Source organism: Panthera uncia (genome assembly GCF_023721935.1).
Source record: "Panthera uncia isolate 11264 chromosome A3 unlocalized genomic scaffold, Puncia_PCG_1.0 HiC_scaffold_11, whole genome shotgun sequence".
Classification (NCBI taxonomy): domain Eukaryota; kingdom Metazoa; phylum Chordata; class Mammalia; order Carnivora; family Felidae; genus Panthera; species Panthera uncia.
This window is the reverse complement of record NW_026057578.1, coordinates 78,164,400-78,236,488: the sequence shown is the minus strand read 5'-3', so window position 1 is coordinate 78,236,488 and position 72,089 is coordinate 78,164,400. Positions and strand designations below refer to the sequence as shown.

Here is a 72,089-nt window from a genome sequence, read left to right as displayed (position 1 = left end):
CCTTGGTCAGATATATGCATTGCAAATATTTTCTTCTGGTCTCCGGTATATTTTTCATTTTTTAAAATGTGTTTTCCAAAGAGCAGATGATTTTTTGGACGTTTTTTATTCTAGTGAATTTCAATTTGTCACTTTTCTTTCATAGCAGAGATTTTTTTGTGTTGTGTGTCCTGACAAGTGAAGCTTTGCCCTATCACAAGTTTATGAATTTATCCTGTTTCCTTCAACAAGTTTTAGTTACCGTCTTTTAACTTTAACAACCTCAGGGGTGATCCGTTAATATTTGAAACACCCTAATTGTGAATAACACTCCAGAGGTGATTATTTAGTGTTTCAAATTGCTATCAAAATCTACACCAGATGGGGCGCCTGGGTGGCTCAGTTGGTTAGGTCACGATCTCACGGCTCAGGTCATGATCTCATGGTTCATGGGTTCGAGCCCCATGTCAGGCTCTGTGCTGACAGCTCAGAGCCTGGAGCCTGCTTTGGATTCTATGGCTCCCTCTCTCTCTGACCCTCCTGCTCCTGCTCTGTCTCTTTCTGCCTCTCAAAAGTAAATAAACGGTAAGTGTATATATATATATATATATATGTGTGTGTGTATATATATATATATATATATATAAACATTTTTTTTTTTAACTACACCAGAGGGTTTGTTAGTTGGACTAAGGGAGTTAGAAATGCAGTTTCAGGATATGCACCATATCATAGTCACATCAAGTCACACTGTAGTCAGGCAAGATGCTACGATTGGCTAAGAAGGGATACAGGCCGCTAGAAGGAGTCATAAGGGTCTCTCAGGCAGGCCTCTGTTGTCTTCCTTCACTGAGTATTTGAGGCCTCGGCCCTGGTGGTCTGGACTCTTCCCACTTCACTGAGGGGGCTGTTATCTGCCTTAGCCACAGGCTAGCTAACTCTGGAGCCCGGAGAGTGTGACATCATCTCAGAGAGGACCTTTCAGTAAAAGGGGTCAGGTGGGTTCTCAGGGCAGAAAGCAGGACTTCCCCAACGGGATGTATCAACTGTTTGGGTGGCTATTTGCTAGAAAGCAATATTTGGTGGACTTTGGTGTCAGGATTATTTTCAGTGGAGTAAACAGCCCAGTAGGAGGTTGGTGTGACCTTTGAAGGAATCCAGACGAACCAAAAGAACCAGAGGATTGCCAAATAGCCAAATCAGATCGCTAAACGGTCAGTTTGCATCATAAGGAAAAGGAGGGTAACTGTTTCAGACAAAATAAATAGAGTTATTGCAGGGGTGTCTTCAAAATGAGAATTCTAACTGAAGGAAGAATGCCTTCTCTGTTTTGGAGAGTGTGACCCACACCTGGCCTACGTTAGGCTGGGCTTGTACAGATGTCTCAGAGCAACCTCCTCTCCATGGCCATACCCAGGCCCACTGCTGAGACACTCCCAGACCTGACCCGCTCCACCTGCCACCGGGACCCTCAGTCAGACTCTGAATTTGCTGTCTATAATCAGGACTTCCTCTGACTATTGTCTTTTCCTCCTGATAACATGCCCCTTAGCCAGGGCCAGAGGGGGACTCTGCCCCTCCAGGAGAGTCACCCCTGACTATGTGGGATGAATCCTGCCAGTGAGCCGAGGCCCAAACTAGTGGCTCTACTTCGAGGGGCTCCAGAAGAGGCCTCTGTGCAGCCACCTCAGACTTTATCCTGATTCTTTCATTCATTATGACACAAGCAACTCATCATTACCTATAAACCAGAAATGTGGAAAAACAAAAAGAAAACAACCCAAATCCCACCAATTGTCAAGGGATTTGAATAGACATTTTTCTGAAGAAGACATATAAATGACCAATAAGCACACGAAAAAACACTCTATAGCACTAGCCATTAGGGAAATGCGATTCAAAGCCACAGTGAGATATGGCTTCGTACCCATTAGAATGGTAATTATCAAAAAGCCAGGAAAAAAAAAAAAAAAAGAAAACACAAAACAAAACAAACGTGGGCCAGGATGTGGAGAAATTGGAAACCTCACGTATTCCTGGTGGGAATGTGAATCAGTACAACTGTTGTAGAAAACAATTTGGTCATTACTTAAAAAGTTAAATATAGAATTACCATACAAACCAGCAATTCCACTCCTAACTATATACCCCAAAGAACTGGAAACACATGCTCACACAAAAACTGTACTCGAATCTTCACAGCAGCATTCACGATAGCCAAAAACTGGAATCAACCCAACGTCCACCACCTGATGGACGGATAAATAAAATGTGGCATATGTCATATTCAATGGAATATTGATTCAGCCATGAAAACGAATGAAGTGCTGATACACACCACGACATTGTGAATCTCGAAGACATTATACTAAACGAAGCCAGATGCAAAAGGCCACATACTGTATGATTCCATCCGTGTGAAATATCCAGAATACACAAATTGATAGAGACAGAAAAGATTAGTGGTTGCCAAGACTGGGGAGAAGAGTGACCACTAATGGATACGGGTTATAAAATGTTCAGGTAAGGAAAATGTTGTGGAATTAGATAGTGAAGATTTTGCACAACTCTGAATATACTAAAAACTACTGAACTGTATGCTTGAAAATGGTGAGGTTTATGGTATATGAATTATATGTCAGTCAAAAAAGCACATCCCATTAACCAACCAATCATAAGCACTGAATATTTAGATAGATATCTTTCCCGGTCTGTATAACGTAAACACTAAAAAAAAGAGACTATAATATTTATATTATTTGTTAACTCGCATTTGTTCACATAATGGTTTTTGAATATCTGTCCATGTCAATAAACATAAATCCACACTATTTTTATGGCGACATATATGCTATTACACGGTTACAACAATTATTTAGCCACCTCTTATTACTAGGTACTTAGGCTGTTGCCAGTTTTTTACTCCTTATCAACAGCATGCTTGGACACACATCTTGATTTCCTTTTCTTATTATTGCCTTAAGATAAATTTCAAGAGGGAGAGAGGCCTGCTGGATTTTTAAGATATGGAGAAATTGTTAAACTGCCCCCAAAAGTTCAGGTGACTTACCTGCTGCCCAGAAAGGTGAGGGAATCTAAGCTCCCAAATGGGCAATTTTACTCATTTTCCTCTTTGCTTATTTGCAGGTAGAAAAGTGGGACCACATCCCTGTTTGGTTTCTTTTTTTTTTTTTTTTCTTAATATTTACTTATTGAAGCAATCTCTACACCCAGTGTGGAGCTTGAACTCATGACCCCGAGATCAAGAGTCACTTGCCCTTCAGACGGAGTCAGCCAGGCGCCCCTCCCTGTTTGATTTCTAACTGCTTTTGCTGCTTGCCCTTTCTTTCAGCACCAAGATGCTGCAAAGTTGTCACGTGCCATTTTCTAAAGCCCCCAACCTTCCTAAGCCGGCTTCTCTTTTGGGTGATATCTATAGTTACCAAATATCTATTAATTTATGGATATTTATTCATTGGGTACATATTTGATATGTTTTATCTGTTGAATATTTTGATGTTCTTTTGATTATTGGCTAAACATCTGTTTTCTTGTGCCCCAGTTTGCTCTTCACAACACCCTGGGAAGTAGGGATATATCACACCCCTTTCACAGATAAGATAACTGAGTCTCAGAGATCATTGAGCCTATAAGCAGCAGAGCCAGGATTCAAACCCATGATGTCTCATTCTAAAGTCTCCCCTCTTTCCACTCAGGATATGGGATCATGCCCATCCTTCTCCTGAACTTTCTTGAAATCTCCTTCCTGAAGTCTAGGGCACATTGACTACACGCATGCCAAATGCTCTTCCCTAGATATCATGCACGGGTTCACTGCTCCTTTTTGGCCAGAATCTAGTTCCAAACAACCATTCCCCTGATGTGCCCTACATCTGAGAGAACACTGAGACCTGCCCTCAGACACACAGGCCCCAAGGCAAGTCTGTCAGGGCAAGTGGGGTCTTGCACCCCAGGTCCATTTGGATGATCATCATTGGAAGCCAGCATCAGCAAAGCATGCAACTCAGAGCTAATAGCCCCCACAGAAATGGAGCCCTACAAGACACCCAGAAAAACCAATGAGGTTTCTTTTAACGATGAGGTTTCATCTAAACTGTGTTCCCAAATGTTGATTTTTCTGGTGTAGCTGGCAATTTTCCAGAGCAACTCAATTCAAGACCAATGTGTGCTTAATAAGAATTTGATTCCGAAGACCACAAAGCTCCTGTAAGTAAAACGTGAGCTGCTGTAGTAGGTTTGCAAAGCTGTTACAGAGCAGAGGCCTGAGCAGGTACATGAGGGATGGATTCCAGTGTGTGGAGCAAACAATGTGCCTTTGTTTAACAGGCTCCGTGGATCCTCCAACAACATGCTAAGCCAACCTTTGCAGGTAGATCATTTTCATGCCACTTTATAGGTTAAGAAATTGAGGCTCAGGGAGCCTGGATGGCTCAGTCTGTTAAGCGTCCAACTCTTGATTTTGGCTCAGGTCATGATCTCACAGTTTGGGGGATTGAGCCACATGGGGCTCTGTGCTGACAGTGAGGGAGCTGCTTGGGATCTTCTCTCTCTCCCTCTGTTTCCACTCCTCCCCTGCTCCTGCCTGCACACTTTCTCTCTCTCAAAATAAATAAGTTAAAAAAACAAAACAAAACTGGGACTCAATGTTAAAAGTGGCTTAAGATGTCACCCCTGGTAAGTAGAGTCTGAGCAGTAGAAATCTTCACCCTTTAGGCCTGAGGCCTTTCTGGGACACCAGAAACTGGAGGACACTGTTTAACTAGATTGCTGATCCTTAGCCCTTCTCATGGATCTTGGCTACAATCACCTGGGGCTGTTCTCTTCATTTACTTCCTTCCTGGACCTGGGGCTTTGGGATGTGGAACCCTCCTCTAGATAGTCTTTCTTGGTACATTTCACTTTGTTCTGATTATCTACTGCTGCATAATAAGCCACCCCAAACTTGGCAACATAAAACAACCTTTTTATTAATGTTCCAGATTCTGCAGGTTGGGATTTGGACAGAGCACTGTTGAGGTGTGTTTTCTCTGCACCTAAATACCTGAAGCTTCAGCTAGAAAGACTCAAACAAGTAGGGGTGACTCCAAGGGCTGGGTACTGAAATCATTTAGAACTACAGTGTCCAGGGACACCTGCGTGGCTCAGTAGGTTAAGCGTCCGACTTCAGTTCAGGTTATGATCTCACAGTTTTTGAGTTCAAGCCCCACGTCGTCGGGCTCTGTGCTGACAGCTCAGAGCCTGGAGCCTGCTTTGGATTCTGTGTCTCCCCCTCTCTCTGACCCTCCCCCACTCACACTCTGTCTTTTTCTCCCTCAAAAATAAATAAACATTAAAAAAAAAAAAGCTACAGTATCCAAACAATAGTCACATGTGGCTATTTAAATGTACACTTAAATTAATTAAAATGAAATAAAATTTAAAATTTAGTACTCAGTGGCACTGCCAACATTATAAGTTTCAATGGCCACATGTGGCTACTGACCATATTGAATGCACACATGGCTAGTAGCTACTGTATTGGACAATACAGATATAGAACACTTCCATCATCATAGAAAGTTCTGTTGGTAAGCCTGATCTGGAGGTATCTTTACCCACGTGCTGGCACCTGGGCTGGGATCTTTGAGTGAAGAATCTACATGAGGTTTGGACTTCTTACAGCATGGTTTCCATGAGGGTGCATCCTGAGAGGCAGCATCAACAGAGCAAGTGCTCTAAGAGACCAAGACAGAAGCTTCAACACTTCCTCTAACCTAGCCTTAGAAGTCACATGCAACCCTTCTGTCACATTTGATTGGTTACGTGAGAAGAGGGGTGTTAGATAAAATACAAATATTGTGTTGGACAAACCTGCATAAAAAGATAATTCCTTGTTTATCTGCAATCAAAATTTAACTGAGCATCTTGTATTTTTATTTGCTAAAGCTGGCTACCTTACATGGGAGCCACTAAAGCCAGCCAGATTCAAGGAGAGGTGATCCATTAGACCCATCTCTTGATGAGGAAGTAGCAAGGTCACGTTGCAGAAGAGCATGTGGGATGGAAGATATTATTGGGGCCATCTTTGGAAACATATAGTCTGCCACATGTGGCCAGGTGGGTCCTCACAAAGCTCAGTAGAGACTTTCATCACTCTCCAACATCTAAAAAATGGCATTCAAGTTCTATGGCCTGGGTGGATAGCATTGGGAAAAATTATCTCTTTTACCATCTTTTGCCTTTTTTATCTTTCACTCTGGGCTTTGAGGTCAACTGTCTTCAAACAGTAGCTCTAAGCATATTAACAATAGGCACTCATCTCCACTGATGCCATGACCAAAGTAAGCTACAAATAACGATAACAGATAGTCCATAGCACCATTGTAGACAACGTTTTTTCTAAAGTAAGACTACCTGAGGTGATAATGTGCTGTGGACACAGTGAGCAATCAGGCAACTTTTGTCAAGGACAAATGGCTCCTCTTTGGAGATCTCAAAGATACAGCTCAACAGGAGAGGTTCTCCCATGTTTGCCTCCCTAGAGTCAACATAATGACACACATGATGAAGGTATAAGCAACGTTCTGTGGAGACAGAGATCACCAACACTAGGTGTGTCTATTCCTTGCACAACAGTTGGTGCTATCACCCACTGATTGAATGAAGATGGAGGTGTCCTGCTAAGACATGCAAAGGTGAGGCCAGGATTCTCAAAGAGGGTGAGGTCACTCCCAGTGTCAAGCCTTAATCAGATGGAGTAGAGTATATTTTCTCTCCCTCTTTCTCTCTCTCTCTGTCTCTCTCTTTCTTTCTCAACGTAGGTGTCCTGATGTCCTGGGAGTCTGAGAGGGAACTTGGGTGGAGAGTGATAAGACTAGCGTTTGGGCATTCCCAAATCAAAAGTGAATTTTAGGGGCACCTGGGTGGCACAGTGGATTAAGTGTCCGACTTTGGCTCAGGCAATGATCTCACAGTTTGTGAGTCCAAGCCCTGCATCAGGCTCTCTACTGTCAATGCAGAGTGCACTTCAGATCCTCTGCCTCCCTCTCTCTCTGCTCCTCCCCCACTCGCATGCACGTGTGTGCGCTCATTGTCTCTCAAAAATAAATAAACATTTTTTAAAAAGTGAATTTTAGCTCATTAATCACTTCACAGAGACTCATGATGTGTTCTGTGCTTCTTTTCCTTTCCTTTGGAAATGTGTGGAGAAGGGCTGGGACCAAGAGGTAAACAGCAAAAAACAGCAAGTTCATCATAAAATGTTAAGTGAAAATAGGAAACTAAACTAAATTATAAATAATGCAGTCCCAATTTTGTGTAAACTATATATATCCATACATATACACACATGTTGATTTTTATTTTCTTCTATGTATTGTATATTCTCCCTGATGAGCAATCAGTATACATTACTTTTATAATGAGAAACACAGACATTACTTTTAAACAAGAACAAGGAGAAACAGACTATTGGCAGAATTCCAAATTAAAAACAATACCAACTAAAGAGCTATGAGTAGCAGTCCTAGCTGGCTGCTACTCAGCTGCCATTTCTTCTTCTTTCTTATTAATAGAAACCTGATTTGATTCAGGGTCAGTATGCCCAGCTGAAGAAGATTAAATCGGTCCAAAGCTCATCCTTTTTGTCAGTAATTGGTGTAAGAGTAGGCACATGATCCAGTTCTGGCCAATAAAACATAAGTGGAAGTCTGCTAGTGGCTGTTAAGGCAGATTTTACTCTGGTTAAAAATAAGAAAGAGAGAAAATCATAAAAGGAAAAGTTCCCCTAGGTTCACCTCCTTAACCTTCATGTTAGGAGACTGTGAAGACAATACTTGGTACTACAGCAGCCATCTTGTGACCATGACGGGAGAAATGGCCAAGATGCTGAAATGAAAGAAAGAAAACTTCAGATCTTCAATGACATCACTGAGCCACCAAATTCACCCTGAATCTCATTACCAGACTTGTTATATGAAATAATTAAGCCTGTATTATTGAAGCTATTTTAGTTGACATTCCAGTGTCTGCTATCAAATACATCCCAGATAATATTCATTATCAAGAGCTAAGGTTAGAAACCAGGAGTTGAGGTCATATTCAGATGGTTGAAGCTACTGGAGATGCTAGGGAAAAGCCATGTTGAATAGGAAAAGTTAGAGATGATCTTTAGAATATTTGGGGCACCTGGGTGGCTCAGTCAAGCATCCAACTCCTGATTTCAGTTCAGGCCATGATCTCATGGTTCGTGAGTTCAAGCCCCATGTCAGGCTCTGTGCAGGTGGTGTGGAGCCTGCTTGGGGTTCTCTCTCTCTCCCTCTCTTTCCCCCTCCCCTGCTCATGCTCTGTCTCTCTCTCTCAAAATAAATAAATAAAACTTAAATTTTTTAAATTAAAAAATAAAATAAATAAAAGATAAAATATTTAATAACTGGTCCATCATGGACACAAAGAAATCCAAAAGGGCACTGGCCCAGTGAGAATGGACACCAGCCATAAATACCTGATATGCCCATACCAGTGTGTCCTAGCTGATTATCAGCCCCAGAAGAGTTAATAAAAGGAAAATTGGGAGACCTAATTAAACCTATGTTTGGGAATGAGTTTTCTTGGACCAGACTCCCCACAATATGCCTCTTTGAAAGTTCTGTCTCCACCTTCTGAAGCCAAGCCTTCTATCAGCTCAAAGTGGATCAGTGGCTGGTTCAACCCAAAAAACAGTGCCTGGAAATTGCCAATTTATACACTGAACTACTATTAATGTTGTGGTGGTGGCATTTTTAAACTGTTAGGTTTTTTTTTTAAATTTATTTAAAAAGTAATGCATTGTCTTAATATAAAAATGCCAACTTTACAAAGATAAAAATAACAAGAGATCCAGAGCTAGGTGGTCTCAGGGAGATTAATTCAGAAGCACAACAACGTCATTAAGAGACCAGATGCTTTCTCTTTTCTCTTGCCATCCTCAGAGTGCTGGGGTTTTTTGCTGTGAGTTTGGAAATAAGATGATTGCCACAGTTCCAGACATCCTATCATCATGCAACTCTGTTCAAAGAGAAGAATTAAAGATCTCCTTACACATCTCCTTTTCTCCAGAAGAAAAAAATTTCCCAGAAGCCATGCTGCAGACTTCCCCTCACATATCATTGTCTAGAATATGCCATCCATAAACCAATCACTGACAAAGGAGAATAGGATTATCATTATTGTCTTATTCCAATCAAGACTGATCCCCCAGGGCAGGGGAAAGACAAGCTTTTCCTGAGCCTGGTTCTTCCTGATATATGAACCAACTCAAGGTCCTACTGGCAAGAAGAGTGAAATGTCTATTGGGTAGCAACCAAGAGGGTTCTCCACTAACACTCTTATATCCATTTGTGTGTATAAATGCAAGTATATTCATAGGACAAAGTTTTTGCAATAGACTTGCTGGATCAAAAGAGTTTGTTCATTCAAAATGTTGACGGACATGAATGGATGAATGGATGAAAAATAGGGTAAGCACATAAAATGGAATATTACTCAGCCTAAAAAAAGATGAAATTCTGACACATGCTACAACATGGACAGACCTTGAAGACATTATACTAAGAGAAATAACCCAGACACAAAAGGACAAATATTGTATAATTCCACTTAAATGAGGTACCTTGAGTAGTCAAATTTGCAGAGATAGAAAGTAGAATGGGGGTGCCAGGGGCTGCAGGGAGGAGGAATGGAGAGTTTCTGTGGAAGTTGTAGCTGGGGAAAATTAGGAGTTCTGGAGATGGATGGTGGTGATGGTTGTGCAACAATGTAGGTGAACTGAATACCATAGAACTATGCACCTAAAAATGGTTAAAATGGTAAATTTTATGTTATATATATATATCTTATCACAATAAAAAAAAATGTTGGTAGATATTGCCAAATTGTCCTCAAAGAGGCTTTAGCATTTCACTCTTCAACTCCTACTGGATAGGGCAGTGCTTGTGTTCTCCACATTGTGGGCCCAGTGCCAGATCAAGGGTCCCCAAGTGGTGGCAGTGAGGGTCTTGGTAGATTTAAGAGACCAGCATTATCTTCATAAAGATCGGCAACAGAAAGGTGCAGTCGTAGAAGTGAAAGAATCCCCAAGAGGGGAGGGCTGAGCAGGCATTCTCTTGTTTTCCTGGAGTTATACCCACCTCTGGGCTTCTTTCCCCCTATTATGTCAACTCCATTGTGGTTGCTCCAGGACTCTGATGCTTTAATTCTGTGACATAAGTGAGGACAATAGTCCCTTACTTCCCTCTGGTAAGAAAAATTATCCCAAAATTGGAAATTCAGCAAAAAGTTTACTGAGTACTCTTTCAAAGCCACAAGACTGTGAGTCTGTGTAACAATCTGCCTACGTGTCATCTGATCTTCCAAGGGAGGTAACTTTGACCTACTATTTACAGTTGATTAGGGTGAGTTCTGTAAAGTTGCATCTAATGTGTAAATGAGTGCCATGTTTTGCAAATGACCTTTTTTTCTAGTAAAGATGCAAATGATTTCTGTCTAATAGAAAAAATACACAGTTTGATTGCCCTGTGAGGCCATTAGCCTTTTCTGTGTCTAACTCAGCCATCTTATTCCAGCACTCTCCACTGAACAGATATACTTTGGTGTATCCTTCGTGGAAATAGCTTTGTCATCATGTTGGTCCCTTATTAGTGAGCTAAATAATTTTTTTAAGTTTTTAATGGTTATTTATTTATTTTGAGAGAGAGACAGTGAGAGAGAGAGAGAGAGAGAGGTAGTGGGAGAGGGGCAGAAGGAGAGATAGAGAATCCCAAGCAGGCTCCACCCTGTGAGCACAGAGCCCAACGTGGGGCTCAACCCCATAACCCATGAGATCATGACCTGAGCTGAAACCAAGAATCAGACGCTTAACTGACTGAGCCGTCTGGGTGCCCCTAATGAGCTACATAAATTTCAACAAGGGTTCACTGTATGTTTGTATGAGAGCTCTGTGTTTACCTTTTGGAAAATTATACTTTGACACTGTTAGCCCAGCGGTAATAGGCTTTCAAAATGACTGCTAAATATGAAAGAAAGGGAATAACAGGAGGAATTTAAGAAGCATAAAAAGAGTCTGGCTTCTGATTCTATCACAGTTAAGGTGTTACCTACTTCATGCCTTGCCCCCAGAAATTACAAGGCCTGGTGACCCTCCTGCATCTCCTCCCTAGCCCTACAACATCCATGAAGACAGTGCCATCTGACAGGCTGCCAAACTCTAGACCCTCTGACATCTCCAAATCTAGGCCATGAGAACACCAAAATCTACCACTCACATCTGGACCCTGTTTTGAGATTGGGGACTTGACTTTCCCCCAGAGGGTGAGCAGCACTGGATGTGGCTGTGTCCTCCCTCCTCTGGAGCCCTTCTCCCACCCTGGTTGGATGGGCCTCTGACTCTTCCAGCACCCAATTGTACACTGCACGCTTGCTATGCATGTCTCAGGTGTGGGCTGGGAAGTCCTCAACCTCAGGGAGTCATGCAGTCCTTTAACCTTTATATCCAAATAGCTCAAGCTGTGCCTTCCCGGGGTTTTCCTTCTGGTGGCCACTTCCTTTCAATTTCCTGCTCCCACTGAATGCCTGTGTCATGCGCTGTGCCTGTTTCCTTCTCTTGGTCCCAGCCTTGGAACCCAGCTCCCTCTTGATTTCCCATAGCCATTACCTGCCTAAAGCAGCTACTCCCAAAGGCTTGGAGGCAGTTGGCTACTTCACAGCACTACGCAGCCATTTTCACATTTACTAGTGTTTTGCTGGCTCTCCCTTCTGGGGTCTTACACTGTGCTATCTGGATGGTAAGTTAAGTCCTTCTAAGTTCCCTTCCCTAAACCTCTACCTACCTCTCCCTTCTCTTCCTGACCTCTCAGGGCTATTTCTCAGGGAAAGCATAGCCCCGAGCTTTGGGCCTGGATCTGAGTGAGTGCTCACTTTTTTTTTTTTTTTAATTTTTATTGAGAGAGAGAGCTCATGTGCCCGTACATGTGCAAGCAGGGGAGGGGCAGAGAGAGAGAGAAGGAGAGAATCCCAAGCAGGCTCCACACTGTCTGCACAGAGCCCCACCTGGGGCTTGATCTCACAAACCGTGAGATTATGACCTGAGCTGAGATCAAGGATTGGATGCTAAACTGACTAAGCCAGCCAGGCGCCCCGTGAGTGTTCACCTTTAACACTAAGACCAGCTACGTATTCCCCTCAGATAAAATAAGATATTTTTCTAGAATGGGAAGGTGGCAGCAGTTGGTTCTTGTTTTAAAAGGTAAAATTTTCTTCTCCCACCACATGGGAGAGAATAATATAAATATACAGCACAATGGAGAGAGGGAAGAGCGAATTTTTTCTGTCACATGGCTCTCAAGGAAATTGCTCCTAAATTTACAATATTTATATTCTCTTTCTCTCACAGAGCAAAAAAAGAGCTGGATTCAGAATTGCCCTTTAAGGAAGAACACAGTTTTCCTAAAGGCAGAGCAAATCTTTTGGGCCTAGATCATTGGCATCCTCCCCCAGGCACACAGTCAAAGGACTCTTTTCTGTATCACAGAATGATGGGGGCCTTGGGGTAGGCTCTCAGCAGCTATCAGATTGTTCACTATCGAAACAGCAGCGTGAAACCTGTTGAGACAGCAAAATACTCTTGCATTTGGTATCAACTCATTATCTCCATATGTTAGCCAGCAAAAAAAAAAAAAAAAAAAAAAAAATCAAGGAACAGTTAAGTTCCATGTTGCAATTTCTAAAAATAAAAGTTCTTAATTTTGAGTTTCATCAAGCTTAGGTTTCGTTTTTGCAGTATTACACATATGTTCTCTACTTCTTACACTGTCTCAACTTTCACATTGCTTTTAGGAAACTTCCTGTTGCATGGAGAAACTGGCCTAAGAAAGCTTGCTGTTAACCTTCCTGTTGACCTCCAATATGGGAAGATACCAGACTATTAGACTACTTGGGCTGCCAAAAGAGAATACCATTGACTGGGTGTTCTAAACAACAGAAATTTATTTCCCAATTATGGAGGCTGGGAAGTCCAAGATCAAGGTGCAGCAGGGTAGGTTTCATCCAGAGGCTCCTACTCTTGCCTTGTAGGAAGCTGCCTTCCCACTGCAGCTCTCTTCCTTCCGTGCACATAGGAAGAGAGATCTCTCCAGTGTTTTTTATGAGGGCACTTATCCCACTATGAGGGCCCCATCCTAATGACTTCATCTAACCCTAAACACCTCCTGAAGACCCCAACTCCAAATACTATCACATTGCGGGTTAGGGCTTCAACCTATGAATTTGGGTGGTTGTGCAGGGGGAGGGGGCGGTGACGCCGTTTAGTCTATAGCAGGCTGTCAGCCTTCGGGGCAGTCTCTCCAATTCCCAATCATGTGATGTGAAATGACAACCAAGACCACAGGTTGCATTTTATTTTTTTTTTAGGTTTATTTATTTATTTATTTTTTAATTTGAGAGAGAGGGGGGGAGAGAGTGCACGGGAGCTGGGAGGGGCGGAGAAAGAGGGAGAGAGAATCCCAAGCAGGCTTCACGCTGTCAGCGCACAGACCAATGTGGGGCTCAATTTTATAAATTGTGAGATCATGACCTAAGCCGAGATCAAGAGTCAGACGTTTAACTGACTGACCACCTGCATGCCCCCACAAGTTGTATTTTAAACTCTGCAAAGTTTACCTCCTATCTTCCATGACTATAAATAGGAAAGCATATTTTAAATTATTATCTTAGTTTTTAAAGTTTTTTTACAACCCTCTTCAAATACTTCATTAGAATAGAAGGCAGTAGCATTCCTTTGAATTTCAAAAAGTTTCTGTCAAATGGTCTTCTACTAGAGAAAAAGAAATTCATGCTAGATACAGGAAGAAGATAACAGTAAGTTCCTCTCTGTGGTGATCTAAAAATATCACAGAAGGCTGCATGTTAAAATGCATTAAAAATGCACAATTACTTTCTTTTCATTCTTATATCTCCCTTTATGGACTGTGATTCATACATAAGAATGCTCTGTCACCAGAAAAGCATAAAAATCAAATTTCACACGCCATATTGCTACTAGGAAAATATGCAGTGTTGAGACAGTGGGTGATTCTTTCTCCTTTGGTCTTTTTTTTCCCCTTTCTTTCTTTTCCTGTGTTATTACAATGTTAATTGTACATTTATTTCTATAACAATAGTAAGTAATGGTAGCTAACATTGATTGAATTCTTAGCATGTGCCCGCAGCATGCCAAATGTTTACACTCCCTATCTCTTTTAACCCTCACAAAAGCCCCAGGAGGTAGATATTGTTATAATCTATGAAACCACACACAAAAAGTTAAATGTTAAGTATTTATAATTTCCTACCTGCTCTTCACCTTTTAGAAAGGTAGAGTCCTTGGAGGATATTTTATTTTCCTTGGTGGGTACTACTGAGGAAATGGAGAAGCCAAAAGAGACAGGGCTAAATTCAAATAAAGAGATGGAGATTCTGAGGGCCTGGAGGGAGCTGGGCTGAAGAGCTGGAAGGGGAGAGTAAAGAAAAAGAGAGGGTAGAGAGGAGGGATAGGAGGAGACTGGCAAGGGCTGGCAGGCTGCAAGAAGAGGCTAGAGAGAAAAAGAGGAACATGCCATGCTTACTACAGAGGAGAATTGGGGGAAAGAGTGGGCTATTTGGAGAGGATATTTCAGTTCAGGTACATGAAGTATAACTTACTCTTTCATAGCTTCAAGAAAGCCTCAATACAGACTCTTCCATATTTCATCTAATCTAAGACACCACTGCCTGTAAGATACAATCAATGGCAAGGTACATCACTATTTTATGTGCCAGGAAAAAAGGAAGGAAGGAAGGAAGGAAGGAAGGAAGGAAGGAAGGAAGGAACGGAGGGAGGCAGGGAGGGAGGGAGGAAGATAGGGAGGAAGGGAGGGAGGAAGGGAGGAAGAAATTACAAGTCCCCATCATTTGAAAACATGTCCTGATTTCAAAGAAACATAATAGATTATTCTGTAATCCTCTCTCAATCAGTTTTATGGGTTTTTTTTTTCCCTTCTTTTTGTAATACAACACTATTTGGTGAGGCCAGATCTGAGCTGCCCAGGAAGGCTTGGCTATATTTTAGTTACACACATTTTACAGATAAAATTGAATCTCGGAGAAGCTAAGTCACTCATCCCTGGGCTCACAGCTAATAAATGGAGAGCCAAGATTCCAACCCAAGTTAGCTTAATTCCCAAACCTGTGCTCTCTACTTTTTAATTAAGACACACCATCAATAGTTGGCCAGTATTTTATTAAATCTGTAGTTAGTAACAAAAATAACTTTGGAATTAAAAAATAACAGCTTTACATAACATCATTTACCATTGTTGTGCTTCAGAACTTCTTGCTCCATCTGGAGCAATTGTGAAAAACCATGATTTGGGCTTTGTGGCTCAAGAATTCCTTTCTCTTCTTTTCAAATTATCTTGAATCAAATAAGGATAGGAAGGCCAAACACCTGAATACTCATCAGGAGTGTCTAAAATCAAAGCACCTCTGCTAGGCAAACATTTTCTTTTGGAGACAACAAAAGAGAAGACCTTTTTGTGAGTCACAGAACTAGAGAAACATCAAGCTCTAGGACCAAGCTCTAAGGACAAGTTCTAGAACCAAGATCAAATATACAAAATGTAAATGGAGGAGCAGAACATGAACCTGGGACAAAGTGTTCAACCTCGCTAATAATTACAAAACTCCCAGACTCTCCAGTTCCAAAACGGGTACCTGACAACGTGGTTTTGCTACATTAACCAGCACTTTTAACAATCTGGACCTTTGCTCATCTGGCCCTCCATCCAAGAATGCCTCCTCCCCCTGCTCCCACTTACCAAAATCCTTCAAGGGGGAGTCAAAAGCTTCCTCTTCCATAAATCCCTCTCAAATCCTCCAAGAGGATTAATGGCTCTTTCTGGATTCACCTGTCATGATACTGATTTTCTTCCTCCTTGGTTTACAGGTTGTTGATGAAAGACCTCCTTAGTAGATTATCAGCTTCCTGAAGACAGGCATAATTTGCTTGTTTGTGGGCTTGTTTTTAATGAAATCATGCTTATAAAGCTTGAGCACAGTGAATGACATGTAAAGGGGAGCTGACTGAAGTCCAGAGCAAGGACCAATGTAAGAGACCAGAATATGGGGGTGCCTGGGTGGCTCAGTCAGTTGAGCATTGACTCTTGATCTCAGCTCAAGTCAGGATCTCACAGTTTGTGGGACTGAGCCCTGCATTGGGCTCCATGCTGACAGCATGGAGGCTGCTTGTGGTTCTCTCTCTCCCGCTCTCTCTGCCTCTCCCCTGCTCATGTGCACACTCGCTTATGTCCTCTCTCTCTCTCTCTCTTTCAAAATAAATAAATAAGCATGAAAAAAATACCAGAATATGCCACCCCAAATATGTCTCTTTGGTTTAAGGTTTATTTTGAGCTCATGTTTTTTGAGAAACAGCAGACACAGAAGAAACTCTGAAAGCAGGGTAGAAGTTACCATTTTATAAGGGCAATTTACATTTATAAAGGAAATCTCCATTTGTAAGGGTGTACCAGAAAGAGAAGGAAGACTTTAGATCACAAGAGACTTACCAATAGAGAAGGCACTGACTTAAATATATATTAATAAACCTTATCCTTATTGACTGTACTCTTCCTGGTCATTTTCCCATAACTTGCCTCCCCACACTTCCTTTGTTTTAGCTAACGATGGTATTTAAGCTCAAGTTCTAGCCACCTCTTTGAGTTACTTTTCCCTGAGTTTCTCCCATATATATGAGATACACATGTTAATCAACTTTTTTGGTTTTTGGTTTTCTCTTATTCATCAGTCTTTTGTAATAGAGGCTCCAGCCAAGAACTTAGAAGAGTAGAAGGAAAGGGTTTTCTTCTCTGCCCTACACCACCTAGTTAATGGTTGAACCAGCTGGAGCTGAGAATGCAACTGCACTTTTCCATGGAACCCTGGCTCCTGCTGCCGCCCCTGTGGGCACTCCAGTAGCTATTCTTGATAGCAGTAACAACAACAAAAACAACAAATACATTAAAAACCAAAACACTTAGTTCATAAGGAATGAAAGAAAACTTGGTGGGGTTAATGTTCTATTTCTTCTTTTCTTCAACTTGATTAAGAAAATTGTCAAACTATTGAATCAAAAAGTTGACATGGATGATAGAATGAATTTCATTTATATTCATTAGTTGTTCACATTTTTGCCTTTTTTTCTGAACAATCTGAAAATAAGTTATACATCCAGACACTTCACTACTAATTATTTCAGCATGCATCTCCTAAAAATAAGGACATTCACCTATATAACCATAATGAGATTACCAATAATAAAAATAATTTCCTAACATTATAATTCTTTTTTTTTTTTTAGTATGGAACACTTCATGAATTTGTATGTCATCCTTGCACAGAGGCCATGATAATCTTCCCTGTATCATTCCAATTTTAGTACATGTGCTACCAAAGCAAGCACTAACATTACCTAATTCTAATTCTAATTTTAATTTCCCCAAACTATCCCCAAAATGTCTTTTACAACTAGATTTTGTTTTGTTTTATTCAAGTAGGATCTAATCAAGGTTTATACATTGTATTAGGTTATTTCTCTTTAGCTTCTTTTAATGTAAAACAATCCCTCAATTATTTTTATTATTTATTATACTGACTTTTTGAAAAATGCAGGCCATATGTCTTACAGAATGTTCCACTGTCTAATTGTGTTTGTGTGTGTGTGTGTGTGATGCAGTTTAATGTTTTCTTCTACCACCTGTGTTTCCTATTAAATACCGAAGTTGGATGGTTTAGGTTAAAACTTTTTGGTAAAGTTATTTCACAGGTGATGCTTTCTATGTCATAGAGCATCTCATCAGAATGCACACATCAGGCATCCCACTCTTAGTAACTAGGTTGGACTGCATGGTTAAAGTGCTGATCAGCAGATATTTCCCTTTGCAGTGAGCAAATAACTTGTGGAATGACACCCTGTTCTACCTTGTTCATTTCTGTAGCTCTCAGATCCTAGCACAGGCCACACCCAGCAGATGGATGCGTTCTACCTAGGCGCTACAAACTAAAGTTGAGCACAAGCACGCAGATCTCACCAAGGCACTTCCTTTCATGGATTATTCTGGAATAATAGAGACCTTGCAGCCCTAGGAGATGGCAGTAGGAATACCTAGAGCAGGTGCTGAGGAGTAACAAGGTTTCTGCTGATGGTTCAGGCTGAGTTCCCAGACCCATACGAAGTGCTTGGGAGGAGATGCCTTCTTTGAGAGACTGCTGGAGGAGGCTACCCAGAGCTGGGTAGAAGGCAGAAAAACAAAAACTTGTAAACTATCATTTCAAAGCTGGGAACAGTTTTCTGTTTTGCAGTAAGTGAAGACTCGGAATCTTCCTAGTTTTCAGGAAACCACTTGCCTAGTTCATTAATGTTATGTAAATTTTAATCAGGAAATGTTTGAGCTAAATTGCTTATTATAATGTAAGAGGATGTCTATGCTTTTGCATAGTCATATCTCTTCAGAGCTTGTTCTCTTATGAGAAATCCTATTTTGTTTTGTTTTGTTTTGGAATGTGTGTGTGTGTGTGTGTGTGTGTGTGTGTGTGTGTTGCCTGACCATGGTTTAAAAATTCTCTGCACATGGAACTGTTGCTCATTCTGGTGGAGATGAGTGGAAGGGGCACCCCAAGATAGTCTGTATGTAGTCCTCACTGTTGTCATGAGGGCACCATCCACAGAAACTCCTTCACTGAATAGGAGAATGTGAATAGACTGGTTCCAAAGCAACCCTGGGCATTCCCAAAAACACCTGGGGAACATTTGAGGGGTAGCTTAAACTCATCTGCGTATGAAAGTTAAAATATGACCTCATGGTGATGTAGTTTGATGTAGCACACAAAATGCTCTTACACCAGTGTGTACACATAAAACTTCTTTGAGAGAGCAGTGTGGGCATAGAAGTAGTGGACACAGAGGTAAGAGCCACCCACATCCCTGGCAGCTTCGAGAGAGAACAAAAGGGAACATGTTGGCACCAGATCCTTTCACATTTTAACAGGCAAAGACTGTCTTCTTTGGCCAGGAGTGGAGGGTAGCTGTCTATGGAATATCACCAAAAATGAGTCAGTGCTAGGTATACAGCAATTCTGTCACCTGCTGGCCTTGATATGTTATCAATGGGTCAGAATTTGGCCACATTAGAGTGGACCTCTTCAGTGGAATGAACACACTATCCAAAAGATTTCTTGATTCCTAGAATTCCACTTTTTTGATTCCTAGAATTTCTAGATACCTTAAACCTCTTAGCAATAAAGTTTGAGGAACAATCCACCAATCTCCACTTATCTCAAACTAACCATAAGCCTCCTCCCAAGTCCCCAGGGACAAGCAATGTACTTTTCAGGATCCACCCTGTGCAGGGTCTTGGGTAGCACTGGGACTAATTTTGCTCAGGCAAGTGTGGTTTATAGCACAGGGCCTAAGATCTCAAAGTCTTGTCTCCCTTAACATCTCTCTTTGTTAATTAATTTTTTTTTCTAACTATTTATTTTTGAGAGTGAGAGAGACAGAGCATGAGCAGGGGAGGGACAGAGAGAGAGGGAGACACAGAATCTGAAGCAGGTCCAGGCTCCGAGCTGTCAGCGCAGAGCCCAACGCAGGACTTGAACTCAAAAACTGTGAGATCATGACCTGAGCCGAAGTCGGATACTTAACCAACTGAGCCACCACCCAGGCACCCTGGGTTTATTGCATATATCTTATCACAATCTACCATGAAGTGATATTATACCATTTCACATATCATATAAGAATCATACAGTAGCATACTTCCATTTCTCCCCTCCAAGTCTTTATGCTGTTGTTTTCATGCATTTTACTTTTACTTATATTATAAACCTCCTAATACATCATTATTGTTTTTGTTTAAACAGTTAATTATCTTTTGAGACGCCAAGGAATACAGCCCTGCTATAAGAGAGGCTTTCTCAGACTGTGATCTGCCATCCACATTGGGACTGAGAGTCAGAAATGGTTGGGGCCCCAAGCCTTGCTCAAGAGCTTCCTATTAGTATTTCTCAGCTAGCGTAAGGAGCGAGAAGCATGAGAGCCAGCATACTGACAAAGATCAGATGAAGGACATTGCCTTCCTCTTAAGCCTATTGTTTCTGATGGCCTCAAGAAGCCGCCCTTATGTTAAGGAAGAGAGAACTGCCATGCAGAGCAACCAGTAAATAACTGAAATTTCAGAATGCCGAACTATGTTTAATGAGATATTATTAAATATTTGGCTGCGGTCACTCGGTCATACCCCTGACGGGAGGCAAATAACCAGAAAGCCTAAGTGCCAGCGGGACTTGTATTGTCAACAAGACCACAAGTCAGGCCCGGAAGCTGCTCTTGAACCACAGGATTCCATCTGGTTCCCCCAGAGTCTGGCATTGCACTTTGCTCCTTTCTGCACTATCCCCTTCTTCAGGCCAGCCTTCTGTTTTGCCTGAGCCTCACAGCGGTCATAGTGACCTGCCCAGCAGGGAAGTGTGGAGAAGCCACTCCTTACAAGATCTCCCTGACACTATTTAAGGGCCAGGGATCTGCCTGCTGGGCTAGATTTACCCTAGAGTCTGTCCCCCAGTCTCTACCCTGCCCCAATGCCAAGTCCAGTCTCTAGGTACAGCTCCTCTAGTTGGGCCTGAACTGCTACTGTCACCACCCAGGTGTTGAAAGAGGACACTTCAGATGTCATGAAATCTACCTGCCTGCCCAGGCAGGGTCCTTGATATATGGTCAACTATTAGCGTTTTCTCTCAAATAACTGAAGTGTCTCTGAATAGAACTTCCACCTGAGGTTCTAATTCTGGGAACCTTCTTAATTTACACAGGATTTTCTACTTTCCCCTCCATCCACCTACCCTTCAGACAGAAGATATTTTTGGTCATGTTTTCTTCTGCCTTCTCTCCTCAAAACCAAAACATTTTTAGTTGAATTTAATTCAGATAAAAATTTTTGAGCCCTATTAAGGCTATGTAAGATACAGATGGACTCAGAGGTGGAAAAGTAGGAAGGGGGCACTGGGTGGCTCAGTCAGTTAAGCATCGACTCTTGATTTCAGCTCAGGTCATGATCTCATGGTTCGTGAGTTCGAGCCCCATGTTGGGCTCTGTGAAGGCAGTGCAGAACCTACTTGGGATTCTCTCTTCCTCTCTCTCTGCCTCTTCCCCACTTGCATTGTTCTTTTCTTTCTAAATAAATAAATAAACTTTAAAAAAAAAGTTAAAAAAAAAAAAAAGAATAGTAAGAAGAAGGAATTTTCTGATCTCTATATCAAGGAATTTTTTTCCCTACTTGATAAGAAGTGGAATAGATCCAGGCTTGGTGAACCCTGAAGCTTATGCAATTTTGTGTCCCTCTTACACCAAAGAACATAAAACTCCAACTTCACACAAGATTAGTTTCCTTAAAATAAGGAAGAAAATCACAACAAATTGAAAACTATATAGGGGCGCCTGGGTGGCTCAGTCGGTTAAGCATCCAGTTTCAGCTCAGGTCATGATCTCATGGTTCGTGAGTTCGAGCCCTGCGTCAGGCTCTGTGCTGACATCTCAGAGCCTGGAGCCTGCTTCAGATTCTGTCTCTCTCTCTTTCTCTGACCTTCCTCTGCTCATGCTTTGTGTGTCTCTCTCTCAAAAATAAATAAATGTTAAAAAATTTTAAAAAAACATGTAAACTTTAGAAATACAAGAATCATAAAACCCAGAAAAATTACATATTTTCATAAACTGTCTGACATATCTCTATAACATTTTTTCCCCACATTTTTTGGTCCACGCACTGTCTGGTTGCTACTTTGTATAACAATAAATTTGTGAAATACTTTTTTATAGAAAAAAAAAAGGATAATTTAGTCTTTCCTCTACCATGTTTGATCAAAGCTTGCTTTTCACGGTGCCTGAGTGGCTCAGTCAGTTAAGTGTTGGGACTATGGGTTTTGGTTCAGGTTATGATCTCACGGTTTCGTGAGTTTGGGACCTGCACTGGGCTTGTGGTGACAGTGCAGAGCCTGCTTGGGATTCTCTCTCTCTCTCTTTCTCTCTTTCTCTGCCCCTCCCCTATTCATGCTGTCTCTCTCTCAAAAATAAATAAATGAACTTAAAAAAAACAAAAAAACAAAAACAAACTTGCTTTTCATTGACAGTTTAGAAAAGTCACTTTCAACTTCTCCAGCTCAGCTTCACAATTCATTATTTGTAATGTCATGTATTGTTGAATTTTTCCCAAATTTGGAGAAAACTATCAAGTTCATTTTGTACAGGAGCTATATATAATTTCAGGGACTTTCAAGTTTTCTTGTTCAGTGTGTCATCTTATTCTTTGAATTGACAACACTCATTATCCAGTTTGCCACCAATATTCTTATAGTGGCATATGTCAATGTTTTATATCAAGACAGCAAAAACTTAGTAAGAATCTACATAGATGTACTTGGGAGATGCCATTTCGGGCTGGAGAGAAGTATGAGCACAAGCACGCCTAGCAAAGACAAGAGTTCAATGGATGAAGCAAAGGGTACATGGATGGTGGCAATAGGTGATAAGACTAGGGTAACAGACCAGGCAGAAAGGTGGGAAAGAGTGTCAAACAAAGCAAATATCTGAGGACAGACTCTCATGCCTTTAAGTGTAAGAATCCAGTATAATCTTAAGTATAAGATTAGTATAAGTATATAGATTAAGTATAACCCAGACTTGTGTTAAGTTCATAAGATGAACCCTAGGTTGAATCCTAACTCTGCCAAGTACCAGCCTGGCAACAACATGACTTTCCACAAAAACGACTAGCTAGCAACATGAATATATCCCTGAAATCCCACTAACTGGATCTCCAAGTCAACTTCCCCTTAGTCATATCCTCAAAATACCCCAATCATTCCCACACCAGCAGACTCAAGAGGAAGTATGATGGGGGCGCCTTGGTGTCTCAGTCGGTTAAATGGCCGACTTTGGCTTAGGTCATGATCTCACGGTTTGTAGGTTCGAGCCCTGTGTTGGGGTCTGTGCTGACAGCTCAGAGCCTGGAGCCTGCTTCGGATTCTGTGTCTCCCTCCCTCACTCTGCCCCTCCCCTGGTCGTATTCTGTCTCCCTCTCTCAAAAATACATAAACATTAAAAAAAAAAAGAGGAAGTATGAGGGAGGGAGAGCTGAAGCAGTAAGAAGACCCTGCCCTGATTACAGTTAAAATGTTTTCTGTAAATTTTACAAAAACATATGACTACATGAACACATTGCTAGGGACTCTCCCAGGGCCATGCAAGGGGCTTATGCAAGTGAGGGGCCCAGAAATGTAAGTTTCTCTAGTTTCATTGTACATTCATCTCTTGGTGGAGAGCATAAAACAAAAACCACATACACACTATATTAGTTATTTCGTGTTGAGTAACAAATTATATCAAAATTTAGTGCCTTCAAACCACATACATTTATTATCTCAGTTTCTGAGGGTCAGGAATCCAGGCGCAGCTCAGTTGAATCCTCTGCTTCATGGTCTCTCACAAGGCTGCAGTCAAGGTGTTGGCCTAGGGTCTACAGTCTCATCTGAAGACTCAACTGGGGAAAGAATGGCTTCTAAGCTCATTCATGTGGTTGTTAGTAGGATTCACTGCCTTGAGGACTTAGACTAAAGGCCTCATTTCCTAGTTGGCAGATGGCTAGAGGCCACCCTCAGTTCCTTGCCACATAGGCCTGTCCAACATGGCAGCTTGCTTCATTAAAACTAGGAAGAGAGAGTTTACTAACAAGACAGGAGTCACAATCATTTAGAATTAAATCATGGAAGTGACATCTTATTATCTCTGCTGTAGTCTATTGATTTCAAGCAAGTCACTAAGTTTAGACACTTGGAGGCGTCAAGAAGCAAGCCAGTCTCTAGAATAATTTTTAGTCTCCTTCCACCGGCAGAGACAACAGGCAGGACACAACCTGGCTGGTTGGCCTACAGCGTACAGCAGGAAGTAGAAATGCCTCTCACACACTGTGGCCATAGGAAGTGGTGGAGATGGAATGCCAGACTCCAGTCTAAATGGCTCATGCTAAGATTCAGGTTTCAAAATGAATCATTAAATGCAGAACTGGGACAGATACCAAAGTCAAGAACAGAGGCAACTGGAGTTGGACAAGAAGTGATTCGGGGAATCCTTTAGGTAAAGGGCCAGCACCTGTGGCAGGGTGTTTAGCTATCTTCAGGTTATCTTTGCATAGGCAGGTGGTCCAGTAAAAGGTTGGGATATGATACACAGAAAGGACATAATAAAGAGTTAGCAACCATGTGAAACAAACACTTCCCTGCTTTTTCTTTCTCCCCTCTCTGGAGACCTTTTGATGGCCACTCTAACTTTTCCTCTTTCTTTCTCTCCTTTTTTTTTTTTTTAATATTCATTTATTTTGAGGGGGGAGGGGCAGAGAGAGAGTGAGTGAATCTCAAGCAGGTTCTGTGCTACCAGCCCAGAGCCTGACACAGGGCTCAATCTCACAAACCGTGAGACCATGACCTGAGCCAAAATCAAGACTCAGATGCTTAACTAAGTCACCCAGATGCCCCAGTGAAAGTTTATTTTTTTAACAACTTTCTTGAGATATAACTCACACACCATACAATTTGCCTATTTAAAGTGTAGAAGTCAATGGTTTTTATTGTATCCACAGAGTTGTGCAATGATTATCACAATGAATTTTAGATCATTTTCATCATCCCCCAAAGAAATCCCACATTCCTTAGTAGTCATGTCCCATTTCCCTCCACCAGCACCTCCAACCCCTAGGCAATCACTATTCTGCTTTACCTTTCACTGCCTATTTGAAATTAAAAGGTCACATGCTCTATAGGTCTCACCTAATAACACTTGTCAGTGACCACAAACCTTTGACAAACAAGGTAAGTCTGTGAGTAGAACACCAGGCTTTGCATAGTGAGTCACCGGGATGGGACATGGTGATGACTCTGTGATGATAAAACCTGAGCGAAGCAGCGATGGAGGCAAAAATCCCTGGACAGCACAGTCAAAGGCCAAAGTTCATGGCTAAGGACTAGCAGAAATGCCACAGCACCAGTGCCACTTTATTGGATCACAATAGTCTCCCAAGTTCTTTTCTGGAAGGCCTAGGAAGAGAGTCCCACAGCAGGATAAAGCTCTTGGGCTTTGGAGTCGGAGGGCCAAGCATAAATACTGGTTTCACACTTGCTAGTTGTGTGAACTTGGGCTGACATACTTCTTAAGCCTCACTTTCCTGATGGGTAAAGAAACCAGGATTAGGATGGGTAGAGCACAGTGTGCAGGCTCACAGAACTTCCCTCTCTGCAGCTGAGAGCTTGACACACAGCCGGACCCCCAAGAGGCATGGAGGTCTCACCTTCCCACGTCCACCAACTCCAGGTGTATTTAAAAAAATTGTTTTAATGTTTATTTATTTTTGAGAGAGAGAGAGAGAGAGAGAGAGACAGCATGAGCAGGGGAGGGGCAGAGAGAGAGGGATACACAAAATCTGAAGCAGGCTCCAGGCTCTGAGCTGTCAGCACAGAGTCCAATGCGAGCCTTGAACCCACGAAACACAAGGTCATGTTCTGAGCTGAAGTCGGATGCTTAACCAACTGAATCACCCAGGCACCCCGCCAAGTGCATTTTTGAAAGAATGATCACGTGACCATAAAAGCAGGGAATTGTCCTTTGGCTGTTCCAGCCTCTGCAGCTGTGCTGCTGGGACTCAGCTTGCTCAGGCCCAGGAAAGTCCGGGGCAGCTTGCCACACAGAACTTTCTAATGAGCATCCATCCACTGTCCCCCTCGAAGCTGGGCCAGGTTATTTACTACCCCACTGTGGCGGAGTCAGGGTCTGGACTCAGGTTCTTCCTCCCTTGACCATATGACCCCACAGAGTGGACCCACCCCCTACACTCGGGTTGTATGGGCACCTAAACACCTCCCCCTGCCCCATCTTTTCCCACCCCACCAGCATCTTCTCCCAAGGAACTGGATTTTTTTGCACATGCAAATACACACACACACACACACACACACACACCTCTACCTTTTGGTTTTGTTGGCTCTTCAAGGCAAACACAGGAACAGAGCCTATTGACCCAACCCTGAAAGAGAAGCTGTAAACTGTCTTGCCCAGGGATCTCCAGACCTGAATAGACCCTGGGAGAAAGGAAGGCCTACCCAGCTTCCTAAGTTTCTTCACCCAAATTCTTTGTCCTAAGACAACTGTATAACTCCCATCCCAGCTGCCAACCAGTGCCTCAGGGTAGGAATCTGGAGGCACTCGCAGTGGCCTCAACCTAAAACTCAGGAAAGGAGTGAGGCTTTCATGATATCAGCCAGGCCCAAGACACCCAACTCCAGCAAGCCTGAGCAAAAATGGGAATGCACTGGCTCAAAGGGTGGTGAGGATGGGATGGCAGTGGATCCAGGGCTCTACACTGTCCTGAGTCACCTTTGCTCTCTTCACTCCCATTTTTCTGTTTCCATGGGTGTTGTCTTTTGCCAATGGGAAACTTTCTGCAGATAGTCAGGGAGCTGGTGGGGTAACCCCATCTAGCAACCCTGAGAAAAACAGCTCCCCTCTCCCAGCCCCAGAGGATTCCAACAGGCCCTGCTTGATCACATGCCCAGCTCACCAGTCCTGTGGCTCCACCCATCTCCAGGAGAAGGATGGAGGAAGGCATTTTGGGCAGGCAAAAATAGTAGTTTCAACAGTCCTCTACATGGCAGCTGTTTTCAAACATGGGAAATTTCTCCTCGCTGAGTAAAAATAGAGCCCAAATGCTCTAAAATAGAGGAAGAGTCTGGAAGGCCAAGAAAGCTGCCAAGAACAGCCGTTCTGTAAATAAAGCACTATGTGCTAGAGTAGGACAAGGAACCTCCTGGAAAGCAATTCATAGCAGGCTATCCTTGAGCACACTGACATCTCCTGACCCTGGCTGAGGAGCCCCTGCTCCCATCTAGAGGGAACGGGGTTATTTTAACTTGGGCCTCCTTGCCCGGTGTGGGAAGAAAATGCAGGCCTCTCCCACATGAGACTTTGCTGCTCCCTCTACCCATGACCAGACCCTCCTCCTCCGATGTGACCCCTAAAAGTCGCCCAGCGCTGCAAACCACCCCCTTGTTGGAGAAAATTCCACCAGCTTTTATGGGAGGAGGTCCACCTCTGGACCATTCCAGGACCACGAGGAAAGGGACTGTGGGTCCTCAGGTTCTGATCCAGACTCCCACCACAAGGGATATGGGGGAATTTCCGCCCCAGCCATGGACACCTGGAAGTAAACACATTCTGCAAAGACAGTTGAACCCTTCCTCGTGTTCCACAGGGGCTCTGCCCCTGACCTGCAGTAACAGTAGGCTATTGCCCTGCACTGATCCCCACGTGCTAAGGAGCATTCAACCTTCTGTGCCCTTCTGGAAGCTTCAGATATTTTGAATGAGAGTGCCAACCACACTGCAAGGAAGTGACCAGCAAGAGGTGGATCAGCATGGGATGCAGAGGATAATGAAGGAACAGAAGGAGCCAAACCATAGGAAGAAAACGAGAGAAAGAACAGGAACAGAGGGAGCAACCATGATGATGAAAAAACCAACAGCCACCGTTCACTGAGCACTTACTACACGCCAGGCTCCAAGCACTTCCCACACATTAGCTTATTTAATTATCTGTCCATTTAAAAAAATATTTTTTAAATGTTTATTTATTTTTGAGAGAGAGAGAGAACACAAATGGGGAAGGGGCAGAGGGAGAGAGGGAGACAAAGGATCCAAAGCAGGCTCTGCAATGACAGCAGACAGTAGTAGAGAGTCTGACTCGGGCCTTGAACTCACTAACTGTGAGGTCATGACCGAGCTGAGGTCAGACATTCAACCGGCTAAGCCACCCAGGTGCCCCTATCTGTACATTTTAAATGTACAAGCTTTTATTTATTTTTTTTAAGTTTATTTATTTATTTATTTAGAGAGCACACACGAGCCAGGGAGGGGCAGAGACAGAGGGAGGGAGAGAAGATCTCAAGCGGGCGCAGAGCCTGACACGGGGCTCGAACCCATGAACCGTGATATCATGACCTGAGCTGAAACCCAGTGTTGGATGCTGAACCGACTGAGCCACCCAGGTGCCCCGGTACAAACTTTTAAATGTACAAATGTCCCCCAAGATATTTCTTAACTGCAAAGAGAAAGACAGCACCTTACAAAGGAGAAACCCAGTCAACATATTAAAATGACCAGGAATCAGACATTATTAACCCTCACTATGATGCACTGAGAAGGACAAAAAATCACTTCTGTGGCATTCCTGCCCAAAATACACAACCTCATTCTAATTGCGAGAACACAGCAGACAAACCTAAATTGAAGGACATTCGACTCCTCAAAAATAGTCTTCAAAAGTATTAAAGTCATAGAAGGCAAAGAAACATGAAGAAACTGCAATAGACTGGAGGAGTTCAACAACAAGTGGGATCTTGAACAGGATCCTGGAACAGAAAATGGGCATTAGTGAGGGCAAAAATGGTAAAATTAAAGATCTGTAGTGTAGGTAAGAGAATATTTATTTCCTGTTGTTGGTTCATCTAGTGCCAATTGTGATCATTGCAACATGGCTGTGTTAACATCAGGGAAAGTTGGGTGCGGGTAGATGGGTACTCTCGAACTACAACTTTTCTGTGAGTCAAAAATTAATTCAAAATTTAAAAATTTTTAATTATTTTTTAATTTTATGTTTTTGGGGCAGTTTTTTGTTTGTTTTTATTTTAAAGATTTTTTTTTTAATTTTTGAGAGAGAGAGAGCGATGGAGCACAAGCAGGGGAAGGGTAGAGAGAGAGGGAAACACAGAATCTGAAGCAGGCTCTAGGCTCCAAGCTGTCAGCACAGTGCCTGATGTGGGCACGAACCCACAAACTGTCAGTGCATAGCCCAACGTGGGGCTTGAACTCGTGAACTCTGAGATCATGACCTGAGCCGAAGTTGGACACTTAACCAACTGAGCCACCCAGGTGCCCCTAGTTTGTTTATTTATTTTTGAGAGAGAGGGAGAGAGCACGAGCAGGGGAGGGGCAGAGAGAGAGAGAGAGAGAGAGAGACAGAGAAGTGGGACTTGAACCCACAAACCATGAAATCAAGAGTTGGATATTTAACCGACTGAGCTGCTACCCAGGTGCCCTTGAATTTAAAGTTTTCTAAGTGCAAGATTTCTCCAAACAAAGCAATCCATCTCAGAAGAGTAACTTACTGGATTGGTCTACCAGCATAGGGAAAAAGATCCAGACTTTGGATAAGGCAGAGAATATTTTTGTGTACAACGATGTGGTATCCTAGGATACTAGAATACTATATCCTAGGATATAGGATATGCCTTTTTGTTAAGCAGGTCCTCACTTGCAGGGACTGGGCTGGCACCCATTTCAATAAGCACCTCTGTAGTTTCTGGAGGTGGAAGAGCAAGTCAGGCTGCCTCCTGCCATGAAATGCTGCCCCACAGCCTCATGGGCCAGCGGGCTCTCCATGATGTTGTTCTGCGTCTTCTGTCTTGTTCTTCAACCCAGCAGGGCTCAGCAAGTGGGAAAGTTCTTAGCTTTCTTGACAGTGCATCACAGCCCCTCCTCTTTCATTCCTTCCTCAGTGACTCACTTTTGGAGGCTTTCACAATCAAATAAATAAAGGTATTTCCCACCAATCTTAAGCTTGACAACTTCAACTCTCAGTGTCCACCAATCCTTTCTTATATCCCACAGAAGAAAAGTCAGTGTGACATTACTGCTATCTAAGCAGTGGAGGTTTGCCTACATTTGCTTATCTTCTTTATCTTTGTGCTTCTCTGGGTTTCTCCCATCTCATCAACTTGGAGGGTAACAGCAGATCAGAGGCTGTTGCTGAGAATCTGTAGCCCTGGCCTCCTGGCTGACTGCAGGTTGGTCCTTAAGTTCCAAACGAGCAAAACAGACGGGACTTCCACCTTGTCACTGTGCTGGACCTTGGCACCTGTCATCTGGCTCCTGGGTCTCCCTCCACCCAGTTATGTTTTCTTCTAGGCCCCTGCGAGCCTGCCCGTTGGCTGTCTTTGTGCTGAGCCAGCAAAGCTCTGTTTTCATTCTCTTCTCTCCACCCCACAGACTGGAAACAAATTATCCAATGATTAGTTAACACTTCATCACTGTGCCACATTTTGCAATGAGGTGGGACAAGTGGAAAAAGGAATTCTGACCTCAGTGCCTTGAACCCTTGAACAACAGCAGGAAGAGCCCAGAAAGCTACTGATTCAAAGGAGGCGAGGGTTGAACATTTCTCTACTGCCCAAGGAGACTTGGGGTGGGGCCAGAGTGAGGCTGGGACGGCTTGATCACTTCCCACCCACGTAGCAATTTTTGGCAGCTGAGGGAGTGCTGCCTGGGCAGGCTTGGCTGTCTGTGAACCAAACCCAGAGCCCTCTTCCCAAGGCCACCTCCCTGGCTATAAGAAACGGAGCTGGGGACCCCAATTCAGGAGAGTGGGCAGTGTTTGTCTCCTCCTCCTACTAAAATCACCTTGAAATGACAATAACGGGATACAAAAATGAAGAAACCCAAAGTGGCATTGGCAACAAAGATGGTGCCATCAACAGAAAGATCACTTCTGAAAGATAGGAAATATATGCAATTGTATTGCTGGACAAGCTGAAAGAAGGGAAGCACAGCCCAGAATACGGTCGAGAGAAAGCTGCAGGGATATGGGGCTAACATTCACAGGGGAGCTCCACAAAGTCTCCCAGCTTGCAGGAGGCAGTGGGGATGATTTACTGCAGCACTGGCTGCATAGCTGGCCCAACCCGTCCAAACACACACACACACAGTTGGGTGAGCATGAGCTCAGATGCTTATATGCTAAGAAATGTTTCCTAGACAGAGAGATACAATGTTCTGGTTGGCAGGAGAAGCTGAGTAGTACACGATGAAATAGACCCAAAGCAAAAAGGAGGAAAGGCAGCTCCAGCATCTGGTCTCCAGCCTACCTGTCTCCCACCTGCTCAGTCCCTGAAAGGGTATCAGCCTCTACCAGGACACTACTCATACACACCCTCACTCAGCCTCCCCATGCAAGGAAGTGGTCTTGGGGATGAATGGCCCTGAAAAGAAACAGTTCCCAGGAAGTGACACAAGTCAGTTCAGCGCATTCATTCACAGAAATGGCCAAGGATCACTTCGTATTCTCTTCCATGAAAATTAAAGTGAAAACCAGCTAACTAAGGCCTGAGATACTTCACTAAGAATTATCAAAATAAAACAGGACTAACTCTTCTAAGTCACTGCATCCACAAAGAACAGGCTGCAATGGAAAGCAGAGTAATAAACAAGATATTGCTTTTTGAAAATTAAAAAAGAAAAAGGATGGCCAAAATAAAAAAGTTCTATAGAGGGCTAAGTAAAAGAATGATTAAGACTAGAAACCTGTGTGTATGTGCACGCATGGCACACTGCAAACAGCTTTGTTTCCACTTGGTCCATGGCTTGGGACAGGGCTCCAGGGTGGTTAAAAAGCTGCCTGGTGGCTGCAGGGAGAGGCTCGGGCACAAGCCCTGGTCCAGGGGATTGCATGCCAGAGAGGCCCCTCAAAGGCTGCCGGGCTTCAGAGGCTTCTAGTCATGCTTGAGGACGAGACTTTATTTATTTTTATTTTTTATTTTTTTAATATTTATTTATTTTTGAGAGAGAGAGAGAGAGAGAGAGAGAGAGACAGAGACAGATGAATAGAGACAGAGGGTGAGCGGGGGAGGGGCAGAGAGAGAGGAAGACATAGAATCTGAAGCAAACTCCAGGCTCTGAGCCATCAGCACAGAGCCTGACACCGGGCTGGAACTCAGGAACCATGAGATCATGACCTGAGATCATGACCTGAACCGAAGTCGGACACTTAACTGACTGAACCACCCAGGTGCCCCTTGAGGGCGAGCCTTTAGAAGAAATACTCGCCCAGCCCAGCCTGGGGGCCATCCCGCCTGCAGGGGTGAGTCAGGTGGTCACCCGTCTTCTTGATCCCCTTCTCATCCTGGTCCTCCAGGAAGTCACAGAGATGGGGGCCCGCGCAGGCAGAACCCAGGGCACGTAGAGCCAAACGGGCCCGGTTCAGGTTCTTCACCAGAACCGGGGCGGTGTCTGTCTGGGGCGGTGTCTGTGGCTCATCCTGGAACAGCTTCTGCCTGGTCTGGTCCCGGAAGAGGGTGTGGCTGCCTGGTTGACTTTGCAACTTCCGGGGACACTCCACACCCTTGCACCCTTGCCAACACATGGAAGTAAGTGACCCATGCCCTCCAGATTCCCATTGTCACGGTCAAAATAGAAGCCCAGAGAGAGGTAGGTGTAGGAGGCCTGCAGATGCGTGTTGACCAGGAGGTTGACAGCCCCCTCCACCTCGGTGAAATAATTCTGAGGAATCCGGGGAGCTCACGGTTGATGGGTAAGAAGGAGCTAAGCTCAAAACAGGGTGTTGGCCAGTCCCAGAGGCAAAGGATGGCCGAGAAGATGCCTCCAAAGGTTGTGACTGGAAAAAAGGTTGGAGGGTGGTCGGGAGGCTGGTAGAAGGGGCGTCCCTGCATCCGTTCCGTCCAGACACTGTTGAAGCAAGAGACAGATCCGTGGAGCATACTGCAGGAAACCAAACTATTTTTGTAGTGGATTGCAGTGCAAGTTACAGCACACTCTACTCGGCCAAAAATCACCACACACTTAGAATGGGTCACTATCCTGGTGGGAAAATTATACGTCAATAAAGCTGTTGTAAACAAGAGCCCAGCCCCCTCAGGCCTTAAGAGGGATCATTCTGGGGCATACTTTCCACACTGTTCTTCTCCACAGATGTCCCATGGGATTGAGCTCCAGATCCATGCTGGCAGTTGGCTTAACACACACTCCTTATTGGCTGCCTTTCTTCCCAACATCACCTTCTCACAGAACATGTACCCAAGAAACTAATTGTGCTAGAATCCTTCTCTAGAGGTCTATTTCTGGAAGAACCCAAACCAAGGGCAGGATATGTTTTCATTTTGTACTCTTCTGATAGTTAAAGAAGAAGTGGTAAAGTTGGTGCCAGGATCAGGGTTACTGATGACATTTCAAAGAAAGGTTAAGAAAGCCAATCTGGGGAAGGACTTGATGACGAGCCAGGAGAGAGTTTAGTTGAAGACAGGCCAGGAAAAGGCGTGTCCCAGGACAGTAGGTCTCCAGGGCACTGAGAAGCCCTTGCTGGGATGTAAGTTCTTCCCAAGGCTTACTGCTAAAGTAGGATGAGAACATTCCCCTGATGCGGGACAGCTGTCAGGAAACTGCAAGCACCTTTGTTCAACTGCCAGGCCTCTTAGAAATAAGCCCTTGGATTACAATCAAATTAAAAACTCTACTTTTGTTGCCTCGGCACAATCAATATACCTCCCCTTTCACAATGCACACTAGGCAGGAAGAAAGCAACTACCAGAGCTCAAAAGCCACCACGGTTGCTTGGGTGGAAATTGCTAACCACAGAGAGTGATGGAAAAGAAGGAAATACACCTAAGTAGGATTCCACTTTTCAATTTAAGTGTTTTAAAACTTTCTATATATGCATGGAATACACACGCTAATGTTGCATTTCAATTATTCTAAGGAGTAATAGTTTACACTTTAATATCTCTGCCATTGAGGCATATCATACAACTGACATAAATCATATTGAATGGATTTTAGTGGTAAATAAAATATTACAGGTTAAAATTAACAAATACACTTTATATACAATGTGACAAGATTTTTTGGCTCCTTAAGTATTAAAATGCCTCTTTCTTGGCCTCTACCTTTTCAAAGTATTACTTTGAGACCTAAGTGAATCAGGACAAATACTTTAATTTTTCAGATTTACTGTTAACTCTAACAAGGTGAAGTTCAGCTTCAAGATTATGTGGCAGATGTTCCTAGCATTTAAAGCATATAACCAATTTAAGCATCTGACTCTGGATTTCAGCTGAGGTCATGATCTCATGGTTTGTGAGATTGAGCCCCACGTCGGGCTCTGCACTGACAGCACGGAACCTGCCTGGTATTCTCCCTCTCTCTCCCTCTCCCTCTGCCCATCCCCCAGCTCATGCAGTCTCTCTCAAAATAAATAAATATTTAAAAAAATAAAACGGGTGCCTGGGTGGCTCAGTCGGTTAAGCATCCGACTTCAGCTCAGGTCACGATCTTGTGGTTTGTGAGTTCGAACCTCACATCAGGCTCTGTGCTGACAGCTCAGAGCCTGGGGCCTGCCTCAGATTCTGTCTCCCTCTCCTTCTGCCCCTTCCCTACTTGCACTGTCTCTCCCTCTCAGAAATAAACATTTAAAAAAATAAAAATAAAATAAAACGTATATCCAATATACAATTAACATCAAGGAAAATTTATCCAATAATTCCCACAGCCCAGCTCATGAAGTATTTGTTTTCAACTGTTCTACACAAGAATTTTTACTTCATCTGACATTTTTCATTAAGAAGGCAAATCACACTGAATTTGGCCCAAGTAAAGGCTTTATTCACTTCAGCTTTCTTGGAAGTGAAAATAAGTCATCCTTTGCCTTAATAAATGCATCTTTTCTCTTTCTGCATCTGAGGGGACCAAGACAACCCAGAACACCAAATATTCCAGACCACTGTCAATCAGGAGTAGCAAAGCAAATGGCCATACCTGGGGGGAAGGGGAAGGCGCTTTAATTCTGGATTCAATTTCCAAGTAACTCAGAGTATTCCCTTCCTGCTCTTCTGTTCCATTCTCCCTTGACCAACTAAAGAAAGGAAACCAGGGCCAGGGATATCTCCTTCATCCTTTCCCTTTTAATGCCTGCTTGGGTTCATTGAAATTTAAACCCTAGGGGCGCCTGGGTGGCGCAGTCGGTTAAGCGTCCGACTTCAGCCAGGTCACGATCTCGCGGTCCGTGAGTTCGAGCCCCGCGTCAGGCTCTGGGCTGATGGCTCGGAGCCTGGAGCCTGTTTCCGATTCTGTGTCTCCCTCTCTCTCTCTGCCCCTCCCCCGTTCATGCTCTGTCTCTCTCTGTCCCAAAAATAAATAAAAACGTTGAGAAAAAAAAATTTAAAAAAAAAAAAAGAAATTTAAACCCTGGCAATGTTCATTCAGCCTTGACCTTCAAACTTAGAATCGACATGACTTGGGAGTAGCCGTGAAAAAAGGTCCAAACACATTTCTGCTAGAGCTCAGGTGAGTAGTTCTCAAAGAGTGAATTAGACGGTGATGCTTACATCCGAGGTGGAGGTTCAGGGGAGAATCCATCTCGTAGGCACCGAGAGAGGGTTTCGTGAACTCAAAGATCAGTTGGTGCCATGATAGAGCCAAAGGCAACATGTAAAGGTTTAAAACCCAGTATATCCTGTTGCTAAAAAAAGGACACAAACCCCCAAATAGACATGGGGTAGGATAATACAGTCTTTAAGATGCTGCTTTAGAAACAAGAATATACAATGGAGAAAGGATAAGTCTCTTCAATAAATGGTGTTGGGAAAACTGGACAGCTACATGTAAAAGACTGAAACTGGACCACTTTCTTACACTACACACACAAAAATTAAACTCAAAATGGATTACAGACCTAAATGTGAGATCTGAAACCATAAAACTCCCAGAAGAAAATATAATTTCTTTGACATCTGCCGTAGCAACATTTTTCTAATATGTCTCTTCAGGCAAGCGAAACAAATCAAAAACTAACTATAGAGGCTACACCAAAATAAGAAGCAAAAGAAACCATCAACAAAACAAAAAAGGCAACCTACTGAATAAGAGAAAACATTTGCACATGATATAACCAGAAAACGGTTAGAATCCAAAATAGAGAGAGAGGGGTGCCTGGGTGGCTCAGTCAGTTAAGCTTCCAAATTCAGCTCAGGTCATGATCTCACAGCTCGTGAGTTCAAGCCCCACATCGGGCTCCGTGCTGACAGCTCAGAGCCTGGAGCCTGCTTCGGATTCTGTGTCTCCCTCTCTCTTTCTCTACCCTTCTCCGTTCATGCTCTGTCTCTCTCGGTCTCAAAAATAAACATTAAAAAAATTTTTTAAAGTATATATATATATATATAGAGAGAGAGAGAGAGAGAGAACTTCTATAACACCAAAAAAATAATCCAATTAAAAATGGGCAGAGAACACGAATAGACATTTTTCCAAGGAAGACCCACAGATGGCCAAAAGACACATGAAAAGATGCTCAGTATCTCAGTGTCATCATTAGGGAAATGCAAACCAAAACCAGGATGAGGTATCACTTCATTGGCTAGAATCAAAATGACAATAACAAGTGTTGACAAGGATGCAGAGAAAAAGGAACCTTCATGCATCATTGATGGGAATGCAAATTGGTACATGCATACATGTATATGAGATTCCTCAAAAAATTACAAATACAAATACCGTATGATCCATATAATTCCACTACTGGTATTTTACACCTACAGAAAATAAAAACACGAATTCAAAAATATCTACACACCCCTATGCTTACTGCAGCATTATTTACAACAGTTAAGATGTGGAAGCAACTCAAGGGGCCATGCATAGATTAATGGATAAAGAAGATGTGGTATATACACATAGTGGAATATTACTCAGCCATAAAACACAATGAGATCTTGCCATTTGTGACAACATAGATGGACCTAGAGAGTATAATGGTAAGTGAAATGAGTCAAAGAAAAACAAATACCATATGATTTTTACTTATACGTAGCATCTAAAAAACAAATGAATAAACGAAAAGCAGAAATAGACCATGAACACAGAGAACAAACTGATGGCTGCCAGAGGAAAGGGGGTGGGAAGATAAACAAGATGAGGGAAGGGGAGTGGGAGATACAGGCTTCCAATTATGGAATGAATAAAATTCGTGGAGATAAAAGGACAGCACCGGGAATATAGTGGATGATATTGTAATAGTGTTGCATGGTGGTAGATGGAAGCTACACTCAGGGCGAGCAGAACATAATGTAAGGAGAAATTTAATCACTAAGTTACGAACCTAACATTGTGTAACAGCTATACTCAAAAAAATTAAAAAGTTGCTGCTTTTGTCTTAAATTCTCTCTACTCACCACAAATGGAAGCATAAATACTGATACTCCTCTTTCAAGACTCTAAATGGGAAAGCACTTTTAAGAATTTTTTAAATTTTCTTCAAGTTTATTTACCTAAAGAGAGACAGAGACAGCAAGGGAGGGACAGAGAATGAGAGGGAGAAGAGAGAGAGAATGCCAAGCAGGCCCTGCACTGTCAGCACAGAACCCAACATGGTGCTCGATCCCACGAACCACGAGACTATGACCTGAGCCAAAATCAAGAGTCAGATGCTTAAATGACTGAGCCACCAAGGCGCCCCAGTAATTTTAAGAATTAAAAAAAAAAAATTTTAATGTTTATTTTATTTTTGAGACAGAGACAGAGCATGAGCGGGGAGGGGCAGAGAGAGAGACACACAGAATCTGAAGGAGGCTCTGGACTCTGAACTGTCAGCACAGAGCCCAACATGGGGCTCGAACTCGTCAACCACGAGATCATGACCTGAGCCAAAGTCAGATGCTCAACCGACTGAGCCACCCAGACGCCCCAACACTTTTAAGAATTTTAAACGCAAAGACAGAGGACCCCTTGAGACAGAGAAAAACTTATAGGTCAATATTGCTATTAATAGTTTCTGGGTGGAAAAAAAAAATGGTCTTACATTTGGGAAAATGTAATCAAATACAGGAAACAGAAGAGATCATAGATTATTACACATGACACAAGACAAGTAAAAATACAGTGACTTTATTTCCATCATCTTACAATCCCCAGTATCACATCTGGTAAGAAGCATCATTTCTATAAACACAAAAATATTTCAAGAAAGCATGTTACAAGATAGTATATGTAAGCAACAGTTTGGCAGAATTTTATTAACTCTAGTAGTTCACAGACCCCTCCCCCCAAAAAAGCCAAATTTTAAAATTCAAAAGTAACAGTTAGCTTTATTTAACATATGTTACACCTTAACACTTAAAATATCATGCTCTAGTTAAATATTTCATCAACAACACTGTATACAAATAAAATATTACACAAAATATATTTAAGAAAATGTTTTGGTCTTTGATCTGAACAATAAATAAAAACACAGGCACTTCTACACTGAGACAGGGAAGCAGTCACTACTCAGAATAATTTTGTATACGTGACATGTGAAAATATGGCAAGAATAGAATCCCGGAGTTTTAAACTGACAATCCGTTCACGAGAAGGTCTGCAATTTCAATCTTTTCACTTGAAGTTCAGAAATTACAAATGCCTTCCTGGTCCACATCGAAAATTCCTAAGCACAATATGGCTGCCAGGGTCAATTCAATCTTTTGATGGCCATTATGGAATCATACTCATGATGTTCAAATACTAAAATTAGAGAATTATCACGGTACCACCCAGCAAACCAAATATCAGGACAGTTAAGCTTTCTCCTTAGTACGGTCATAAGACCATGTAACAAGGTAAACCGGATAAATGTCACACAGTGATTCTCATTTTGCAAAATTAACTGACCTACTAAAACAAGAAAATACTGTGGGGGTGGCAGGAAATTTTGACAGAAGTTAATTTTTGTAGACGATTTTAAAAATTCATCCAAATTTCATGAAAATAAATGGAATTGCATTTAACAAAAACCACTGAATCATGTATAACGAGGTCTTTGTAGCCAGCATGTCCATAAACACCTAAATTGCAGATAATTCAGTCATTATAATGGAAAGTAAGCATACTCTCATACGAGGGCAAAACATAAATAACCTAAACCCGGAAATTCCAGAAACATAAATGATTTCAGCTAAGAAGGAAGGCAAATTAGAAAACAATGGCCACTAGCCATAGGAAGGACTGGAACCAATTTTCCCAGCATATCCTCTGTGAAAAGTTAACAATCTTCTGCTTTCCCTCTTCAGAAAGTACCACACCAGAGGGTATAGAGGCCCTCAAATGGATACTACTAATGAAGGCAGTTTTGATGGTTTAACATAGGTATTACCCCTAATGTGAAAGAACACAACATGGGAACTATTCAAGATATGTCTTTCTATGCAAAACTTAGTTTGTATATATTTCAGCAATTTAAATGAGCATCTTGCAACCGAGACCAGATATCAATCATCTCTTGAGGTTTTCTACTATGTACTAACATCAAATCTACATAGGAACAAATGTTATTCTTGTTTTTCTCTTCTATATCAAATGTCTTGAAACCTTTGTGTTTCTCTGGAACGAGGCCGAGTTTCTGAAGGCACATTCCAGTATAAACATCATCAATGGGGTAGAGAAGGACCCGGTCGGTTATAGTGTACAGCCTCAGGGCCAGGTGGCCAGAGTAGAGGAATCCACCTCCCCCTGCATAAGGCGGATAGACACCAGTGTAAACAACTTCTGGGATGTAGTACTTCAGTTTCTTATCCCGATGAGGTCCAGCATTGTGGATCACATCACCTATAAACAAATCTTTGGCTTTGTTCTTGGATAAGCTATTCAAGTAATTCAGGATGTGATGCGTGTTCACAAAAACATCGTCATCGCCCTTGAAAACGAACTCAGCATTTGGGCAGGAAGTGCTCACCCACCTGAGAAAGAGCACTTCTTTCAGGGACAAGTTGAAGAAAGTGTCTCTGTAGTTCCACATAAGAATGTCTTGGTGCTTCTCACTCTCGAATTTCAACATATCTGACAGGTCCGGGTGGTTGTCCTCTGGCGGGGTCTGACCCAGTAAGAAGACTCGCACTACAGTTTGGTTCCCCATGTTGGTTTCTCTGCCCCAAGATTCCCGAATTGCTTGCCTTCTAGCAAAATGTGGAATGAGGGACTTTATAGCCAGTAACAAGAAGGGTTTCTTTGCACATTTATCCGGTTGATCTATAAGTAGTGAATAATTTCGACATCTCAGATACAGTAGAAAGTCTTTAAATCTGTCTGGCAAATTGCTGAAACCTGAAACGACTGACATGACCCTCAGGTCAGGTTCACAAAAATTTAGATGGCTTATGTTGGAAAACCCGTATACTTCCCCCGTCTGGTTGGCCAACATATTCAAAATGGGATTGTACCGCCTGTTCAGCTTTTCTTGTTCTCTATTCCAATATGCCACAGGGGGGTCAGATATCTTCCAGAACTTTTCTTTGGGTATTATTACTTCCCCCTTTCCATTTTTTTCTTGGCTGCTGCTTTTGGAGACTTCCACAATCAAATAAATGAAGACATTAACCATCATCAGGATACCCAACAATTTTATTCTTCGACGTCCAACACTCATTTCTCATATCTGGAATAAAAAGGAGGAGCATTGTATTAATTAGGTACTTATTAATTTGCATTTGCTGACATATGTCACTTGCCTCTTTGTCTTTATCTTCTTTGGAATAGTGGTTTGGAACACAGATTCGAGGCTCATACTGCCTAGGTTCAAATCATGGCCCTACTATTCTAGCTCTGTGACTGTGGGCATGTTGTATAACTGATGTCTCAGTTTCTCCATCTATAAAATGGGGGAAATAACTCACTTCATAGAATGGTTGCTTATGAAAAGCTTTCGAAACAGTAGCTGGCCCACAGCAAGCAGTACATAAGTGACTGTTAATAGAGTGGCTGTTTTAGACACCTGAAGGCAAAGATATACATTTACTAAGTAACCCCACAGGTGTTCAACTGCCTTGCTTACAAGGACACACATACAAACCAGTGTGTTGCAAACTGATTCACTCACAATTCATAACGAATACATTTTATATTGTGACCCAGTTCACACACAGAACTGTATTCATGTGTGTTACAATGTGTGAGTTTCCGTGTAATTCACAGATTTTTTTCTATTTTGTTTTATTTCATTTTTTAGAAAATGGTAATACCAACCCTGAATTGTTTCTCAATCCACACTTTTATAGATGAGGAAACCAAGGCAGAGAGATTAAGATGCTTGGCCAGGGTTGCAGGGCTAGGAGTTGGATGAGACTTATTTATTTTTTTTTTAAACATTTATTTATTTTTGAGACAGAGAGAGACAGAGCATGAACAGGGGAGGGTCAGAGAGAGGGAGACACAGAATCTGAAACAAGCTCCAGGCTCTGAGCTGTCAGCACAGAGCCCGACACGGGGCTCGAACTCACAGCCCTCACGGACCGCGAGATCATGACCTGAGCTGAAGTCGGCCGCTTAACCGACTGAGCCACCTAGGCGCCCCGAGACTGAGTATTAAGAGAAACAAAATGACAAGACTCATATTGGCTTTATCCTACTGGCCAAAAACTGAGGACAACCCAAATACCCCAACAGAAGAACGGACTGTCAAATTGTAGTATTTCATACAATGGAATAACCCCCAGCAATAAAACTACTAGCTAAAATAGTACACTGTGCATGAAAGACAGACCACAGGGGCACTTGGCTGGCTCAGTCAGTAGAGCATGCTACTCTTGATCTTGGGGTCGTGAGTTTGAGCCCCATGTTTGGTGCAGAGATTACTTAAAATAAACAAAGAAATGTTAGGGGGTTTTTTTTGTTTTGTTTTTGTTTTTTTAAAGAAGACCTCAAATTCCATATATGTTAGGTTCAAGAAGGCAAGATTAACCTAGGATCTAAAAACCTGAAAATGATAGAGATAGAGGTTTTGACTGGAATGAGGCAGGAAGGAACTTTCCAGAGAACAGAAATGTAGTATGTATATCTTGGCCTGGATGAGGGTTTCATGGATGTACACATTTGTCAAAACTCAAATTGCATACTTAAGATCTCTGCTGTTCATAGCAAAACGAAAAAGGGAAATGAAAATGACATTTTCGTGAAATATCAAAGGCCAAGAATAGATTTCAGGCTGTGGGCAACAGAAGAAAGAGCAATAAAATAGTTTATTTGCCAGGGATGTAACTCCAGAGTTCGAGCACTACTGTGATGGATGACTTATACAAGAAGCATAAACTTGACAACCCAAAAAAATAGGAATGGTAATACACTGCAAGGAATGTTCTTACCAAGTTAATTCTATCACTGAGAATCTATCCTTAGAAAAGAATTCCTAAGAAGTACTGTGTCCCAGGCACTGTGTAATACCTTACTTGATATAGTGAATCTATGAAGTAGGTGTGGTTACCTTTATTCCCATTTTATATCTGAGGAAACAGATTTAAAGAAGTAACTGTTACAGGCAGAGCTGGAATCCCAGCCAAGGCAACCAGGTTCCAAGGCCACCAAATCAAAGGGTAGTCAGTCAGTCTCCTCTGACCTCTACAAATAAAGCTGGGTGCCTATTTCAAAGAATAGTGTTTATTATTTTTTTTTAATTTTTAATGTTTATTTTTGAGAGAGAGAGCAAGTGAGAGCATGAGCAGGGGAGGGGCAGAGAGAGAGGGAGACATAAAATTTGAAGCAGGCTCCAGGCTCTGAGCTGTCAGCACAGAGCTCGACGCGGGGCTGGAACTCACAGACCACGCGAGATCATGACTTGAGCCAAAGGCAGACAGTTAACTGAGCCACCCAGGCACCCCTATTTTTTTTTTTAATATAAGAAGATATTTAAGTTTACTGGGTTCTAACAGATAGTCCCAAGGTAAAAGTATTTGTCATGCTGAGAATGCTGTGAAGCTATCACATGCTGGACAGCCCAGATGAGATGGGTTGGAATTCACAAGTTCTTTTGTGTCTTTTAAAATCTGTTTAGTAGGTCCTCATCTAATTGCTTTTGTTTATGTGCTCGCTTCAGCAGCACATATGCCAATTGCTTCTGTTTACCACTGCTCAACAGCTTTGATTATAGACAAAGAAGTAAAAGGTGTTTAAGAAAAACAACAGGGGGCGCCTGAGTGGCTCAGTAGGTCGAGTGTCCAACTCTTAATTTGGGCTCAGGTCATGATCCCAGGTTTGTGAGATCAAGCCCCGCATTGGGGTCTCCAATGAGCATTGAGCCTACTTAAGATTCATTCTCTCTCTCTCTCTCTCTCTCTCTCTCTCTCTCTCTCTCTCTCTCCTTCTGTACCCCCCTCTCAAAAAAAAATAAAGTATATTAAAACACACACACACACAATGGCCCCTACCCCATACTTCTAAAGCTTTTGCACATCTAGAACACATGGCAGATGCCCAAGTTATGTGGGTGCCCCCAACTCACCCAATAAGCAGCCCCCATCCCACTTCAAATCTCCCCTCCCTTCTGAACCACTACCTACCCCTCCAGAACCCCACCACTGAGCTACCAAGAAAGGGCCTTGTTAAATAAACTTCCTCCAGATAAGGTAGTAAAAAACCACAAGACATTCCTTACTCCTTAATTCCAGTTTTAAAGGGCCCCAAGGCACACACAACCTGAATAATTCAAACACCCATACCCAGGTCTAGAGTCCACACCCTCCTCAAGTTAGCTCCTTTAAAATGAGCTTTTGGGCAAACCTAATGATCAAACTGAAGGTCTCAGTCCAATACATCTTTGGCAACCTAAACCCCTTTACTCTGGGCCTTACTTGCAAGGACAAGAGAACTCAAATGGACACTTAGAATATACTTGCATGGGTACCTCATACAGTTAAAGAAATTGCCATCTTTTTAGAAAATAAATCATAATTTTAAGGGTTGTTTTTGTTTTGCCTTTTTTTTTTTTTTGGCTTCTAAATTGAAACAAAATAGTTTTCAAAAACAAGCAATTTTCTCTAAATTGGGATAACTCTCCTACAGCTACAGTAGCATTTGACCCAGTATCTCTGATCTCTACATCCTGGGCACTTCATGTAAACAGCTTGAAGGAAGGGCAATAAGGAAAAGTATGAGGGTGAATGGAGAAAGACTACAATGAGGACAAAGATTTCGAAGGTACTCAAGAAAAAACAGCACACACTATGGGGCAGCTAACTACATTTTCAACTCAGAACTCAGAACTACATTTTCAACTCAGGCATTTTCAACTCAGAAAAGGAATATGGATATCAGTAGACTACTTCTGAAATTTCTAGAGTAAAAGAAGTCAGTTTAAAGAGGAAAAAAGGAAAGCACAGTACTTTACATAGCAGGTTGTGAACCTCTAAGTTAATTTTCCTAGGGAAAGATTCAGAGTGAATAAGATGGGAGACGATCCCAGATAAATGAGCTGCATGAGCTGCTCATGGGGCAGGGTTATGGCTATCTGGAGTCCAGCCATAACTGTCTGAAGTGATGCTCTGAAGTTTCTATCACGAAAAGCACCCATCCTTCTTTCGGGAATATTTGGAGGAATACATCAGGCTTGCCACCCAACTTCATCCACTGCAATTCAGGCTTTTATTTCCATGACCAAGACCCAGACAGGACTTCCCACCACCTCGGGCAAGACAGAGCTTTACGGCTCTCAAAGGGACACCATCCTCACTTTATTTACATCTGCTCAAGGATTCCAGGCTGAAGGGCATTTTCCTGCCCATTTCCCATTTGCACCCCTAAGGGAAGCTGAAAGGACAGCACCTTAACAGTGAGAAAAATGGAGGCTCAGAGAGGGTTAACTGAGCTGCCCAAATATTATATAAGAGTTAAGTGACAAGGGTGAGAGGATACAGTTTTTCGGTTTCCAATCCAGGGCTCTTTGGATCTCCTCCTTTCTCTACAAGGCACAGCCACATTCTTGTAATCTGACCCTGGTCAACAGCAAGGTTACGAGGGCTGGCTCAAGACTGAAAAAAACCCAAAGCACAGGAAAACTCTTTTTGTTAGCTCAAATGTACCAAGGTACATTTGATCATTACTAAGACTCTCCAAAGAAAAGGAAATGCGAGTGCCTAGAAGCTCCCAGCCCCCCCTCTGAGAATGGGCCAGCCTTACTTGTCCAAATTCCCAAACATGCAGCTCAGGCTAACGCTTACCCACTACTTGCTAAAGGACGTTTTCTTCCAACCTGAGAAAAAAAGATGGGAAAACCAAGATTCTCAACTATAGTTTTCCATGAAGTTTAAAAGTCATCTTTCATTTGTGACCTGGGCACAGTCCCTCTCATGAGAACTCTGCTTTTGGTAGACTCTTACTACAAACCAAAGTTCATGGAAAGGAGGACAAAACAGTGACCCCCATAAAAATATCTGTGGGAAAAAGCTCTCTGAATATCTGACTAAATATTCCCATTACAGACATAAAACCAATACGTGTCCTTTTCTGAGCAGGAAGTTACATTGCTTAAAAAGAATTTGAGTAAGAAAACTTACCCCAAAGCTGGGCAAGATGTTATACAACTCTGACTGTGAAACACAGAATTTTTCTTATGAGTAACAGAAATAGGAAGAAATCCCAAATGCTAACAACCTTAGCCTTTCACCTGGTGCTCCCCAATAAGGACTGAACAGTTTTGAAATTTCTAAAACGCTTCAGTTGGTTCTGTGTAACGGAAAACAACTTTCTTCTTTATTTTGCAATTAAAATATTTAGAAAGCAAGTTAGAAACAGGAAAAATGTATTTGTTAGCTGAAAACGGATTACAAAATAGCACAGAGGCCCTGCTTCAACTATGTGAAAATCCAGATAAAATACGACACGAAAACAAAACTGGTTTCATCGGGGCGGTAGGATTATAGGTTATTTTAACATTCTTTAACACTGCCCTCCTTGAATAGCCTCTTACCACAACATCCAGACTGCCTGGGATGGGGATGGGAAGCATATCACACAAATTCCTGAGACTGGGTTCCCATTTATGAAGCCCACGTCGCTATCCTGTGTCACGGCTTCAGTCCCACAGTCTCTGTATCGTTGCACTGGACCCCCCACAGTGTTCCGCAGAGGCTCTGCCACAACATCCACCCCTAGCCCACCTGCACATCTCCTGTGCTCTTTATCTGAAGTCACCTATTAGAAAGGATGCTTTCTATGAGCACATATGCTTTCTTTGAATAGTTAGGTACCCGCCAGGCGCCAGCAATCCTATGAGGCAGATACTCTCTGAGAGGTGACTGAACTTGCCCAAGGTCACACTGGTTCAAACCCAAGCAGCTCAGCTCCAGATTCTGAAGGTTAAACCATGATGCAAATGAATGCTGCCACACAGGGTTATGACTAATGGACACTAGTCTTACTTTGAGTGGTTAATCTCCTTAAGAGTTATTAAATATTTTAAAGCTTTTCATTTATACACTTTAACCTACAAAACTACCATCCGTCAAAGTCAGATACTGGAGGCAGGGTGGTAAATAAGTAACCTTGATTCCTCTACAAACTAAGTCCTGGACAAAATACCTCACATACCTCATTTTGTTTCCCGGTATGCAGTCCAAGCAATCCCAGTATTTCATTCATGGACACTCGAGTGGGAACCACTGAAGTGGATCATCCTAAAAGGTTTCCTCCAGTTCTGAAAGCCCTAGAAACACTGAAACAAAGTGCTGGCCAGAAAACATTTTATTGTGGCCAAGAGCACTCATTCTCACAGAACTCCAACTCAAGGAGAGTCAGTCTCTCTCTCTCTTTCCTTCTCTTTTCTCTCTCTCTCTCTCTCTCTCTCTCTCTCTCTCTCTCACACACACACACACACACACACACACACACACACACACGGAACCAAGGAACTCAAGCAAGTTAGGGAGATGGCTACCAATAGCTAATCAGGGCTAGAGCAAGCAATCATATCCAGGCCTGACCCAAAACCTGTGCTTGAGACTGCCCTACATTCTCACCCCAGTATTCCCAAGGTTAAAGATAAAGGAAAGGCAGGACCTTCTTGTGTAACCATTAAATAAAATGAGCAGCCATCCCCATCCAGTCAGGCTGAGGCAAGGAGGCTGGAATTTCAAGCTCTTGATTCAACCACAGTATGAACTAGCAGCCTTCGTGTCCAGGGGGCCCTGCTTCCTACTCACTCTCCTGCACAAACCAGACACACACCCCTTCAAGGGGGAAAGAGCCCAAGCCCACTGCCATATCATGAGGGCAGGGGAAACACGTACACTCTCTGGAGAACGTGCACATGGTTCTGGCTGGCTGCTGCTCTCCCCCACCCTCCAAAACCCTGGCGAGAATGGCTTTCCTAAATCCTTACCTCCCAGGCTGCTCCCATCTGTTGCCTAGTCCTTGCCAGCCCCTTCCAGGCTCTGCTCCGATAAACAGAGACAGGGACAGTTTGCAGCTAAGTGGTTCTGGGGGAGAGAACAGCTTCTAGCACTCATGCAGACAGTGGGGTGATAAGGGTTTGAGTGAAGCTGCTTAGAAGAGCTGGGCCAGACCTAGAACCCATTCCTTAACAGGAACAAGAAGCCTGATCTGGGTTCTTGCCAGGGCTGGGGCAGGGAAGCCCAGGACCTAGAGGCTGGCACAGAGAGAGAACATGTATCTTTGACTTTGCTTTCTAATCTCTAAGTCATAGAACAAACTACTGGCTAAATTCAAGGAAATTTGGTTCACAGTCATTAATATTAGTACTTCATGTTTGAAATGAAAAGGGAAAAGAACATATGATGAATGTGCTCACCTACACATCCCCACAGTCAACATTATACATGAAAGTGTCTGGCAGGACATGTTCTGGTCCCCAAGTGATTACAGTTCCCCAAAGCCTGGTATGGCTGACTTCCTCAAATGGCATTTGTCATTTAAGATAAAATTAATCACTAAGTTCATTCTTCAAATAAACATGTACAGAACTTTCAGAAAAGGAGGAAGAAGAAAATGTGCAAATGATGGCAGGGAATTAACCCTCCCAGAGGCCATCTTGACCCTGCTTTTTATAAAACTGACAACAGTTTTAGATGTTCAATGTAAAAGATTATGTAGTTATAAAACAAGGCTGGTAGATGTTTGAGGGCAGAAATGTCCCAGATCCATTTTCACTTTTGAAGGTCAGCCTGGCATCTGCAGTCAAACAGCCCAGAGTTAAATTCTGATTATGCTACCTACTAGCTGTGTGACCTTGGGCAGTTACTTGACCTCTCTGTTTCCTCATTTGTAAAATGGGGATGAAATTACCTACCACATCAGTTGTCTATCACTCAATGGGCATTCCATAGTTCTCCTTCAAGGATTCTGATTCCTCCAACACTAAGCACATTTCATTGCCCCTTTCATAAATTTGCTCTCTCTAGGAACTTGTCTATGCACTGCCTTAAACATCACCTCCAAAAGGAGGATCACAGGTTGACTGAGGATCACAAGTTGACTCAGTTAACTGCAGATATTAGCTTCTAACAAGCTTTGTGGGGTCCCTCTTCTCAGGCCCCCTATTTAAAATGGATCAACTTCACAGGCACCTGGGTGTATTACCTCAAACTGCTGCCCCTTCCTGCTCTGCCCATCCAACCAAGGAGCAGAGTCCTGTGGACCCACCTCCATAATGTGACTTGTACCTCCGCCATCACCTCTCCTCTATTCTGCTCAGGCTCTGCCACCAGCCACTGTGATAGCCTGCCACCTTATTTCTCAACATGCTCCCAAATATGTCCTCTTCCTCAAGTACCCAGTCTTCAGCCCCCTGTACAAACACACATTCCCTGCTTATGTTCTTCCCCTGGTGTGGTCAGACCACCACCAACAGGCTGCTGCTCCCTCAAAGGGTAACCTTAACTGTGTGGTCTTCTAAAATTCCTTGGGGCACTTGTGTGGCTCAGTCGGTTATGCATCCGCCTCTTGATTTCGGCTCCGGTTCATGGGCTCGAGCCCTGTATTAGGCTCCACGCTGACAGTGCGGAGCCTCCTTGGGATTCTCTCTCTCTCTCTCTCTCTCTCTCTCCCTGTCTCTCTCAAAATAAATAAACTTCAATAAAATAAAATAAAATAAAAAACTCCTCTCTTCTCCATTCCCAGAGCTGGAGCTCAGGGCTTCAGGGCCTCTCCCCCTTTTCTACAAGATGACCTACCCAGTGATATGTCCCAACCTAAACACCAGCCTCGGTCCTCCAGTTTTCCAACTCACACACCCTTCTGGTCCCAGCCAGGGCACTTCATAACTATTTGTGCTTCCCTTCAAACCATCTCCAGCCAACAGCCCCCACCCCAACACCATCCACGCTTTAACATCCAAACACAGCAAACACACTTCTCTTCCAGAAAATCTCAGCTTCTCTCTGCCATCTGCAGAGTGCCTTCCTTTTGCTAGGCCTTGCTGGAGAGCTTCTACTCCTTCCAAATTAGCTCAAGTGTCACCTCCTGGCTGAAGCACCCACCTCCCAAGAGTTAGGGCATCCTCTCCTGATCATGTTGGCCTACACCTGGGCATATTGCATGATCACACTCTGCCACCATTACCCCCAGCACGTGGCACCTGAAAGTCATTCCGCATTTGCTGAATGGACAGATATTTTGGTCATCTGGCCAAGTTCACTGAGTAGAAACTGCATTAAACACATATACCTCTCCTCCAAAGAGAGGACACTGGGAAATCATGTATGAGCATGCTGGTAAATGACACACACGTATTTATATAAATCTCTCTTTTTAAAACACTGAAGTACAACAGAAAAAAATTTAAAGGATCTTTCTAGAATTGAGAGAGATGAATTTCACAAGTAGTGAGCCCATATTAAACCTGAGAGCTCAGGATAAGATCTGAAGAAGTAAACAGGGGTGGACACTATAGCCCAGCCCCCCATCTCCCACAGTCAGCCCCAAACCCACCAAAGGCAACATACTTGTGGGTGTGCTTCGGGCACATCCTGTGCATGGGAATGCACATGCACGGGACTCAGTAGTGCTTCCAGGTGAGGGCTCCATCCCTCCTCCTGCAGCAGACCCTTCCTCTGTCCATCCCAAAACAGAGGAGCCTCCACACCCCCTTCCTGGTGGGAAGCAGGCAAGTGGGGGAAGAACTGTTACCACCATCAAGGCTGTAATGGTGAGGCACAGGGCGAACCCTAAAGGAAGGCAGGCCCTTAGTACAGACTTACAATTTGAGGGCACCCACTTCCCTAAGGCAGGAAATCATTTTAGAAAAGAAACACTGAAGTGCAGGTAGTCACTTCCTGTGGAGCTTCACGTGTCTTGAAAGCCCTTGTTAAGAGCTGGACGTGGCTATGGCTTGGTAAGTACTTCCACCGGCAGCTGCAGGATCCTTGCACAAACAGTGTTATCTGGCATGCTCTCAATGGGCCGCCGAGACTTCTCTGACTCATCCTTCTGCTTCGTTGGGTTACACGGGATATGTTTCAGTCTGGGTCCAACCAGGAGGCAGAGACCACACAATAATTTAAGCACAAGTTTAGGAATATAGTAAGTGAGTAACTACAGGACGGAACAGAACTCCACAGAGTAGTCTCTGGCAAATGAAAAGTACCAGGAAAAGGACAAACGTGGAAGACAGCTTCAGAGCTTATTTGAGAAGGTATGGATGGCGGAAAAGTTCCCAGGTTCCCGGGCCAGAGATGGTTTAGTCACCAGGAGAGCAGGAACAACCCTCTGGGGTGCAGGCACAAAGCCTGGAACACATGGTGTCCCCATCAGGAGGATGAGAGAAAACAAACCTTTGAGACTGCTGGTGGGCATTCAGAGAGAACGAGGGTGGAGAGGGGGTCACCACACACAGGGAGTCCAGGATGTTGCTGGAACAAGGAAGTAGGGAGACCCCCTTCCGTGGCAGGTTAGCATGTCAATGAGCGGTTTAGACAGGAGCAGCTCCTGGCTGCAGCCTGGGACAAAGACTGGGTGGCCAGTTCACTAGATGACCATGACCATGGGGCTCCAGTATGAATACACATGGGGCTAATGAGAGGGGCCAGGGAAGCAGTGGCCTGGGGTGGGCCCAGGCTCCCCTTCCTACCACTGTTGCCAGAGCTGGAAAAAGCCATGCCCTGTAGGTACCTAGGAGTACAAGAAAAACAGCAGGTTCTGTAGGGGAGTCTGGTTCTAGACACTGGGATCCAGGAAGGAGAATCCTACTCTTCTGCAACACCCTCTTCAGAGCCTCAATTTATACAAGGCAAAGGAAAAATATTTAAAGGCCCTGATCCATTTTCACATATCAGGCAACAAACAAAAACTGGCACAAGTTCTAGATCCCTAGATAACCAACCCAAATTCATCTCCAACTACAGTACTTTTATTGGAGTCTGAAGTTGGGAGAAAAGGTTTGTTATAAAACATGGGCCCTGTACAGTGAATTGGTAGATAGGCAACAAATACATGACAGTCCATTAGCTGATAGCAGAGGCCAAGGCAGGAACTGAGTGGGGCCAGTTTGTGGGCTCTGAGGCCACACTGGGAAGAGGAAGTAGGTGCTGGTGGGCCCAGGGCCTCTCTGCTGGAAGAGGATGACTCATGCCTACACCTAACTTAACAAGTGCTGCTGCTGGAGAGACTGTAGGAATGTGTTTTCTTTCACAGCCCCGCTATTTACAAAAAAAGGAGAAAAGAAAACTGGCAAAATCACAGGAATATGAAAAAAGGAAAAATGAAGAACTCGAATTGGATGTGCACATTGATGACAAATACAGTTGACTTTTGCATTCACGGCAAATTAATTTCTGTAAAGCAGGTTGAGTTCACAGGGGAAAGAGCACAATCTGAGTAGTCTGTCTTCTATCGGTGGATCTCTCATACAGCTTTGTGGGAACATGGGTATTTGTTCTGGCTTATCAATCACTACCAAGGAGTTGTTCATGATTTTCCACATAATCGAAAAAAACCCTGATGAACAACCTCATAAATGCAAGTTTTTTGTCTTAGGATTTCCTTTGGAAAAACTACAGAGAGAACGCAATTTTTTTTTTAAGTTTGCTTATTTATTTATTTAGAGCAGAGGAGGGACAGAGAGAGAGGGAGACAGACGATCAATCCCAAGCAGGCTCTGCACTGTTAGCACAGAACCCAGGATGTGGGGCTCAAACTCACAAACCATGAGATCATGACCTGAGCTGAAACCAAGAGCTGGACCCTTAACTGACTGAGCCACCCAGGTGCCCCAAGAGAACACAAATGTTTAAAATAATATAGAAACCAATCAAATTGTTCTCCTCTCCTCCCCATCCATCTCCCCCACCAAAAAGAAAGGTCAGAACTGGTTTATCTTCACTGGACACTTAAGAGCATGGAGCCATCCACACTGATGTGGTCCACTGATTGTTAGTCTTTACAAAAAATGGACATCTCCTTGTTTTAATTTACACTTTAATATGCTTCCGTCCTGGTTTTCCTACTCCTCATGCCCTTTCTCCTTTTCCTATGTCAGTGATTCTCCTCTCATTTAATCTTCTACAAGCTCAAAAATGTGAAGCAATTAGTCTGAGGTCATGGAGCTAATCCCAGTGGAGCCAACATTTGGACCCTGGAGCCTGACCCTAAGACTAAGCTCTTATTCTTTCTACCACACAACACTGATGCTCAAGATGTCAAGAATCCCTAGATAAGCTTGGACTTAAAAAAAATAACTTAGGAATGAAAATCTTAATCAGCATGAGAAAGCAGCATTGTAGACAAAATCGCCTGTTGGGAACCGTTCACTGGTTTGAGGTGCCAAAGGTCCTGGTCTGGTAGCGTAAGCACCTTCCTTGATAGGGGTGAGGTCCCTGCAGATGTGTGTGAGGAATTTACCCACGCTATAGAATGAGAGACTGGCAGGGGCTGAAACTGGTCTAATCACATACTCTCCAGGCAAACTCTTTTGTCAGAGCTGTTTACACAGAGAAAATGTGACCTTTTTCTTCCCTTCCCCTCTAGCACCATCGCCTGAAGGGAGGGATCCCAGCACGGCCCTCCATCCTGCTACAGGTTAGTGCACAGAACTAATCTGGCCCAGAACTCCACTCCCCCAGCTCTGAGAGGAAAGGACACCAGCCCTCACCAAAAGAGATGATCAAAGAGCAAACGTTGACCACAAAACTGTACCACTCAGCCTTTCACTGGTTTTCTCCTTCACAAGCACACACATTCCACACAGAGATCATATACCAATTTCGTTATCAGAAAGAAGCCGTTAAGACTTTCCTTTCCAGGGCCTTATAGCTCATCTACTCCAATCAAGTCATTTACAGAAGAGGAAATGAAGGCATCAGAAGGACGTCTTGTCCGACATCCCCACAGGAACAATTAGGGCAGTGAGTCCAGCAGTGAGAATTACTGTCAGGGACAAAGTCTTTTTCTCATAGTCTACAGCTTCAGTGCTAGGACTTCAACATAAAAAACAAAAAGGCCAAAAGGCCAATTGCCCCAGCACTGCCCGGAGTGGTACCATTCCTGATCTCCTCCCGTTGGGTATGTTTGTGGTACTTCCCCTTTGCTGCTGGAACCCCTAACACACATATTTATCTGACTTCCCCACACCTCCTTGCTAACAAGTCTGACACACCCACAGGATGTGGGAGCCTCAAGGACAAGGGCTGGGCCATATTAATTTCTGTATCTCTCGTGTCTGCCACTCAGACAATATATTGCTATTTTGTCAATGAATCTGAGGAAAAGGACATAAAAGGGGAGGTGCAGTAAAGAAACATGGACTAACTATAATTTTTTATTTTTTTGGTCCTTATGATCAAGAATCAACATCACTCTAAACAAGTCATGGTTGAATAATTTTCACACACGGGCCCTACATCTCCAACACCCCCACCCTCACCCCCAGAGCACCCTACCTGGCCCCCCGGCTATCCAGGTCAGTCCTCTTCCTAAGGGTCCTAAGCCTTTTCCAAGTCCAGTGCTTTCCTCCTCAATGCCTTACCCCTCACTCATCTGAAGCAGTACATCACCTAAAAACATCTCAGGAAACCGTCTAATATGATTAAATAAATCTATAAACAAACATAGGCCCAAGGGTTGAAAGGCAATTACAAATTAATAAAAATGCATAGGCATAAATTACAGTATTGGACTAGAAACAGAATCCCATTATATAAACGAAGTTATCAAACTGACCTTATATAAATGCTTCTGGAAGTAAGCAGGCCATCGGCCATGGCTTGGCAATTTTGATGAACAGAGATGGGGAGGGGAGGAGGTAATTTGGTGCCTGCTATGTGGACTCCTCGTGTCTACAGACACTTAAAACGAAAAGCTGATGAAATCAATGAGAAAGGATATTTTCATGTAAGTATTGGAGAAGAGATTACTGGCATTTTACATAGTAAAATACATGAAATTTTCACTTAAAGACTAACTTAACAAAATTAAAAGTTGACTCTCCTCAAAGTTTTAAAATTAACTTTCAAAATTACATCATTGCCCACCACTTAATTCCATGGGTTGTGATAACTGACCACAAACAGAAGTAGGAATTTTTTATTTTAAAACAATCACTTTAATGTTAAGCACCGGGACAGCCAAATCCAATGTGGCATAGAGACTGACCTACGTCACTCCCAACAAGCTCGACAAACTTTCAGATCAACCACTGCCCTTCCCGATTTTATTAAATTATATTTGGCAATTCTTGTCCCCACAAAATGCAGAATTTCAGAGCATGTCCATCAGTTTCCTGCAACATAAAAGTTTACATCTGTCTTCCTTCCAAAATAAATAGATAACCCCAAGACAAGAAAACGTTATTTGAACGTGCTGCAAACTGAGACTGTGTATATCATATTAGACTTCTTTTGTAACTTTAATATTTAAATTAACACCAATGACATGCATTGTGTTTGTTTTAAGTAATTGAAAAGTTGCCTTGGGAAGTCTCGATTTCTTGGCTGCTAGGATGAGGGTTTCCAGCGCCACGTTTTCGTAAAGAAAATCTGCCCTTCATTACAATGAAGGTGACACCAAGGGGCATGAGTTACTGTGCCTCCAGGACTCTAAAAACATGCATAAAAACCACAGAAAGTTGTACAGAATTGTCATGGGCAGAGATTTAAATGACGGTGTATTAAAATAGAAAAAAATCAACAGATCTAATATCTTGGAGGGGAGAGGGGAGACAAGAAAGGAAGGAATGGGCTGGAAGTACCAGACGCTCCTTTTAATGACAAACTGACAACTGCATACCAGCCCTTACCCATTCACTGTCCATGTACCAGGAAGCATGCCAAGGGCCCAACTGGATACTCAGTCCTGTGAAACGGTCACCGAAGTATACTCACTTTACAGATAAGTCAATCGCTTCCAAAAACTGGCCTGAGATTCCCAAGATGGTGAGTGAACGGAGGGAGAGTGGCAGAAACTGGGAACCCAGATGGGTTCCCAGCCCATAAGTTCATCCCAGTTGCCGCTAAACTTGAAGACAAGCATGGCACTGTGTGGTTGGCATGGGCAGGGTAGAGGGAGGTAGGCATCTCCATCGACATTAAGCACTCTCACAAAGACCATCCTAGATCGAAGCATGTCACCCTCAAAGTCCCCTCCCAGAGAACTCCTGGGCACCTGCACCCTTGTGCAACAACTGAACAACTCCTGTCCTTCCTACCCACACCTTTGCTCATGCTAGCTTCCCCCAGCCTGAAATGTTCATTCTTCTGTTTCTCAATCCTACCCTCATCCTTGAAGGCCGTGGTTCAAATTCCACCACCTCCTCCATGAGGACATCCTCTATTCCCTCAGTGCACATTGTATTTAATCTTACCTCCTGGCACTCGGGATCCCCCCCAAAACTGGAGGCTCTCAAAAAGAGTACCAGGTGGGAATGCAAGCTGACACAGCTACTCTGGAAAACAGTATGGAGGTTCCTCAAAAAACTAAAAAGAGAACTACCCTACAACCCAGCAATTGCACTACTAGGTATTTATCCAAGGGATACAGGTGTGCTGTCTCGAAGGGACACATGCACCCCAATGTTTATAGCAGCACGATCAACAATGGCCAAAGTATGGAAAGAGCCCAAATGCCCATCGATGGATGAATGGATAAAGAAGATGTGGTGTGTATATATACACACACACACACACACAAAGGGAGTATTACTCGGCAATCAAAAGAATGAAATCTTGCCATTTGCAACCACGTGGATGGAACTGGAGGGTATTATGCTAAGCGAAATCAGTCAGTCAGAGAAAGACAAATATCATATGACTTCACTCATATGAGGACTTTAAGAGAAAAACAGATGAACATAAGGGAAAGGAAACAAAAATAATATAAAAACAGGGAGGGGGACAAAACATAAGAGACTCTTAAATATAGAAAACAGAGGGTTACTGGGGGGTTGTGGGAGGGGGGATGGGCTAAAGGGTAAGGGGCATTAAGGAATCTATTCCTGAAATCGTTGTTACACTATATGCTAACTAACTTGGATGTAAATTTTTTAAAAATTAAAAAAAAGAAAAAGAGTACCAGGAACTAGTTACCTAGAGCCCACTCCTCAACCCCAGTAGTGTTTCCAGCCCAAATGGTCAGGGGAGCCAAGACCCCACCCACTCTCCTCAACCCTGAGGGAGGCAGGACCAAGGCGCCCACCACACATGTGCTATAGCTGTAAGGTGAAAGCAAACCGACCACACAGAGTGAATGCCAGGTGCTGCTCCTCACACACACACGGAATATCCAATTAAACCAGGCTCCCCTGGGATGCCACCTCTTCTCCAGAGTCAGGGACCATCCTCATCCCAGTAGACAACCTTTCTAGTGACAAGTGACCCTAGGGTGGCAACTTCAGAACAGGGTACCAAACAAGCAAAATACAACCCCCCCACCCCCTCCCCCCCCCCCCCCGCTCAGTTCCCTTCCCCTAGCTTCCTTTCCCTTTCCTGCCTCTTCTCCTTTCCTCTAATGTTAAATCTCAAGAAAGTTACTAAAAGGAGCCTGAGGATTGTTTTTAAGTTGCTTTTTCAGATATCAAAATAAGTCATACGGATTTAAAATACCTATCATCAAAACTGATACTTTGGCCTTTTATCCAAATGTTCTATTAAAAGGGGGGCTGTTCAACCAAAACTCAGGTCCACATATTTAAAGAGACGAAATGGTAACACTTCCTTCTTTGGCCACCTGCCAGGAAAAATTTATGTTGCCAAAATAAAAGAGAACATGTTTGCTCAATATAAGAGCACAGGACAGAACAGCTTAGAAACCGGGCCTCTTTGACCAAGCGGTTTAAATCATCTAATTTTAAGTATATCTGTAAATGTCACCTTCACATGTCACAGGCTGTCATCTACTTGGAAATATCAGGACCATAGCAATCCACGTCCACCCTCTGCCCACTTCTCACTCCGCATGGGGCAAAACATGGGGGTCGAAACACTCTCATGGTTTCTACTTGTCCAACTGAGGAGCTGGAGGTGTCACAGGCCTTGCCCTCCCGCTCTGGGTGCTGCCCACACAGCCTCCCACTCATGCGTGGGGCAGGGACGAAAAAAGAAATGTCATGCTGAAACCAGTGACAGCCACCTGAGGCTTCATTATATCACTCTCTGTATCTGTACTAGTTTGAAAATCTCCATTATAAAGAGCTTTTTTTTTTTTAAGGCTCCATCAGAACCTTAAGGAAAAAAATTCAAAAGAGAAACAGTTAAAAATAGGAGTATTCATGAGAGATATTTTAAGTTCATTTGAAGAAAATAATTCCTTATGTGGTGATGGGAAGAAAAATAAAATAGCTACATCTCATTTACTATAAAGAATAAATGCTACATAAGTTCCTTATAAATAAGCGTCAAATTCAGCCATAAAATAATAAATGCAAAATACATTTCTTTAGTTCCAAATGTTAAATATTTAGAAAAGATGGTATTTGTAACAAACCCAATTTGACCCTTTCAGTGCTAAAACAAATATATTTGATTCTAAAAATGTCACTAGGCCTCCCAACAAACAATCTAGAGCCAGACTTGAAGGTTGTTTTGTTTGTTTGTTTGTTTTAAAACCACTATTGTGTTACTCTCTGATCAGGACTAAAAGCAGTAGTTCAGAGAAGCTCTTGGATGTTAAGTGCTTTTCAAAGAAAATAAACACCAACAGAATTCTGAAGCACAAATTAAAAGCCTTATCAAGTTTATGGTGCATAGAAATAACCTTACTGGAGTGTTAACACTTTCATATTCATGATGGCATTGGATTTTAACAATCAACAAGTAAGATTGGCTGTGCAGGTTTTTTCCTATTTTGCACGGGTGGGGGAGGAAACAGAAGCTAAGTTGGGTTGCCATGGTTACAAAGGTGGGTGTGTGGGGGGGTGGGGGGGTTGGTTTTTGTTTTCCCCTGAAGTCAGCCCTGGGACCAAAATCTACTTCAAGTTCTCCACAAGGACCACTCTCCCCCTGACAGTAAGTCACTCCCCAGCCCTCCTAAGATTACCATCCCCTGTGACAGCCCTTGCTGCTCCCCTGGGGTCCCGTGTTATCAATGGTGGATCTCCACTTTCTCCTTCACCTTCAAACTCTCCCTCCCAGTGGCTCCAGGTGCAAGCTTCTCCTTCCCTTCTCTGCCAATATTCTGAAAAGGTTCTGCTCCTGGTCATGCCCTTTTATATGCCCGGACCTTTCCAATTCCCTTCATCCTCTAGAATCTTCAGTCCTCAGCCTCTCCTGGCTTCCCAGAGCACCTAACACTGCTGACCACCACCCTTGCTTCCCCCTCCCCCCAACCTCAAATTCAAGACCACCCAACCTGGATTCTCTTCCTGGTTCTCTTGCATCTTGGCAGCTTTGCTCCTGGCCCCATGCCCCAAAACTGGTGCTCTCCACAGTTCTGGGCTTAAGCCTATATTGCTGGGTCTTCCCTTGCTCCTGTCCCCTGGACCCTCTGAGACACCGCTAGAGCCTCCAATGTCCTAAATGTTAAAAAGCTCCCCCACGTACCTATATCTGTAGCTCACCCCCTTCACATTCCCTATACTGGTTTTATCTCTCACTCTCTTTCAAATATATCACATATTCACACTTTAATCCTGTACTATCCCTGGCCTGGTTTGGGCCCTCAGATTTCCCCCAGAAATACTGATGAAGTGACCGAATTCAACAAGTAGCAAGCACATATTTTAACTCAGTAGTATTTAAAACAGACAAATAATGGGGTGCCCAAATCGCTCAGCTGGTTGAGCGTCCGACTTTGGCTCAGGTCATGATCTTGCAGGTCACGAGTTCAAGCCCCACATCGGGCTCACTGCCATCAGTACAGAGCCCACTTCGGATTCTCTGTCCCTCTATCTCCGCCCCTCCTCTGCTTATGCTCTCTCTCTCAAAAATAAATAAAAACATTTTTAAAAAATTAATTAATTAACAGAGAGCCAAGAATAAAGTTATGTGGTCAATTACCATAAGGTTGATAGGAACTTACACAAATATAAAGGACAGTACAGATAAGAATAAGGACAGTCAGAGAAAACCTCTCTTCTCAGCGAGAAGGTAGCAGGAGTGGGGCATGATAATTCCAGAAAGAGAGAACAGCCAGTGTAAGTGCCAGAGGCAGGATAGCACAGAGGCCAGTGTCACTGCAGTAAACTGAACCAACAGCCTGGTAGGTAACAGAAGAACTTTGGCTTTATTCTGAGGGGCAGTAGGAGCTACTGTGTCAAGAAGCATATAAAGTAATTTCAATTGTAAAGATTCCTCCACCTTCTTTCAGAGAATACACTGTTGTAGGGCAACTGGAAAAAAGGTTCCCCATCAGGAGGCTGTAAAATGACCCAGGCCCATAATCACACCTGCCTTGCATCCATCTCATCTTCCTACATGCAAGCTTGACCCTGAGATGTCACCACATCCTCTCCACAAGAACTTTCCATGGCTCCCATGACCTCCATTAGCTATCAAGTGCCACTTCTTTGCATGGTCACTGAGCTTGCACCGTGTCCTATTACCCTTTCCTAAACACCCGGACCTCTAAACCCATGAAATCACCTGCTGTTTCCCTGACACACTACCACAGGCCTGAAATACCTTTGCTCTCCTTTCTCTGCCCTCTGAAAAGTTATTAACTCATCGCTGAAGGCTAAGTTCAAATACCACTTCCTCAGGAAGCCTTTCTTGGCTACCTCCAAAACTGCACATTGCTTGCACCTCTACAAGAGCATTCTTTCATGGGTTCCAGGTTAGAGGTGTCACAGACGGCTAACTCGAGGGCAAGAACTGTGCCTGGACCATCTAGGAATACACATGGGGCCAAGCACAGTGCTAGGCATACACTAAGTGCTCAGTTAATGCATGCTGATCAAGTGAATGAAATGCTCATCTGATTACACATCATCTTGAGGTCTTAGGGGGAGGGGGTCCCAAGGACAGATTTTGGCTCTCAGCTGCTGTAATATGGAGGACAGGGGACCTGATGGGAGTGTTGGGGGACTGCATGCCTAGCACTCCTGACAATGGTACGGCCACAAGTAGGGACCAGGCTGGGTATGGATTTGAACTCAAGCCTTCAAAGCCTCCTGCCCTCTCAGTCAGGTCTAGGCAGGCCACACAATCTGTTTTAAATTTGCCTAAAGTATCAGCAATGTGTTTTTCATAAGCCCCGTCCAGAAGTGTACAGATACAAGAAAAGAACCTAGAAGGATCCAAACCAAGTTAACAGTCGTTACAGTGTTAAGAGATGGTGGCATTAATTTTATTTGCCTTTACCTGACCTTGATTTTTCTCCCTAAATAAACATCATAAGGAAAAAGTCTTTTAGAAAGAATGCCAGAGTACCACCCAAGTTACATTTAAAGTATGTCTCCAAAAATAGAAAGTATCCAAAAAGCCCACCAAAACACTGAGAACAGGAGACCACTGAATATATAATGCCACTTACCAGGAGGATTATAGAAGCTGAAAATGTTTTGAATGGTTTGTCTGAGCACGCGATCATCTGAGCATAACAACTGGTCCTGTGCTTTCACTTCTGAAACAATTATTTCACAAAATATAAAGCAGTAAACATTGTTCTGGATATCCCGGCCACTTACTATTGCCTCTTATCTAAACTCTTCCATAGACTTCATAATCAAGTGTAAACTCTTCCTTGCACCACAGCTCATTCCACACAGGTGATTGCAAGTGACTGATCAGCTCTACATTTCAATGACTGTCATTTCATGACTTACAGAGGAAATGTCAATTAAAAATAATAGGAGATCAATTACTAAGACATAATACGTCTTATTTAAGCTGAAAGCTACATCAACAAAATATTAAATCAACAAAGACTTGGCTTCTAACTTCCAGTAAAAGATCAACATAACTTTTATAATGAACCGGCATATTAAAACAAGAAAGATATAGTTGCTTTAGTTATCATCCCTTGAAAGAAATAAAAGGGTGACAAGGAAAGTGTATGTCAAACACAGTGCTAGATACTGTAAGTGTATGATCACATGAGTCTTCTTAGTAAATCTGAGAGCTTTATCTTCCGCCTTTCACAAATGAAACACACAGAGAGGTTAAGTAACTTAGTTACAGGAATCACAGTCACACAGTGGCAGAAATGCAACTCAAAACCAGGTCTGTTTCACAAAAGACTCGACTGTATGACTCTGTAATTCCACTTATATTAAGTTCAAGAACAGGCAAAATCAATCTCTATGAAAGGAGTCACATCTAAGATGATATGAAAGTTAGAATAACGGTTCCCTCTAGCGGGTGGATACAGACTAGAAAGGGGCACAGGCACCTTCTGGGGCACTGAAAATGTTTACTTCTTGAGCGAGGTGGTGGACACACATTCAGGAACAGCACATAGTATTAGGGCACTTTACACTTTACTGTATGCTATCTCTGAAGTTAAAAACAATTTTTAAAAATCCTCATCTGACTCTAAGTTCATACTCTTAACCACTAAACCACCACAGAGCCACTGACAGACCCGGCCACACTCTAGAATTGATTTCCTCAGATAATCTTTTTTTTTTTTTTTTAATATTCTGGTGAGCAATGTACATCCTAATCACATCAGAGTAAAGCCACTGGAACAATAAACCTGCTTTTAAATGCCACAGAATGAAAAGTAGAAAGTATCAATTTCCTGGCTACTAGGAATTTCCCCTCTGTAGCCACATCAGAATACAATGTTCACAGATGCACAGAAAATTCGTAACCAAGTTATCTATGGAAATACCTAAAGCTAAAATTACACAAAATATTTCAAGACATGTTATAACTTTATCAATAATGCTAACTCTCAAAAGAAATTTGAATTTTGTTACAAAAATTAAGGCAGGCAGGCCAAAGCTGATGGGCAAAGAACATAAAGCTCACAGTAGGGGCCACACATAAGAAGTGCAAAATCTCAGCTTAGTGTTCTAACACACAGAAAACTGGTCCATACAATTAACTTTTTCCAGCAGTAAAGTTACTGTACCACATATGCCCTAATAACAAATTCTCCATTAAGTAAGTACAAGTTCTTCCCACTGAAGTTCTGTTCAGACTAGCAAAGCCTCATCACCGCTAGGTGATGATGAAATCATTACATCAATTCTCTCAGTCTTATACCACACACAGATACATCTTATTCAAACAGTAATTGCCTCTCCAGAGAGAGGAATTTATTCATCCTACAATTTGGACATATCTTTGGCAAGCACCTAGTAACAGTTATCCCACCTTAGTGGGAAGTGGGGTGGGGGCAGGAGACAGCTGTATCTTACACACCTGTTGGGTATATGTGCTGTGGTCTTACTGGGTACTTTCAATTGTGTCAGCCAGGAAACCTAACTTTCAAATTGCCACAGCCCAATTTAATTCATATTTTACCATTCTGTATACACTAAAATTGCCAGGCAATTGACTGAAATGATTTTACTTCTCCCTGATCATTTGCATATAAGACCAAAAGGCCTTTAGGAGAATTTTTCACGACTGGTAACTTATACACCACGAGTGGACATGTTGCAATAGATTATATAACCGAATATTATCCCAGATGCAAGAATCTTAATGTTTATAAATGTATACATTGGCATTTATTAATTTTTAAACTCTTTAACAAACTGTTCAACAAACGGTCAAAAAAACTAAGTAAAGTTAATATTGTAGCTATTAAGTAAGTTAGAAAGAATTAAAAGCCCTGACCCAGTATGTTAAGAACAGAGTATGCTTCAGCACATTCACAGCACTGGTCAGGATCCTTAAATTATTGTTTAAAAAGAAACAAAACAAAACAAACAAACACAAAAACATTACCAGAAAACATTAAAACTTTTCAAAGTTTCTCTAAGAAACAATGGATTCATCTTTTCTCTTATTCCAGCATCAGCTGAAAAAGCCCCACACGTTTCTATCCACAACATCTTGGCTTTATACCAACAATGCATCATGTAAAGCAGAATGATCCATTTTTTTTACATTCTTATTCATTTCCTAATATAAGTCCTTTTTTCCCAATGTACCTCTAAAAAAAGGCACACATTTGGACAAATTGTATAGTGAAAAATCAACCATGAATTATCAGTTCCATTTTCCTACTTTAGCAAAACTGTAGTATCTTAGAATCAGAAAAATATAAATTGTGTTTTTTTAAATAAGGAACTCTTCAAAACTACAAACCATTACTCAGCTATCCATCAGCAACCCCTCAAAAATCATAACTTTTACAAGCATATGTTTATTTTCATCAAAAGATTACTTCATTCCCTGGACTTTAAAAGCTTTATCTCCATCTGCCAAATTTGGCTGATTTCAGTCAGACAAATCTGAATGGTTCCCAGTTACTGTGTCTGGTAAGGGGAAGTTGATGCCTAACGGAACTTCTATATTGATTACACAATGACCACCACTTATTAAGTGCTCAACTCCCATAATGCAGAGCCAGGACTTCGGTAAACATTATCTTATCTGTCCTAAAAAACAATCTGGTGGAGCAGGTGTTACCATCCCCAAAACCAGTTATGGAAAATAAGGCTGGGATGATCAAACCTGCCCTAGGTCACTAAACAGTATGTCGCAGAATCAAGACCAGTGAACAGAGAGGGTGGGAACTTGAACTGTTCTGGAGAATTAGGTCTTGCATCATACACATGTCCTCTGCACAAAAACTAAATGAAGAGCAGTGAGCCCCTGCTGTTGGGATATGGCCATAAGGGAAAAGAGTATTTCAAATTGAAAAAGTTTCAACATTCTAATTTCAAACATTAGATCCAAAGATAAAGGCATTGGTAAAGGCTGCGCAGAGCAGAAAGCTTTACTTGTAGAGAGTTCTATAGGGTTCTGCACTTCCCTCGTCTTAAAATCTAATCTGATTTTAAGAGCACAGGGACTCTAACACTCTCCCAAGTTCCACCAGGCTTAATAACCTCTATTCAAACGAAAGAGAAGTGAGAACTAGAGCAGTGGGAAGAAGTGACCGCCCAACCCTGTCTGTCCTCCCACCGGGGTCAGCTGTCAGAGCCGCATGGGTGCGACCAGCAGACAGCTGGGCTCCAGAGCCCTTCGACTGGGCTAGGCTCGGGTCTCCCCTACTTCCCAGTCCCGATCCTGACTCCGTTGGCCACCTCCCGAGCCAAAATACACCGGAAGAATTTGTTATAACAAGTAGACACCCATATTCACCAACTGGTTTAGCAATCTGAAATCTACATCAAGGCTCCAACAGGGAGGGGCAGGAGAATATGGTATAATTGTCCTAAACTATCTTTCTACGAAGTTGGGAAGGTTCACAAGGCCATGAGGGTAGAGAAGCAAAGACAAACATACCATCTCTCCGTTTTAAGGAGGAGAGGGAGCCTCCTCGCCCTGATTTAAAATGTATTATTTTCAGAGGTAGGCTTCCACGCCGTGACACGTGTGGGGAGATAATGGGTTCTGGGGCTCCCCTGCCCTAAGTGCAAAATACCGTACTCTGGAAATTAAGGTGACTTGGTTTTATTGCCTCCAGAAGAGTCCGCCTGCCGTCCCGGGACAGCCTCCAGGACCCCCGCCCGCGGCCTCATTGGGGTCCCACCCCGCGCCCCGACTCCCACCCTTCCAACGAGGGGTTTCGCAAGGACCTGCCTTACACGCTCCCGGCAGCACCCACCCATCCCCCTCCCCAGGTCTCAGGCAAGCAGCCTGGTTAATCATTCAACGCGGGCGGCGTGAAACATTTTTTTAGAGGTCAAAGCGAAAGGTTCTCCCTAAGTTTCACAGAAACCAGCCTTTGGGGACCCGGAGGTGGCAGCGGCAGGCAGATGGGGGCGGGGAGCGGCTGCTGGCGGCTATTTGGCTCACAAAACACCTGATCTCCCCATGCGGCACCCGAGACCAGCGCAATGAGAGGGTGGGGTGAGGGTTGCGAGAGCGAAATCACGCACAGCCCCCTATCCAAAACGCCTGTGGAAGCCAGGTGAGGACGCGGGCCCCAGATGCCGCTTCGCAATGCCTGCATCACCCAGCACGGGCTCCCCCGGAAGTTGGGGTGCAGCGAGGAGGGGGGAATGTCCCCCGGCCCGTGGGGGTGGGGGTGGAATAGGGCAAGAGACTCAAAAGACACGCTGCTGCTGGTTTTGTTATCCTCCTCCTCTAGGGTAAGAAAGGTGGAGGAAACGGGGGACGCCTAAATGCGGCGGGAGCCACCCAGGAATGGTTTCCTCCTCTGGGGCGCCGGCACGAAGCCGGAACCGGCGAGGATCTGGATTGGGAGGGAGAGGGGTCAGTGCGGAGCAGTGGGGAGCCGGGAGCAGAGATGGAAAGGAAGCGGAGAGGGCTTGGGGAGGTGGTGGGGGAAGGGAAGGGCGGGGGGTGGGGGGGCACACCCGCCCGGCCGTACCTTGTCCGGGAGCAGCTCCTGCTCAGCGGGGCGGGGGCGGGAGATCCCGGCCACATCCACGTCCCGGCCGCTCGGCGCGGCTCAGCCCGGCGACCGCCGCCGCTCACGCTCCATGCGTTGCACCGCGACGGGCGGCCCAGTGGTGTCGGCGGCGGGGAAGTCACCGGCACGGCTCGTCTCCAGCACTTGTTGCCGCCACTGCCACCGCGCCTCTCACTCCCGGCTCCGGCTCCAGGCGCCGCCACCGCCTCTGGGCGCCCCGTCCGGCCCCGCCTTCGCCCCGCCCCACGCGCCAATCAGGCCCGGCACCGCCCCTCACGTCACCGCCCAGCCCGGCCCGCCGCCCAGCGCCCCAAGTTTGGGGAAGGCCGTGCGCCAATCTGTCTGCGAGTTGGCGCCCGAGAATCGCCCAGTCTCGTGCTTCTCCTCACTTCCGGGGACCATCTGGGACCTCCAGGTCTACACGTGGGCAGTAAAGGGTTAAGCCGGGGGAAGGGAACCCCAGGAAGTAGACTCCCTCGGAAAAACACGGCAGTTTGACCGTATCCCCAAACCCGGTCTAGCCTAAATCCCTCCAACTGCAGGTTGCCCCTCTTGCGGTACGTCTGATGTTGGGGGACTAAGCACATGGCCAGAGGAGCACTCCAGTGACCTTAAATGGCCAGAACCAGTTTGTAACTGCGCCTAGACAGGACCACAGCCGCCGTTCCGGTGTTTGGGTGCGTGCGCCCCCGCAAAACCCGGGGTTCCACTGAGTAAGGGGGAACCAGGGCCAGAATGGGACTTGACCATTGCTCTCTGCCCACGTGCCCATTACCCGCCGCCACCTCTCGGATACCCAAATGACGCCCTAGAGCCCAAGGCCTACAGTGATGCCCTACTTGGCATTGCCGCCCGATCTTCGGGTTTATGAGGCCGCCCACTAATTGGTGAGGGGGAAGTTTTAGTTCTCCTTGCGGTGTCTTGCAGAGAATTTCCTCGAGGCTCCACGCGAGTCTTCAAAGCCAGAAATAAGGTGTCCAGACGCTGCGCCTCCAACTCGCACCGCGGCCGAGAGGGGCTGGGCGGACGCCTGGGAACTGCTTAAATGGCTGAACTCTGACGCTCACACCTTCGGCTCCCCGCTGCGGGGTGAGGATTTGGGGCCGACCACACACCGGCCGAAACACCTGGAACCATAGACGCATCCTCCCAGCCCAGCGCCCCCGCTGGCTCGCCAGAGCACTGCATTTTAAGGCGAGTCCCAGCCGCTGTGAACACAAATTTGGGGAGCCCCAGGTAAGCCCTGCGCGACCGCGTGGGGAGGTTGCCCAGGTCTGGAAGGCCCAGCGCAGCCAGCTCACCCCGCGCGTACTCGCCGGGAGGCAAACCTGGCGGCAGGCACACTTCAGAGCACCTCCCTCTCTTTGTCCTTATCTCTTCAGGAGGAAAAAGGTCTCCTTTACATAGCCAGACTGAACAATTAAGGACACTACACCCTGAAATATTTGCATTTTTCGGAAGGCTTTCTGAGGCGGAATTAGCCGAAGGGGAAGGAATTGCAAATGTAGGAATTCAGGCACCTGTGAGCTCAGCCCACTTGAGTGTGGACCCTAACTCTTCTCCAAGCTCAGAGTAGAAGAACACTTTGCTGCTGTATGCACAGAGCCACGTGGGTGCACTCTTCTAGAAACAGGAATTCAGAGCCAGATCTGGGAAAGTTTTTATTTTCAGCCTTCAGACCTTTTTGCTTTTATGCTGATCACATGGTTCTCTTAAGACTGAGACATAAAAGTCCAAGAAACAAGTTGGATTTTTGTATATTAATAGAAAAACAAGAAGGATGCACACCGACTGCTAACCACGGTTACCCCAAGTGTGGGATTGGAGTGTGGGAAGCGGGGAGATGAATTTTATACCCTTACTGACTTTGAATTTTGTATTTTTCCAGTGGTATTAACTCTCTTAATTTAGAAAGCTAATAAAACATTTTTAAAGAAATATAGGGATTAGAAATTCCTAAAAAAATTTTTTTTCACATGTATTCATTTTTGAGAGACAGAGTGTGATTGAGGGAGGGGCAGAGAGAGAGGGAGACAGAATCCGAAGCAGGCTCCAGGCTCTGAGCTGTCAGCACATAGCCCCACACAGGGTTTGAAATCACACGTGGGGAGATCAAGACCTGAGCTGAATTCGGACGCTTAACTGACTGAGCCACCCAGGTGCCCTTAGAGATTAGAAATTCTTTAAAAGTACATAAAGTATAAGTTAATAGACAAACAAAGCCTATGTCTTTCATTCTGCATCAAATTAATCCTGAGTCCATGTTCCTTGGTTTAAATAAAGATATCTCTATGCTGCCTTTCTGATTAACTACTGTGATAGGACCAGACTGACATCTGAAGATTTTTCTGTGCCATCAGATTGATATATTGTTTCTAAGCACATAAGGGCATTCTCTCCATCCTGCTATTAATTAATGCAGTTGGGAGTATATCTATAACAGTTAACATTGTTCCTTGGGGAGAATTACTCAATGCTGAATTCCATACCCACTTGGCGGTAGTCTTTACACTTGGGTTGGGTCCTGGGTCCATCATCCATAGGTAAAGATGTATTATTTATTTATTTAACAAATATGTGTTGACCACCTACTAGGTGCATGGCACAGTGCACAGTGCCGGGCACTGGAGTGGTGAGTGTGGTAAAACACTTCCCTCTCGGGGCTCACAGTCTAGCTGGAGAGAGAGTTTAACAATGAAGTGCATTATTGGGGTGCCTGGGTGGCCTAGTCGGTTAAGCATCCGGCTCCTGATTTCAGCTCATGGCACTATTTCACAATTTCTGAGTTTGAGACCCACATCAGGCTCTGCACTGACAGCATGGATCCTGCTTGGGATTCTCTGCCTCCTTCTCTGTCCCTCTCCCCCACTCACGAGCTCTGTCTCCCTCGAAATAAATGAATTAACATTTTAAAAAACACAATCACATGCGCTATCAATTATATAATTGCAATTGTGATATGGGCCAAGGAAGCTCAAGGTGGTGTGACCATTTGGGGAGTCCAAGAGGAGGTGACATTTGAGTTGAGCTCTGAAGAGCGAGCAGGCAGAGAGGAGAATGGAACAGAGCTCCTGGCTGGTTTAGACTACAAAGGGAATGTGGTTGAGGGAGAAGTTGGAGAGGTAGGCAGGGGCTTGATTTTGTAGGGCCTAGACTACCATTTTCAGTAAGATCACTCTGACCACAATGTGAAGAAGGAATAGGGAAGAGAGAGAAAGGGGGTTGAGGGACAGGAGGCTGTTGCCAAAATATAAATGAAAGGGGCTGTTTAAGTGGTAAAGCAAATGGAGAGAAGTAGATACCAACAAAACTTGGTGATTGCTTAACTAGGGAGGACTCAAAGAATACTCCCAGTTCTCTGCTTCTTCAACCAGATGGCCAGTGATGCTATTTTCTCAGTTGGGGGGCCTTCAGGGAAAAGGATTGAGAAAACCTTCCCAAAGTTCACATTTGATCAAGGTGGGTCTGAGGTGCCCGTGAGACATCCAAGTAGAGATGTTGAGCAGGTGGTTGGTTGTAGTATCTGATGTTCTGAGGAGAGGCTGGAGCCAAAGTAATAAGTGTAGAAGTGGTAATAAAGCCAGGAGAATGAGGTGGTCTCCTAAGAGAATAGAGAGTTTAACCAGAAGAATGCCTAGGACTGAGCCCTGAGGAACTCTTAGGTAAAAGCTGGACTGGGGTGGGGGAGGGGCCTTGGTGTCTTAGTTGGTTAAGCATCCAACTTTGGCTCAGGTCATAATCTTACTGTAAGTTTGAGCCCCACACTGGGCGCTGTGTTGGCAGCTCAGAGCCTGGAGCCTGCTTCAGATGCTGTATCCCCCCATCCCTCTCTGCCCCTCCCCCACTTGCACACATGCACACGCAAACATTAAAAAAAATTTTTTTTTCAGCTGGCCCAAGGCAAACTATCCTGCAGATGAAGTGGAAGAGCAGCCAGATAAGCAGGAAGAAAACTAGGAGCTTGAGGAGGTGGGGTCCCAGAGCCCAGGGAAAGAACATGTTATAAGAAGGCAGTAGTCAGCAGCCCTCAAAATGACTGAGAGACCAAGGGATATGAGGACTAAATAATATCCACTGGATTGACTGGCCTTGGTATCATTGGGACATTCATGGAGCAGTGACTGGCCTTGGTATCATTGGGACATTCATGGAGCAGTGACTGGCAAAGAGATAGACTGGAGTGGATTGAGGAGTGAGTGAGAGGTGAAGAAATGAAGACAGGCACTTACTTCATGCAAGCAGAAAGGGTCAAAGAGTCAGAGAGAAATAGATGTTGAGGATTGTTATGTCAGCAGTGGGTTTACGATAGAATAACTTGAGTGTGTTTAAATGCAGATGGGGAGGATCCTATAGAGAAGAGGAAGATGAGGTATAGCAGTGAAAGGACAGTGGACAGTAAAGGTTCCTATGACCATGGGAGAGGATGGAACCAGTGTATGGATGGAAAAGGCTGACCTCATGCAGGAGGCTACCTCCACTATTGTAACAGGAGCCAGCAGGTTTGGTGTGGGACATTGAATCTTTCCACACCATGACTTTCTATTGCTCTGGAACATACAGGAGGCTGGGGGTGAGGCAAGGATAGCTGAGAGATTCTGAAGAGAGTGGAGAAGGTGTGACAGAGTCATTGCAGAAGGCGGGAAGGTTGAGATGACCAGAGAAATGGCCATATGGTACGACAACATGGCAACCCCCTTGAGGTTGGTGGTGTGAACTTATAAGGTACCCTTGGGCCCTCCTATGTGATTTCCTCCGGCAGAGCTCAGCTGTCTACTCAGGTGCAGGCTCAGGTGAGGAAATCACTAGGGCAGGGGAGCAAATTCCTTTTGCCAAGGAATTGAGAAGTGGCAAAAGTGGGGTTGACATGATGAATGATAAGAGAGAAAGGACAGAAGTCAATGGGCTGGAGGGGTCAAAGGAGGCAACGTTTAGTCATGTTGGAAGAAGAGGAGGTTGGGTCTTGCAATCTGGATGCCAACGTTAGTGGTTTGGGAGGTAGAGAGGTTTAAGGTCATGACAAAATCATGATAAAATAGGCGAAAGTAGAGGTGAGAGTCACTGGAGAATATGAGGCCAAGGGATTGAGAGGCAGGGTACTGGATAGGTCATCTGCGTGAACAGTGAAGCCAACCTGGAAGATGTGGGCAGGAACTGAAGTCAAGGTCCTAGTGTGAAGGTCATGGAGCTAGGAGCTAAAGCCTCAAGAAAGTGAGATAGAGGGAGTGACCAGGAGGTCGGAAGATAGGAAAACCAGAAAGGAAGAGGGAATATAGGTAGGCAGCAGTCTCCTCAGAGGAACAAGAGCGTTTGCAAGAGGTGGAGGAGACATGATCAGAAAGGACTGACACCACTCTGGTGGGACACTCAGGTGAAAGAGTGAGCAGCTCCATCTACTAGAACTTCAGGGGAAGCAAAGGGGATTTCATTCTGAGTAGAGCTTAAGAATGGATGTGCGGATGGAGAGATGGATGAACCGACCTTCAACTCAGTTTGCTTATTGAAGTCTGCAATCCCAGAGGACTGTATAAAAAGATTTGGAGTGTGGGAGTGAGTAGAGGTGGGAGGTCAGGTGCCAGGAAGAGCAGAGGATTTGGGCATGATGGCAGATAGAGGATCCATGAGAGAATGATAATGGAAACAGAAACGAGTGGTCTCTATAAAGCCTGACCCAGTAGGTCTGTAAACCAGGGCCACATCCCCCTCACTTGTTTCACCCCAAGATTCCCATCAGGAAGGCATGTGAAGGCCTCCATTCTCCTTCCCCTTCTTCTCCACTGGGAGCGCCTATGGGACTCTGGCCATGAATCAGGAATCCCAGGCCTATCTCCCCTCTGCTACTTACCTTGTCTCTTCCTCAGGCAGGTTGTTGAACTCTTCTGTCTGTTTCATTGTCTTTAGATGCTAAAACACACACCCTCTCAGGACAATTATAAGGAGTAGAGAAGATAACTTAAGTAATAGCACTTTCTAGGGGCACCTGGCTGGCTCAGTTGGTAGAGCATGTGACTCTTGATCTTGGGGTCATGAGTTTGAGCCTCATGGGTGTAGAGATTAATTACAAAAAAAAAAAAAAAAACTTTCTAAACTGTAAATCGCTGTAGGAATGTGAGTGATTTCCCTTGATCAAAACCCCCTCACATACATCCATCTCTCTCCCCGGAGCTCTCCCCAAAAGATTGTGAGTCCTACTCTAGAGGAAGCAGTAATCTTGCCCGGAGACAGGACAAACACACCCAAAACAATTAGAAAGGAATGCACAGCTGTGTCTGATTAAGTGCTAAATTGTAAGGTGCAGACAGTAAGAGCTCTGAGATCAGAAAAGGGAACAATTAGCCAGAATTGGGAAAGTCTGGGAGGCTTCCTGGAGAAGGTGGGGTGAAAGGCACCCAGACTGATCACTTAAGCCAAGAAGAATATTTGCAAATGCCCATTCCTTTGTGGCTGCAAAGACTGTCCAATCTGACAATCTGACATGGGTCTGCAAAACGTTTCTAGGTCACAGATTTCTCTCTTGG

At 43.8% G+C, this 72,089-nt stretch overlaps 1 protein-coding gene, 1 long non-coding RNA gene, 1 other non-coding gene and 1 pseudogene across 9 annotated transcripts; all 4 read right to left on the bottom strand.

Moving 5' to 3' along the window:
* Positions 1-11,896: 11,896 nt before the first annotated feature.
* On the bottom strand, positions 11,897-25,394 carry LOC125937034 (uncharacterized). 2 transcript variants are annotated; one of them, XR_007462219.1, is made up of 2 exons: positions 24,898-25,394; positions 11,897-24,256 (listed from the first exon to the last, which is right to left on the bottom strand). It is a non-coding gene; the product is annotated as an uncharacterized LOC125937034 (long non-coding RNA). The 2 variants fall into 2 exon arrangements; XR_007462218.1 differs by having other exon boundaries at positions 11,897-23,615.
* LOC125937229 (U6 spliceosomal RNA) lies at positions 17,379-17,485 on the bottom strand. The gene has a single exon (XR_007462313.1). It is a non-coding gene; the product is annotated as a U6 spliceosomal RNA (small nuclear RNA).
* Positions 25,395-28,632: 3,238 nt separating the features above from the next.
* Positions 28,633-35,316, bottom strand: LOC125936020 (ferritin light chain-like; annotated as a pseudogene).
* A 2,507-nt stretch (positions 35,317-37,823) lies between these two features.
* B3GNT2 (UDP-GlcNAc:betaGal beta-1,3-N-acetylglucosaminyltransferase 2) lies at positions 37,824-65,622 on the bottom strand. 6 transcript variants are annotated; one of them, XM_049651537.1, is made up of 5 exons: positions 65,533-65,618; positions 60,604-60,693; positions 53,863-54,001; positions 46,282-46,405; positions 37,824-40,363 (listed from the first exon to the last, which is right to left on the bottom strand). In XM_049651537.1, the coding sequence occupies exon 5, from the start codon at positions 40,352-40,354 to the stop codon at positions 39,161-39,163; it is 1,194 nt and encodes a 397-aa protein (XP_049507494.1). In that variant the 5' UTR covers positions 40,355-40,363; positions 46,282-46,405; positions 53,863-54,001; positions 60,604-60,693; positions 65,533-65,618; the 3' UTR covers positions 37,824-39,160. The 6 variants fall into 6 exon arrangements, with proteins under 6 accessions (XP_049507494.1, XP_049507493.1, XP_049507497.1 ...); XM_049651536.1 differs by lacking the exon at positions 46,282-46,405; XM_049651540.1 differs by lacking the exons at positions 46,282-46,405; positions 60,604-60,693 and having other exon boundaries at positions 65,533-65,622.
* Between the last annotated feature and the right edge of the window lie 6,467 nt (positions 65,623-72,089).

Excerpts from the sequence above, each read along its gene's own strand:
- B3GNT2 (XM_049651540.1), bottom strand. The coding sequence starts at position 40,354 with ATGAGTGTTGGACGTCGAAGAATAAAATTGTTGGGTATCCTGATGATG.